The sequence below is a fragment of the Lathyrus oleraceus genome, chromosome 5 (genome assembly GCF_024323335.1).
Source record: "Lathyrus oleraceus cultivar Zhongwan6 chromosome 5, CAAS_Psat_ZW6_1.0, whole genome shotgun sequence".
Classification (NCBI taxonomy): Eukaryota; Viridiplantae; Streptophyta; class Magnoliopsida; order Fabales; family Fabaceae; genus Lathyrus; species Lathyrus oleraceus.
Window position 1 is genome coordinate 526,065,838 of NC_066583.1, and position 72,089 is coordinate 526,137,926.

At 31.7% G+C, this 72,089-nt stretch overlaps 4 protein-coding genes and 1 pseudogene across 9 annotated transcripts in view; 2 read left to right on the forward strand and 3 right to left on the reverse strand.

Annotated features, from left to right (window-relative positions):
* Positions 1–16,543: 16,543 nt before the first annotated feature.
* On the forward strand, positions 16,544–17,639 carry LOC127086058 (probable aquaporin NIP-type). The gene has a single exon (XM_051026742.1). It carries the CDS (start codon positions 16,642–16,644, stop codon positions 17,464–17,466), a length of 825 nt encoding a protein of 274 aa, XP_050882699.1. The 5' UTR covers positions 16,544–16,641; the 3' UTR covers positions 17,467–17,639.
* Positions 17,640–20,069: 2,430 nt separating this feature from the next.
* Positions 20,070–21,747, forward strand: LOC127086059 (probable glucan 1,3-beta-glucosidase A; annotated as a pseudogene).
* Positions 21,748–22,367: 620 nt separating this feature from the next.
* LOC127083005 (vacuolar protein sorting-associated protein 9A) lies at positions 22,368–24,740 on the reverse strand. Its single transcript, XM_051023239.1, has 6 exons — positions 24,640–24,740; positions 24,303–24,450; positions 23,967–24,137; positions 23,578–23,763; positions 22,767–23,058; positions 22,368–22,693 (listed from the first exon to the last, which is right to left on the reverse strand). Exons 1-6 carry the CDS (start codon positions 24,738–24,740, stop codon positions 22,458–22,460), a joined length of 1,134 nt encoding a protein of 377 aa, XP_050879196.1. The 3' UTR covers positions 22,368–22,457.
* A 5,127-nt stretch (positions 24,741–29,867) lies between these two features.
* LOC127086060 (mitochondrial intermediate peptidase, mitochondrial) lies at positions 29,868–48,067 on the reverse strand. Of its 6 annotated transcripts, XM_051026744.1 has the most exons (18): positions 47,763–48,057; positions 47,602–47,683; positions 47,472–47,517; positions 46,576–46,628; positions 45,961–46,015; positions 45,392–45,530; positions 45,239–45,293; positions 44,115–44,337; positions 43,491–43,586; positions 42,684–42,803; positions 42,446–42,571; positions 42,206–42,361; positions 41,782–41,898; positions 33,315–33,440; positions 31,573–31,640; positions 30,981–31,116; positions 30,685–30,850; positions 29,868–30,485 (listed from the first exon to the last, which is right to left on the reverse strand). In XM_051026744.1, the coding sequence occupies exons 1-18, from the start codon at positions 47,776–47,778 to the stop codon at positions 30,241–30,243; spliced, it is 2,025 nt and encodes a 674-aa protein (XP_050882701.1). In that variant the 5' UTR covers positions 47,779–48,057; the 3' UTR covers positions 29,868–30,240. The 6 variants fall into 6 exon arrangements, with proteins under 6 accessions (XP_050882701.1, XP_050882700.1, XP_050882702.1 ...); XM_051026743.1 differs by lacking the exon at positions 47,472–47,517 and having other exon boundaries at positions 47,763–48,067; XM_051026745.1 differs by lacking the exon at positions 47,763–48,057 and having other exon boundaries at positions 47,474–47,517; positions 47,602–47,675.
* A 23,938-nt stretch (positions 48,068–72,005) lies between these two features.
* LOC127081807 (uncharacterized) overlaps positions 72,006–72,089 on the reverse strand; it is a 22,656-nt gene continuing 22,572 nt past the window's right edge. The window contains exon 48 of the mRNA XM_051022034.1: positions 72,006–72,032. Coding sequence (XP_050877991.1) covers positions 72,006–72,032 — 27 coding nt within the window. The remainder of the gene's footprint in view (positions 72,033–72,089) is intronic.

The following is a 72,089-nucleotide window of genomic DNA, read 5'->3' on the forward strand; positions in this document are numbered from 1 at the left end:
TGTTTATTAAACAAAATTCAAAATATTTTATAACATAAATATAATATTACATTATTAACCAATTTTATCATTATATTAATCACAAATCTCTCTCTCTATATCTATCTATCTATCTATCTATCTATCTATCTATCTATCTATATATATATATATATATATATATATATATATATATATATATATATATATATATATATATATATATATATATATATATATATATATATATATATATATATATATATATATATATATATATATATATATATATATATATATATATATATATATATATATATATATATTATCCACTTATTTTACTTATAATTTTTTAACAGGTCTCACTAATTCCTTAAGTAATAAAATACATAATCTTAATCATTTTAAAAAATTAAATTATAAAATATCTTAATCATCTTTATATTCTGTTAATGAACTTTATTTTACTATTTAAAGTTTTTTTTTTAATATTTGGAAGCTCATTAATTAAATTATGAAAGTATATTAACCAACCTTATACATACTTTTAACTAAAATTGATTTATTATGGAAGAGTTTATTTTTTAACTAAAATTGATTTATCATGGAAGACTTTATTTTTTATAAAAGAAATGACGATTATTGTTTTGATTATCGACTGTTTAGTCTATTTGACTAGGAACGAGATCCTTTTAAAGGTGGGCGTAATCTAGACATTATAAGTGGAAATCTCCTATTTAATATAAAAAAATCTTGAAAATAATTTGGGACTAGGTCTATAAATACGATAGATTCGAATATTATCAATTTTAAGTGTTGATAGGAGTTCCCTTTGAATTGTGTAATGTATTTGGATTTAAGCATCCAGAGTGCTTATATCTAATCCATATTTTATTATAAAAAAAATTATTTTTATTTTTCATTACTTATTAATATCAAAATACATATTAACCAAATTATAATTTTATTAACTAAATTTTTACATTTAGAAAATGTAGAAAAGTCAAAATTATGAATATTATTGTTCACTATATTTGTGAATAGTGACATATGGTGTATGTTTTGGATTTTGATGTCAAAATAATATATATTTTTTAAAATACTATAAATTTATTAATTATATTGTTTATTTATATACCTTTATTTATTGTATCTAAATTCATTTAATTTTTTCACTAAGAACTTATCATATAAGACAAAAACAGTTTAGATATAATGACAATAAATATCCATGTAAAAAAAATCATGTGTATAGAGTGTAAAAACTATACCAACAAACATATTTTTTCGTTATATTTAATTTGATATGACAAATATAAATAAATAAATAAAATTCATTTTATTATTAAAATAAATATATTTATAAAAAATATTAAGATCTTATAAGGACACGCAATATCATAGAGTAACGAAAAGGACCCTCCTATTAAAAAAAACAAAATGGCTTTACTTCCATTTGTGACCTTTAAATTTGTCTGAGCATCTTTGCATGCAAACTCATAATGTCATGCTGGCCAATGAGGAAAGGCCAGTAACCCTACGTATGAAACAACAACAAAATTTATGTCGTTGAAAAGAGGGTTGGACCTTAAAAAAATATTGGCTTTAGGCATGAAGTTGATATTCTTGTAACTGTAATATGTAGTTATTTTTGGCATATTTATTTGTTAGAAGTGTAAATAGATTGAAGGGTCATTGTCTTTCTTGATATAATAATAGAATTGTGTTCTCTCACATGGCTGCAGTAATCACAAGATCCAATGTGAAAGTGATTTTTATTTATGTCGGCCAGATAGGTCCATATTTCAAAATTCCTTTCATATTAAAGTATGTTGTTCTGAATGGTTACATATATTTAACTAAAAAAAATTTAAAATGTCAAATCATATAAATAATTTAAAATTTATATGTTAATTTGACAGGATACATAATTGTTATTTGTAGTATAAAAATAATTTATATTATTAGGACACCGTCTCTTTTCTCTATTTTTAAAAGAATTTATTATATTTTCACTCGAAACTTAAAGAAAGAAATCATGTATTATATAGAGTATCTCTCTTTTAAATCAAATATTCTAACTATTATTTATAGGCAACGAAAGGCTTAACCATACACTATTATAAAAATCATATGTAACTTCATACTCAAAGTTGATTTAATTTCAATTATATTAGACGAAATAACGATGGACGTCATGAAAAACTGTCGCTTTATCCCCTCAATTTTTATAAAACGAAAAGATAATTTAAATAATCATTGATTCAACCCCCAACAATAATATTTTTATATTTTCAAAATTAGTGTCATATACCTCTCAGTTTATGAACAAAACCGAGGAAAAAGATATATATATATATATATATATATATATATATATATATATATATATATATATATATATATATATATATATATATATATATATATATATATATATATATATATATATATATATATATATTTTAAATACTCATTACATTATTTAAACAGAATATAAATAAATTGATTTGTTTACAAACTAAATTGTTAAGACAAAATACTATATTGTTTACATAGAATATTAAAGTAAAAATATGTAATAAATTTTGAATCCGATTCATCGTCATCGATGTTGGTGAAAAACAAGTATTGTATGTGTATCTTGGAGAAGAGAAAATGTTAGGGGTTCCTCGTTTCATTGATCTTGAGGAATATCACATGCCTGATATAAATAAAAATTAGATAAATAAAATAAATATTCAGTTATATGGTAATTTAAGAATACAAATTTTTAATCCAAATAATTTTTTGCTTTTGCAATTCATCATAGAGAAATTTTCTGAAATAAAATAAATGATTTTTTAAATTTCAAAATTTTCATGTCAAATGTTTCATTTTGAGCGTTGATACTCATTAAATGGACGACAAAAATTTGTTTAAGGACGATGAAGAAACTGAATAAACACGCTTATATTTTACCTCAATTATTACTCAAAAACTAAGGTAAAAGAAGCTAATTTTTAGACAAAAAATACAACAAAATATGTTTCATCCCAAGAGCCACATATCTCTCGGTCTCTATAAAGAACCGAGGGAAAAAACTTATTTTTAATTACATTGTTTACACATAATATTAAAATAAATTGTTTAAACAAATCTAGATTTTGACAATGGATTTTTGGAGAACAACAAATATTTTTAAGTTTTTGATAAGTTATTTGTTTCTACCAAGATAATTTTTTTTTCTATACTTGCAATTCATCCCAAAGATATTTCATTATCTTGAGCAAATGTTTTCACATTAAAGAGAACAAAATGATTGTGTTTAGGAATACATTTCTTAATGTTATCAACCGAGGAAAGCAATAAATTTCTTAATATTTTCTTTGATTGATAATATAGGAAGGTTATTCGAAAAGTACAACAACAAAATCAACACCATTAAGTTGGGATAGATTGCAAGAGCATAAAAGTTGTTTTGTTCAAGATAGAAGAACATTAAAACAAATTATGCATTGCAATCAATCCTAAAGAATGATGTATATAAGTTTGGAGCGGTTACATATAAGTTAAGTTTAAGGTAAAATCTGATTAACGAGTGCTTTTATAGTAAAATCTGATAGTCTAATCTCTCAGTTATTAAATACAACCGAAGAAATAGATCATTAATTTAAAAATAAAAAATAAAATAAAAAAGAATCACTTTTAAAGAAATAAAAACATAAACGGATGTTTCTGGAATTCGAAATGTGTCCTGAATTAATTTTCTCCTCTGTTATATTTATAAATCGAGTGAATATGTGGTATTTATTTAAAAATAAAAAAATATGGCACACCTTGACATTTTACCTCAATTTTTGATTGGATGAGGTTAGGGGTGTTCAAAACCAAACCAACCCAATAGAAAACCGCAAACCAAACCAAACCGAAACCGTAAAAAACCGCATTTGGTTCGGATTCGTTTGGGTCATTTTTTAACAAAACCGCACGGTTTGGTTTGGTTTGCGGTTTATATTTTGCAAACCGAACTAAACCAAACCAAACCGCATTATGTTACAACCCAAATTTTACTTATCCCACATCCAACCAAAACATCAAACCTAGTATGCCTTAACCTTACAATTACAAACGATTTTCTCTTACTCACGCTTAGGGTTTCAATTTCAACCTTCTTAAATCTCTCATAGTAGTATCACACATTCTTCTCGTCTTCTTTTTCATGTAGGCTTCGCCTATTCTACTATAATAAGTCATCTCTTATGTTCTTTCTTTTTCATCTTTTATGTTACTATTTTCTCTTTTAATTACATTTTTATCGCACCTTTCTTCTCAATCTCGCATCTCTTATGTTCTTTTTTTCATCTTCTCTAATCTCTCATCTCATATGTTTTATATGTTTTATTATAATGTCTTCGATATTATTTTATGCTACTATTTATATATGTTTTTTCTTCCACTTTTGTCTAATCTAATTTTTTGTATATTGAATGAAACATTTTTGTCTAAATATGATGAGTTTTGATGTTATTTAGTCATGTATGAATGACTAAATACAAAGTTATATTGTTCTCTATAGGTGTATGTATGGCATAATAAAAATATTATAAAAAACCGAACCAACCCAAACCGCATTGGTTTGGTTTGGTTTTATTTCTAAAAGTCAACCGAACCAAACCAAACCGCATGCTTTTTTCTCTTGCGGTTCGGATGATTTTTATCGCCAAAACCGCACCGCGAACACCCCTAGATGAGATGAAAACTTTATAATGAAATGTATTATTTGTAATAGTGGTAATAATTAATCTTCGGTACAAGTTTGAATTTGCACCTCTTCTAAAAGTATCTAACACATTATTTAGCTTTCGCTCTCCCATAAAGTATCTAACACCTCTTGTTGATCTGGATTGGTTTTCCTCTTTTATTCGCTGTAAATTAGGAAATCATAGTCAAATTAAATTTTGGAATTTCAAATGGATTGGTATGAATCTGTTAAAATTGATGTACCTTTCTTTGTTTGGGAAAGTTCCAAATGTCGTTTCTTTAGTAGAAAATGCATCTGATTGGAAAAGAATAGTTTGGAATTGGAGCCTGAGAGTCCAAACTATTGATCTTAATTCAGAAGACATAGCTCATTTATTTGATTTGTTGTCCATTCACGGTTTTTTATTTTATTCACATTAAATGAATTCTCCCATACATATTTGAGAGAGAAAAGAAACTAGTTGCATCAACAAAGAATGAATGATTTGATTTTATGATGGCTAATACGAGGTTAAAAAAGAAAGAAACTATAAATAGGGAACCAGTTGAGTTTGTTGATATTGAATCTAATGATATTTTTTTAACTATCTATGATGGATATTCTAATAATGATGATGAGAATGTGCAACAACTTATCAATATTGAAGTAATTAGTGTAGGTTGTGAAACTCCTTTTTGAAGCAATCATCAAGCTCCACCTTCAAATAATTTTTATAATATTGAAGAACCTTTATCATCTTGAGATGAATTTGATCAAGTTGAAGATGAAGTTACATATGAAGATAATGTTATAGAACTTACAATTAAGTTGAAGAAGAAGATGACAACACTTGTGTTTTTTTAACATGAAAAACTTATAAAACTCTTGTTTTTTGAATAAATCTTTTAGATGTTACTTTTTATGATTTGGTGAGTAATTTATGTAGTTTGATATAAGTTTATGAATATATACTTTATTATGGTGATTTAGTATAATTTTATTTTATAATTAAGTTAAAATTTTAAAATATTGATGCACTTACAATATACTCAATTGTAAGATATATAGTATTGGTGCTAAAAGAATTAATATTATATAAATATTTCTAACTTCAATTTTTCTCATGTCGGTTGAAATTAGCAATATCATTTTAATATTTTAATTTAAATAACAAAAAATCTAACAAAAAGATAAAAGGTTGCGACATCACAAAACAAAAGCAAGTGTGTTCATTCAGTTCAAGCAACTAAGAAAACAACATCTCGTGTCACTGCATGATTTGCCAGCTACATTTCTTTTTATCACAAAAAATTCAATAAAATAAGACAATTATTTTTCTCATTATAGATTAATAAGAACAAAAACATAGTTTAAATTTTTTCTAAGTGGACCCATAAACATCAAGTCCTTTATTTGGACCAAACACGTCCTGTTAAAAATGGAGAAACAATGATTTTTGTATTATTGGCGATTTTTTTCAACCACTATAAAATATGTAGACAAATGTGATTAATTTCAAATTTCTAAAAATGATTTAAGAAATAATTATATTAATATAAAATAAATTTTATCAATATGAGTATAATAATATAAATCTCTTAAAATTAGAAATTAAATCAATTCTTACTATTTTAATAGAAATAAATATTTTAATAAAAAAAATAAAATTAATGTATATTGTTGTTCAATCAAAATTAAATCATTAAAAATATTTTATCTTTATTATAATATTTCTAAAATATTACTCATTCGGTCCCAAAATAAGTGTTATACTTGACACTTTCACACAGATTAAAAAAAATATAATGAATGAAAGAGAAAACAATAATTTTATTAAATTATATTATTCGAATTAGCAAAGTTAGAAAATAATAAATTAAGAGTATTAATTAGAGAATATAATTGAAAGACAAAAAGTAAAATTGTATTAGTAATTAAAGTGAAAAATATTTTAAGATAAATAATTTTTTTAAATAGAGACACTTACTTATTTTAAGACATAGAGGCCATTTATTAATGATTATGTTGAACTGATTGTGAAGAAATAATTACACTAATATTACATAAAAATTAATCTTAATAAAAATAAATAATAATAATGTATTTTAGAAAATTTTATTAAAAATACTACCTCCTTTAGATAGGGATCATGTAATAAAAATCAAAATCAAAATAATATTATTAAAATTAAAATTTGTCAAAAATAACAATATCCAACAATGGACATACTACTGTATTACTATTTATGACCAACTATTTGATTATTCATGTTTTGTGATAACATATTTGTTCTCTAAAGAAATAAGACCTATCAATTATTAAAAAAAAATCAATTAAAATATACTCTGCCATTCAAAAAAAATTAAAATAGTTTATGTAAGAAATAATTTGACATAGTGAAGATTGTACAAAAAGGCTAGTCCCACCACACAGAGTCAGTCACATGATATACATAGTTGTGATTTGTGATTGTAAACGAATCTTGACATATTGAAGTTCTGTGCTTGTACATCTATATCTGTATTCTCATTCTCACAAGTCACAAATAATCACAAAAATAAAGATTTTGAAATATCTTTACGAATAGTTAGCTTATGACAAATCATTTATTTACTGAAAATTGAACTAAATTGTAAATATATAAATGTTTAAAACTTTTGCTAACATTTTAATTAATTAATTATCTAACATTATTTAACATGGCTTTTCCCATATATTTGTTAGATAATTTTATTAGTATTATTATATAATTTATTATATCTTAGTAATTATTTAACATGGCTCATTATTATTTTTCTATTTTTATATATAGTTTGATTTCCTTTGTATTTTTTTTCAGCCAATAAATCTTAGGGAGAAAAAAAGTGAAAAATGTCGGTTTCTATTTTTAGAAAAAAAATTATTTAAGTGATGTTTTCTCTCTCTTGTATTTGTTTGCTTGAGTTACTTAGGTTGTGTTACTTTGGTATTAGGGATTTAATTTTCATAATGCATTTTATTGACTAGTGATAAAGATGAGTCCCTTCAATTTGTTAATGTATAAATTAATGAAGAAAATTATCAATATTAGAGTTATGTAAAGAGGAATTTTTTTTGAAAGAAAGAAATTGTTGATGTTGATCGAATCTCTATTATGCCCATAGATAAAAATAGGACGGGGAGTGATGTTAGTAATTCAAAAATTCTTATTTTGATCAATAATTTTGTTTTTTTATCAATTAGTGTGCAATCGAAAAATATGATATTATTAAGGTGGTTTGAGATTATTTAAAATATTTATATGATTAGATCTAATTTTGAAAAATGGTATTAGGTGGAAATAAATATTTGGGCCCTTAAATAAAATAATATGACCATTCTAAAATTTTATCCATCCATAACTAATTTGTGGGATCATTTGCCTTTTACAAAATAAACTAAATTAAAAATTGTCAAAGTGTATATTGACCGAAGCTCTTCGGGATGATTTTAGGGCATTCATGCCAGTACTCTACGTCGTACTCCTTTTCATAGTCTTCATTCAATTGTTAGTGAAATGTTGGCAAAAGAAATCAAACTAAAGTCTCACTCCAAACTGATTTCAAATAAAGGAATACTCTCCACTCGCCTAGCTGTTTTTGTTACTCATATTCAAAAGGGAAAATCCCGTGGGAGGGTTGGGATTGTTAATGATTTATTATGTTTTTTTTTTTTTGAAGAAAAAGGTCTTTGGAAAGCACAAATTCCAAAGTTGTTGAAAGCAAATAAGGAAAATTTTAAGATTCCATTATTCAATGTTGTTGCTCCTAGTATCATTGGATCTAGTTCCGGTAATGTATAACAATGATGAACATATAGAGACATAAAGAGAGAAGACGAACAACCTTTAGCATACTACTTAGGTCATAATTATAAGCAAAAATAATTACTTTCTTACTTATTAAGAAAGTTTGTTAAGTGTAATTAATTTTTTTGATTTTGTGTACAATCAGAGTAAAATTTACTATAATATTCTTAGTTATAAGTTAACTACAATATTAAATGATTTTACATCAAATGAAGGATATACTAGTAATACAAACATTAATTAGTTTACAAATTAATGACTTTTGTTTATAATAGTCACCAAGTTTTAAGGTTTTTTTTTTTCGCTTATTATTGTGACTAGAGGGTGTAATTATGGTTTCAATAGAATTAACAAATTTGGAGAATAAGAGTTGCAATAAAGTATAAATTCTAGATATAAGAAAAAAAAAATTAAATTATGCTTACCAAGATACGATTAAATTATATAATAATATTCTAACATCTTCCCTCAAGCTCACGATATAGTGATAGGGAATATTGCAAGTTTGTTTATTACGAAACGATAAAGTTTAATGGAATGTGTCTTTGTGAATAAATGACAATATGCAAGGAGATGTAGACAAATGGTAAAGTAATTGTTCCATGCTAAAGATGATGATGAGTGAAGTGACAATCAATCTCAATTTATTCGATATGTTCCTGAAAGACTGAGTTGTGAGAAATTTGAAAGCTAATCTTTCTAGCACAATACAAGAGAGTTGGTTCAAAACAAGAGACATTCATGTCAGAAAGTAACCAACACAACCAAATTATTTCAATAATGATGGATGTCAAGCACGATACTCATCTTCTGTAGAAGAATCAGATCCAATATCTTATATCTTAATCTTCCAAGAAATAAGAGACTCTCCGAAAAAGATGTAAAACCATGTGGTCAACTTACAATCTATGAGGATACCATCCCAGTCCGCGTTAGAATAAACACATAACTTCATTTAGGATGACGGGGAAGATACAAGGCTTTTAAATTGGGTTTCCAAAGATAACAAAGGATACGAAGAATAGTCGTCCTATGTATTATAATGCGAGAGACAATAAAATGACTAACGACATGAACATATAAGCATTAAGAGGCATGGTAATTGTAAGGTACACATGATTTCAAACCAAACTACAATATAAAGTAGGATCTAGTAGAGGAACACTATTAGAGGGGGAATACTTCATATTCAACTTAAGAGAACAATATGTTGGTCTAGTATAAAAAAGGTGAGTTTATTCAATAATGTTAGAAATGTACTTAGATCGAGAGATAAGATAGTCAATAGGAGAGTAGGCAACTTCGATCCCCAAGAAGTAACAAAGAGTATCTCAACATAGTCACCTGTAATGATCATATTATAACTATATAAAAAGAGTAAAGTACAACCGTGAAAAACAGACACAACAAACAAAGTAAAATTGTGATTACTGAAGTAGAAACCAAATGATACACACAATTTTTAAACTTTTCAATTCAATCTCGTATACAAAAGAAAAAAGCATTATAACAAGAAACATAAAAGTTTTCTTGCATGAGAATCATAACAACAATATCATATTAAGTTAGCTTATATATAATTTTTATTTTTTATAAATATATATATTTTTTTAATTTTATAAAGTCGTCATTTTTTTATTTTTACAAACGTACTACTTTTTTCAGTTTAACCAATGGTGTTTTTTTTTCTATGTAACATACATTCATATTACATATTGTATAAAATAAATATAAAAATAAATAATAAAAACAATTTACAAAGATTAACTCTAAAGCTCACAATAATTTTAGAAATTATATACATATTTAAGCATACAAAAATCATCTTTAAAATATTTATTTTACTCAAATTATCATTACTCATTTTCTTAAATATAGAATCTTCCTAAATATTTTTTTCTTTGTCTAATTTATAAGATCCATTTCAAATTTATTTATTTATCAATATACTCTTATTTAAGTTACATTTTTTCTACAATCACAAATAAATGATCTTATAAAAATATTAACTTTTTTTTCTCTAAAATTATAAATTTGTAAAACTATATAAATTGTAAACATATTTAGTATCACAACTAACTTTTTAAATTCACGTGAAAGAGATTATAGTTAAATTAGACACATTCAAATACAAATTGTATTACAAATATGGAGCATTAAAAGTATAAATTAACAATTGCACTTTTAACTAATAAACATCAAATTACGAAATTATTTTAATGACAAAATATATTCTAAATGTGAAAGTCAAAATATGGTTACAAATAGCACTAGTATTACACTAAACTTGAAAAAAGACATAGAAAAACATAAAACACAACGATAAAATAAAATAAAAAAAGTTCCTAAAACACACACAACAAAACCCTAATACTAGCAAAGCGGAGTCACTGAAGAGAGGCTAGTTGAATGAATTCCATTTTAAGAATATTATAAACCCATCAATACGAGGAAACGATCATATAACTATTTAGAATGGTCTAAGATCCCTTACTTCAAATTCATCTAAACTTTTGAGTTTACACATATAAGGAAATTGTATGTTAGTACTTAACCCAACCCATAAGAAACCTCATTTTTAAATGAGAAATATAGTTCTATACACGAGCATTCATCTCCATGTAAGAGAGGTATAAAAAAAATAGAGATGAAGTTAAGAAGTTTATTAACAAAAACTACCTCCAAGCTTAATATACATGTTACTCCACATAAAAAAAACCTATTAGAGATGATACTTATCAACAACTCTCAAATTAGACCATTTATAATAAATCAAGGAACTTAAATGAGATAGACTATTGTCGAAAACCCTTATTAATATTATGATGCTAGTGTAAATATTTCCATAACTCGTGGGAATACTTACCACTACACTACAACGACTTGTGGGAATATTCACCACTATACTACAATGACTTGTACAAGAATATTCACCATTATAGATTGAAATGGTACTACCTGTTTTATGACCCGACCCAACTTAATGGTGGTGGATCCTACTCGACGGTAGCAATCTGTAAATGGTAGGAAGTCAGGCAAACAATGGTATGATCGTTACAAGCGTGCATGACATACTCGTGAAACATGCTAAAAGCTTAATTGAAAACCTATTAATTTGAAGAAGAAAGGTGATCATGAGGGTCCTGCACCTCAAGCTAGTACTTCTTATCAAAGGCTGAAGTCATCCTCAACTCAACTTATATTCCCTTTGGAACAAATAGGAAAACTATTAAAACTTCTCAAGTCAACTCATTCATAGTATATAGCTCAAAAGGTACAATTTTTTAGTGTTAGTCTCAATCATACTTGGGTAGTAGATTGAGGTGTTAATGATCATATGATTGGTAAATCTATATTTTTGTCTTCATATAGTCCCTATACAAGTAAAACTAATATAAAAGTAGCATATGACTCTTTTTCAACCATGGTAGGTAGAGGCTCAGTTGTGTTGTCTCCTATGCCAACCCTTACATATATCCTTTATGTCCCAATATTTCGTGTAGTCTGATTCCATTTAGTAAGTTAGCTCAAGAGAAACGTTTTCAAACTAATTTTTTTCGTACTCATTGTATATTTCAGGATTTGAACTCGGGGAAGACGATTGACAATGCTAAGGAGAGTTGACTACTTTATTACTTGAACTTTGGAGATGAATAACTACAACCTTCCAAACAAATAATTTCTAACTTTGAATCTTTTTGCTTAAAGTAATGATGGCAACGTAGGTTATGACATTTATGATTAGGTCGTTCTAGTTTTCTTTATTTGAAACACTTGCTCTAAATTCGACATTTGTATTACTTTTTGTTATAACTATTAATTTTCTACGTTTTCAAGATGCAAGATTACACAAAACATCGATACAATATTCAAAAGAATGGTAGCAAAAAGTAGTGCATATGCCAAAAGTAAAGTTTGAACTTCCGTTGAAATTATTCTTTTGATGGTATGACAACAATCACCAAAGCTCATAATCTATTTTAACATGACAAAATCAAATATATTGAGATTAATCGTTATTTATAAAAGAGAAATTAGATGTCAGTCTCATATGTCTGCCATTTGTAAATTCATGTCAACATTCTGCAAACATTCTCATCAAAAATTTGATTAGACCCATTTATGTACGATAATTATCTATGCAGAACTTGAGAGTGTTGGAGTTATCTTATATGATAAATTCTAAATTTATTTCTTTTTTATATTCAGTCTTTTTTATTATAATAATATTGTCCTAATATATATATTTTTTAAAATATGAAATTGTAATCTCTATTTATATTTTTTATTGATGAAGAATAAACTATAAGTATTTTATATTTTCTAATATCTTTATTTCTAAAATAAATGGACAACCTCATTTAACAACTCAAGTACAAACAAATATCTTCCCAATTTCTAAAATAAATGGAGAATCTCATTTATGAGAAAGAGACAAACATATTAAGGAATTTGGTTGGTCTTATATTTAGTGGAATTCACATTTAATGTATCTACCAAACTTCTTAGTGTATATTTTAAACTCATAAATGGAGCTGAAAATTTGTTATTTTGCAAAATTATTTTTATTAAATATCTGTATTTAATATTACTATTATAGTGAAATGAAAGATATAGATTAGAGAATATGAAAATAATATAAATTAAATAATACAATTAAAAATAATATTATTATATTAAAAAAATTGAAAAAACTGTTTCTTAATTAAAAAAATACAAATTAATATTATATTAAAACTTTTAAGAGTTGTTTAGTTAAATATATTTTTAACTTTTTATTATTTAATTAATAAAAAAATCGGTAAATTTCACATAAAATGTTTGATTTGTACAAACTTTTACAAAAAAAAATGTATAAGTTATTTAAACAATATTCTTAACACTTTTGTTTACATGATTCTTCCTCAAAAGTAATTAAGAATATAATGCAAACTGCCACCCTTGTATTCAGACCAATGTCAAAACTTTGGCCCCATTAACTGCTCTAGTATGACAATAGTACGTTTATACAGAAAAAGCTAACATCAATACCACAAAGAATAACTCTTCACATCACAATTACTATCTTCAACTTTTACCTTTTACCTCTCTTTGCACATCTTGTCCAAATCTCATAAAGGATCTTTGTTTCTTTTCACACTATAATTAATAGAGGAATTTTTACTTCATCCCTAAACATTTTTATATGTATCTTTGTTTTTTCACTCAAAGTTAAAAAGTGACATGTCAAATTAATTTATTACGGAACTATTATCCATTCTACTTATATTTGATATATTCTCAACAAAGCTGTAATATACTTTCTACTAGTAGGTTGAGGAATCCTCTTCTTATTTCTATTAAGATAAATTTTTTATTAGTTCACATGTTTCTCTTAGAAAAATATATCTATAATTAAAAAATTTAGTAGGATTCATTTAAAGAACCAAAACGAGTCGTGTCCTTAGCTATGCATACAAGCTTCTTATTAATTTGAGTATATGTTAGTTTTATTTTGTCATAAATGTATTTTTGGTCCTCCTAAATTGGACAATTTAAATTATTGATCCCCTATTATAAAATTAGTTATTCTGATCCCTAAATTTTGATAATCTTTAAATTTTTGTTGTCCCCTTCAATTTTGCCTAAATGAAAGTGATGATTAGGATACAAATTTTACTTGACATGATATTGATGACTAAATTATTTATTTATTAATATTTTTTAATTAAATTATGTCTTTTAATTAATAATAATTTATTTATTAATATTATTTTTAATTAATATGTTTGTTAAGAAATTTATTAATATAAGTTTTAAAAGATGATTATATGGATTTAAGGCCTAATTATTTTTAATTTTTCTTCAATTCACAAGTAGTCAATAGAAATAATTTGAATAAATTATATAAACACTAAATATAAGTCTAACAAAAACGATGTGAGATTATATTGAAAATTTTAAAATTAATAATTCTATTGCAACACATTTATATAACTCATGTTTCGGGGGCACATTGACCTATGAGATGAAACATTTACGTTGGTTTATAGTATTATTTTCTTCTTATAGAAGAGACTTTCATATTGCTCTATTGTGCATTTAATGATTTCATATCAATGCATGTATTGTGTTGCTATAATTCATTGTAGAGTTGCACATTATTTTTTCTTGAATAATATTAGTCTTTATATATCTCACATAAACTGACACTATTGTCTTGATGTGGTTTCGAAATATTCTAAATGAGGCATGGACCAAAAGTCCGATTTTAATTTCTTTTAAAATTTAAATTAATTAGTATCAAAAAATATTTTTAAATAAATAAATTTAATTAAAATAAATAATTTTTTCAAAAAGAATATGATTAAAAGTGCATTTAAATTTAAATATAATTATTAAAAAAAAAAAAAAAAATGCTGACATGATGCCACCATAACTGTGCCACCTCATAAATGAGGAGGACACATACACAAAAGTAACATAAGACCATAAAAATTCCAAGACCATCAAAATTAAGGATCAAAATAACTGATTTTGTAACATGAGAATTCATTATTTAAAATGTTCAAACTAGAGAGACCAAAACTGTATCTAAGCATTTTATTTTATTTTTCCAAAGTTTTGTGATATTTTACTCTTTAATTGTAAAATTTTATCTTTATTGCTTTTTCTATGGATTTGAGATTGACTTATCTCGTCTTATAAATTTGTAATAGATTAAGTATTTATTACATTTGTTTTTTCTTTTAAATGCTATTTTCACACTAAATTCTTATACCTAAATTGTATGTAGTGTTCACGAATATGATGAACAATAACCTTCACAATTTTGATTTGTCTTCATTTTTTTCACTATTCAAAATAACTTTGATTAATAGTGTATAAAAACCTGAGTAATACAATATATAGCTTGGTTAATGTGTCTTGACATTAAATATAAAAAATAAAATTAAATATATATATATCATACTTAGTTATTGAGTACCCGAACATTAAAAAATAAAGTCTTAATAAATCAATTATGGTTAATGATATGTATAGGATTGGTTAATACATATCATAATTTGGTTAGTGAGTTTTCATGGTAAGAAAATAAAATTGATTAATAGAATATAAAGATTGGTTAAGATATTTTATAATTTAATATATGAAAATGATTAATATTTTTATTTTTTATTGATTAATGAAATAGAAAAAATAGTTAATAAATTATAAGGCAAATAAATGGTAAACAATCTACATTTGTATAGTTAATGCAATGATGAAATTAATTAATGACACAACCTTATATTTATATTTGTATTATAAAATAATTTTAAAAAGTATTTTGTTTCTATAAATAATATTTTTTTTTAAAATAACGTTCATTGTATAAATCCAATGAACACTATTTAATATAAATATTAGTGTATTTTCTGGGTCGATACATTATTTATTTTTTTAAATCTACATATACATAAATATTCATTAATTATAATTCTAAATTTGCTCCTAAAATGCAGTGAAATAAAATGAAAAGCTCATTTTAGTGATGTTTATAGAATAATGGTATTTTGACATAGTATCCTAAATCAAAATTTGTCATCAAAGATTTATATGGTGAATAATATATATATATTTTTCAATATTTTTTAAATATATATATATATATATATATATATATATATATATATATATATATATATATATATATATATATATATATATATATATATATAAACTAAAAAAATGTATATATCATTAATAAGTTATTTTACATATAATTAAATAACCACTATCATTACTTTATTAACTAACAAAATACATAACATTAACCATCTATTTTACATAATGTACAATTCTATTACATGAGACAAAATATCTATCATTTGAATTAAATAAAACTAAAGTCAGAAAAAAAAAAACTACCTTCACACAAAACCAAAGTATCTTCTTTAAACAATAATTGTGAAAAAATAGTTATAATGAATGCTAGCAGAATAGTCAGCACATATCACCTTATCTCCAAATTTTCTATTTTGTTTTCATACAGACAGCTTTTACAATAATTTAATTTAGTTTGGACACTTGCTGTATCTTACCACTGATATATATACATTACATGTGAGTTAAGAAACTAACATCCATATCAATGGCAATCATACATCAAGGAAACCATTCCATCTTGAAACTTTGTTGTTCATCCAACCGTGCTATAACCTTAATACAGAAGGTTATAGCAGAAGTTATTGGAACATATTTTCTTGTATTTGCAGGGTGTGGAGTTGTAGCAGTGGACAAAATCTATGGCTCCATAACATTTCCAGGGATATGTATCACTTGGGGTTTGATTGTAACCGTTATGTGTTATTCTGTTGGCCATATCTCCGGAGGACTCTTCAACCCCGCGGTGACGATAACCTGGGCCATCTTTCGCAGAATCAAAATCATCGAAGCTCCACTTTACATTGCTGCTGAGTTACTCGGTTCAACACTTGCGAGTTTAACATTATCTTTAATGTTTGATATTACACCAAAATCTTATTTTGGAACTGTGCCGGTTGGATCAAGTGGTCAATCTTTAGCTATGGAATTCATTATCAGTTTTCTGTTAATGTTTGTTATTTCAGCTGTTACAACAGACGATAGAGCGGTGGATGATTCAGCGAGTATTGCGGTTGGAATGACGATAACGTTGAATCTTTTTATAGCTGGACCTGTTTCAGGTGCATCTATGAATCCAGCAAGAAGTATTGGACCTGCAATTGTGGTGCATATTTACAATGGTTTATGGATATATGTAGTTGGTCCAATTGTTGGAGCTGTAGCTGGAGCACTTGCGTATAACTTTCTTAGATCTGTATACAAACCAAGGGCAGAAATATCAGCAGAAACGCCGGTTTCAGAATTAACAACAGAAAAGCTGAATTCAGATTTAACAGCAGAAGAACCATTGAGGAGCATAAGTATAAGTTGATTTAAGGGTGCATCAATGTTTTCTTTGTTTTGAAGTTGAGTGAGTGAGCTTTGTTTTGCTTTTGTTTATTGGAAATTAGAGTGATTAGGGTTTTAGACTGCTGTGGTTTAATATGATTGTTTTAATAAGAAATGTTTGAGTTTTTGTGTGATAAAATTATTATTGCATTTTATGTTAAAATATATACGTCGGTTTAGTTTTTGTTTTTATGATGTTAGATTTGTTTAAGAACATGTGTATTTGTCACATTTTGTCTCAATGTTTTTTTGTTAATGGTTAAAGATATATAGATAAAAGAAAAAGAGATAAGTGAGTACAAGAACTAACTACTCGCCATATACAAACAAAGATACAACTAGAATCTATAATAGAAGAAAATTGAATGTCCTAGAAAATTCCATTCTAACCCTCCTTGCTTTGTTGCCACTTCCAGATTTTAATGGTAAATGTTATCCTAATTTCTTAAAACCAAACTGAATTGCTCTCTTAGTTCTGGTCAAACATATATTTTGCATTGATTTTCTTGTAATTGTCTTCAATTCAACCTAAAAGGTATGTCACATCAATAAAAAAATATTTATCCTCTCTCTCTCTCTCTCTCTCTCTCTCTCTCTCTCTCTCTCTCTCTCTCTCTCTCTCTCTCTCTCTCTCTCTCTCTCTCTCTCTCTCTCTCTCTCTCTCTCTCTCTCTCTCTCTCCTCTCTCTCTCTCTCTCTCTCTCTCTTCTCTCTCTCTCTCTCTCTCTCTCTCTCTCTCTCTCTCTCTCTCTCTCCTCTCTCTCTCTCTCTCTCTCTCTCTCTCTCTCTCTCTCTCTCTCTCTCTCTCTCTCTCTCTCTCTCTCTCTCTCTCTCTCTCTCTCTCTCTCTCTCTCTCTCTCTCTCTCGAGTCAGAGCCGTCTCAAGTTTTTGTAGACTCTGTGTAGGTTAGTCATTGTTCAAACATGACAAAAATAATTAGAGGCTCTATTTAACCAAATTTTAACAATGACAAAGATTTATGAGACTCTATTTAATTACGGTTTAATCATGAAAAAATTGAGATCCTATGCGGTAGTGCGCCCTACACACCCTCAAAGACGGTCTTGGTTAGAGTGTTGTGAGGGACAATTAAAATAGTTGATAGTAGAGTGTAAATATATTAAGGTAGAGGAGTGGATGAGTGTAATCTATGTGTTGTAACAGTTTTCATTTAGTATAAATTCATAGTAAAAGATGTGTTAATACAATTAGAATTACACAAGATATTTAAAGAAAATATTTACAATATGATTCATGAGAAGTGGGAGAAACTAGATTTGAGAGCTTACACGTCTTTGACTAAGAATATCATGTGAATGTTCTTGATGTATTTCTAGCCAAAGTATTTTGGAAGAAATTGAAAGAGAAACTCAAATCAAGTATTGTTGAAGGAGAAATTTTATAATTTGTGTATAGACAAAAATAGAAAGTATCTTATTATTTCAGTCAACTCATCAGTCGTATTATTTCTGAATTAGAAACTATTTAAATCAAAATTCATTATGAATACGAATAATTGAGACACACACGGTCTCTTCCATCTTCTTATGAGCATGTTAAACTTGTTTTGAAATATGAAAAAGAAATTTTGATCATTGAAAAAATTGCATTGAAAAAATTGTTGGTAAAATTATTTATATAGAAAAAAGATTGAAAAGCAAGGATAATATACCTTCATCCAATTCAATATTGGTAGACAGAGGAAGGCCCAATGTGAATAAAAAATGAAATACTTTTGAGAAGTTGAAAATGTGAAAAAATTGTGTATTTAAATTATAAGTGTCACGATGAAGTAATGTCGGAAAAATACTGAGTCAAATGTTAGAAATATATGTCTTACACCGGGAGATGATGATATTTTATAAAAATTGAGAAGTATGTCCCCGTAACATTTCAGTTGGCATGAATAAAAAGAAGAGTTATTTTTAGCTGATTAGTGCATGCATGGCCATCGATTGACATTGGCACAAACTGTGTTATGAGATTACGTCGGTGGTAGAAGAGTTTATTCTAATCAAATTTATTATTATTCTAGTGGATTACGATAGTTATTTTGAAATATGATTGTTAGAGAAGACAATGTAAAATTCTTGAAGAATGTAGTTTAAATAACTTTAGTTTTTATGATAGAGAATAATAGGTTTTTGAACTATGATAGTCTCTTTAAACAATATAAGTTGATGTATCATGTATCACTATCAATCAAGATAAGTATTGTCCGCGTTAGTTAAAAATATATTTGTTGAAAAAGTCTCATGATATTGTAAATCAAAAAGGAGATTAAAACTATAAAAGTATACATGTCGATAAAGTCTCACATAGTCTAATCCAGAATACATCGATAAAAAACACTTTAAATTTATATTTGACTTGCTCAAGCATTCATATGTTGATACAAAGTCAAGTCCAAGTCTTCATGCAACTTCTACCTTACTTACAAAGTAGTATATCATGGGCCCTTACGAATTACTAAAGAGCCATGACTTGGTCGAGCATTCATTTCTTCACACAAAGTCTAGTCAAAGTCATTACAAACTTTTTCTAAAAGATAGAAAATTCAAAACCACACATAACTCCAATATATATAAACCCTTAGTTACAAGCTAATTCAAAAATGGAATATCGAAACAAATATTTGTGCTTTCTACTAACTTTATGTCTCTCATGTCCATACTCTAATTTGTTTGCACAAAATCATCCTCCATACAAAGCTGTGAATCTTGGAAACTGGCTTCTGGTTGAAGGGTGGATGCTACCTTCTCTCTTTGATGGAATTCTCAACAAAGATCTCTTGGTATGTTTGTATCACTCTTATATAGTTAAAACATTAATACATTGAAATGGACAACTTTGTTTATGTATGATGATTTTAGGATGGAACTCAAGTACAACTTTTGTCCACAAAGTTTCAAACATATCTTAGTGCCGAAAATGGGGGAGGAGATGTTATTGTCGCAAACCGCGGTTCGGCTTCTGGTTGGGAAACATTTAGGGTAATATAATTGTGGACTTGCATGCTGTTGAAGGTTCTCAAAATGGTAATGATCATAGCGGAACAAGAGATGGATATACCGAATGGGGTGATTCTTACATACCTCAAACAGTCTCTGTCATAGAATTCTTGGCAAAAAGGTTTTGTATCTCAGACTTTCGATACAAGGAGTCAGTCGTTAGTTAAATCACAGAGACACTGATATGTTTATATATCGTTCATTTAGTATATGCTTAATCGAAATGAAATAAACTAGTCTTGAATTCCAACTATATATGATGTTATGGCCTCATTATACTTGAAAATGAATTTGTTGACAGATATGGTAATAGAGAAAGTTTAGGAGGAATAGAGGTGATGAATGAGCCACAAGGTGTGAATCTTGATAGCTTGAAGAAGTATTACAAGGAAGCTTATGACGCTGTGAGGAAATACAGCCCGAATGCTTATGTGATCATGTCGAATCCATTAGATGCGGATTCGAAAGTTCTTCTGTCATTTGTTAATGGCTTCAACAAAGTGGTCCTTGATGTGCATTACTATAATCTGTATTCAGACAGGTTCGATAACATGAATGTTCAACAAAATATTGACATCATAAGAAACGAAAGAGCCTCGGATTTGAGCGGTGTCTCTTCAACAAACGCTCTTAGTTTTGTCGGTAAAAACGAAATCCTAGTCGAAAAATTAGGCGTATAAATTGATGGTTTTGTTAATGGTTTATCCTTTTGGTGTATAGGAGAATGGAGCATAAAAAATGCGTCTAAAGAAGAGTACCAAAGGTATGCAGAAGCACAAGTAGAAGTGTATTCTGATGCAACATTTGGATGGGCTTATTGGAGCTATAAATGTCAGTATAACCATTGGAGTCTCAAGTGGATGATTGATAATGGTTACATAAAACTATAAATGTGAATGAAATTCTGATTGTTACTAAACCTTTTTGCTAACAAGTCTATGATAGAGACTGTCTGAGGTATCCATATCAGCGCGACTTCTGGGTGAAAGCTCAAGACAATCGAAGAATTGTGACGTTCACTGTCATTGACAACATAGGGAAGATTGAGTTCACCAACTTTAAGCTCAAGATACATGCAGATGTAAGGGCTAGTGGAATACATTTTTCCGTTTCGAAACAAAAGCTCCACTCAAATTGGAAGCAGCGATTTCAAGATCGGTGGAAGATATTATGAAGATGTTGAACCGTCTACCTGAATATTGAAGTGTAATATTACATTTTACGTTAAAATCATCTATCTAATGTCAATTTTATGTTATGAATGATAACTTTATTTTGTCAAATTATGTATGTTTTTATTGTATGCTTCTGCTGCTGGTGTGTAAACATTTCGGAAATATATCTATGAAAATATATCGGAGATGCATCTCCGGTATTAAAAAAACTCAATCTATAGGGCATCACTCAGAATAGACTATGTTGATGTGTATTGGGTGCGTCCAGAGATGCATTTTCGAAAACTGTAGGACATTTTAGTATTTTTGCGTGGTGCTAAAAATCATATAGAATGCATTAAGAAATTTTGTTGTTAGAAATGAGCATTGATCGAGAATTGTATCACCTAAATATTGTATATCGCCCAATAATTAAATTTTGAAAGAAAAAAAAGTTTGAGGCATGGTGTTGTAGTAGAAAAAGAGAGGTGCTAACAACAATTCACTATTATGTTAGAATTCAAACACATTCAATTATTTGTAAGAAAGTGGTTTTTCAATATGTTTTGTTTTACATTATTAAGCTTAATGAAAATGGTCTAGCTATTTCTATGCAAAGCTTCTTCACCAATGAAATTTGATTAAAAATACAATTGTTCTATCAAACCAGCTCATTTGATAATTGGAAAAAGACATCAGAAACAGTGATGCACCCGAACCTGCGATATCCTATTTGTTTATATTTAAAAAGTGAATTTCAGCCACTAAACTATTCCACAAAAAAACACAATCTTACTTGATTCTAATAACTTATTGTGATGTGGTTTGATCATTTGTGTTTGTGCTGTTTCCATGCATTTCTATCTGACGAAGCAATGACTCTTTCTCCAACACCGGAAGACAATTGATAGCTTTGCATAGCCTTGTATGCTTAGAAACCAAATCCTTGTAATGATGTAACAATATATCCACATCTTCCATTTCTAGATCTTTGCTCTTTGCTTCCATGTATGGATAATTTGATCCATCTTGCAAAACATCAAAATCTGCAAAGTAGTTTTAAAAGTGATTGTCACAAGAGTAAAAACTATACAAGAAAATAATAAATCAACCAGCTACCTAAAACTTTGTTGTGCATTTTAATTGACAACATGCAATCATTCTTCTCTTGATGTTTCATTTGACATGTAGAGTGTGATTCATTTGTGAGTTTGTTGGCCAATTTGGCTTCTTGCATGCACTCTTCAAATTTGATTTCATCCATGGAGAGGGATTTGGCATTCAAGTCAATTATAAATGTTTTGGCTGAGACAAGATTTGTGAAATAATATTCAGCTTCAGAGATGAGTTTTGTTTGTCTTCTATACAACTTGATGAATTTCAGGTTTGAATGTAACATTGGAGGATTGGCCTGAAAATTACAAAAGGAAAAAGAAATTAGTATAAAAAATCAAAGGGTTGTTACTAGAACTGGCTAAATGGTTCCGGTTGGTCAGACATATGCCCGATTTGTCATCTTTTATTCACGGGTTGGTTCTAGGTTTTAAGTCCGCACATCTACTATGTCAGCCTTGTTCCGACCCGTTTTTTTATGGGCATAGATGTTGACCATGAAGGCATCGATTTTTGTAAATTTTAACTTTTAGTGTCCAATGTATGTGTTTGTCAGGTCCGTCCTGCTTTGATCACATTTTCTGTGGGGCGTGTCAGAGTTTTAAGGTTGCATGCGCTACTATATTTGACTGTCCTCATTCTATTCTTCTGCGATGCAAGTATGCTCGTTTAATTTTTTTTATATTATCGTTTAAACAGAGTTAAATTCAATGTTTTAAAAATTGGGTCAAAGATCAAAACCTCGGACCTATGATCAAATTAATCGGATTAAAACTATATTGGACAATTGAATATATGTATTATTACCAAAAGGGGCTTGCCTTGCCTTGATGGTAACATATATAAGCAGAGGGAGAAAATCGTCAGCTCCAGCTGGAACATGCTCAGACATTGCATCATTGAGCAACAAATTGTTGATAACCCTACAACAATTCATTATGCTTGAAAGCTTCTCTTGTGGAGCTTTGAATGCATTCATTTTCTGCAATTCCTTCTCCGCAAGCTATAAATACCATAAAAAAATGAAATTAATCTATATCAGTCTCCAACACAATACAGAACACACGACACAGACATATGTGATTATGTTTAACTTTTTTTTAATTATTATTAATGGATGTGTTAGTGTCGTTTCTAGCATCCGTGTCCGTGCCGTTATTCGTAGATATTAATAATGCATGATGATGATGATGAGGCATAGCATACCAGCCATGAGGATTCATTATGAAGAACTGGTTGAATATCCAAATGTTGAGGCTTGAGAAAGGTTTGAAGCAACTTTATTTTTTCTGAGATTTCATGGTTAACCTTTGCTTCTTCAAGAGAAGTACAAAATGTCCGAGAGAATAATTTAGTCATTATATATTTTTCTAAACCCTGCGGATATTATAAATTAAATTGCATTCAGAATATAAAAAAAAATGACACATTAATTTGTAATTAAAATATGGATATTAGATCATCTTCGTAAGAACATTAGATACAGGATTGCGGATTTGAACCTGCGACGTGACATCTATTTTATTAGAAGAAAAAAAATACCTCCATGGCACAATCAATGTCTTGTTCAGTAGCAGTTGCCCAAAGTGGATGATTTCTAATTGAAACTTCCATGGATGAAAAGAAGTCTTGAACTCTTTTCCCATCATTTTCAGGTTTTGGTTGATAAAATGAAAATGATACTATAAAGCTAATAAAAAATAATTTCAAGTAATAATTAGCACAAAACACATAAAATAAAACAAAACAAAGTTAATTATAACTTACACGAAATAAAATTGATCATGTTTTTATTCTCACTCGAGAATTAGTCTCTAGTACAGTACAGTAATAGAGTTGAACGAATTATACAAACAAAAAATGTATTTTGGTTGATTACCTTTTAATGGCTCGGACGAGGTCGAGCGAGGAAGGATGTCGCATACGGTAGAGAAAATCATGGAAAGATGTAGATGTTGATGTTGATATTGATACTTCCATGGTTAGTAACAAGTATAAGAATTGAGTTTGAATTGAATGTAGTGAAAGAAGAAGAACAAGATTTGCAAATAAAACAAAGAAGCAAAGTGTTTCAACCATGAGACCAAGAATTTTATGTTGTGGCACAACACGTGATTCTCAACAAACGGTAAACTTAAGAATGTTAGTTAGCTCAAACATCATAAATTTCATGTTTGGATTAAGGTGAGTTTTGAATAGTTTTAGCTTATAGTTAGAAGTGTCTAAAATAAGTTTAAGGTTTCTCACTTATATATACATGTTTGGGGAAAAGTTTAAGGAAAAGAAATTGTTATGTTGAAGTTAGATACTACAAATATAAGTACTAGAAACTGTGTATATAAAGAGGTTGAATATATTTTTAGTATTGATAAAATGAATTAGTTTAGTTTTAGTTTTGATTTTTATCTCTTTTTTAATTTTTGAAAAATATTTTTTTAAAATTTAGATTTAGTTACATTTTTTATTTTAACTAAAATTAACTTTTAATTTTTTATTTTAAAGTGAACTTTTTTTCTTTTATTTTATAATGTTTAAAAAATTTAGTTGTGAGTATGTTTGTTTTAACCTTAGAAAAATAGATATTTAATTGTATATTCAAAAAGAATTTTTATGATATTATTTTAGAAAATACTAAAAGTTTTTTTACATTTAGTGTTTATACATTAAAAGATTAACTTTTAATTTGTTTAAATTTAGTTTATATACATTAAAAGATTAACTTTTAATTTTTTTAATAAAGATAATTTATTAAATAAAAAAGAAACGAGAAAAAAAATTAGGGATGTAAAATATAACCCATAAAAAAACTTACGAAATAATAGTTGGAAATGCTCGATCAATCTTTTAAAAAAATTCAAAAATATAAATAGAAAGAAAATTTCATCAAATACCATAATCAATAAAAAAAAATTGATTAATATATGTAAGATATCTTAAATCTATAAAACAATATATAATGCGTAAATTTTGAAAATTGAGCTAAACAAAGGTGAATTATTGGTTATGGTTCGATTTCTCATTGTAATATTTCTTTGTATTTAAATTGTTAATACTTATAAACTAATAATGTTATAAAAAAAATTGGATCAAAATATAATTAAAATTACATATTTAAAAAATATTTCTCAAAAATAATTTATATAAAATGTTATTTTAAATAATTTTAAATTTAAGTAATTTTTTAAATTTTGAAAATTTAAAATGATTATTGGAAAGTGGAATTCATCAAATAATATTTTTATAAATAACCATTTAAACTAAATTTTTATTTATAGATTTTTTAAAATAAAATTGTTTATAAAAATATTTTAAATAAAAATATATCATATTATAAAAATTATTTTTTTTAAAAGTTGAAAACCCTGAAATCGTCATCATTAATAATGACTATAACGTGGAACAATTGAGATTAGAATTTAGAAGTGAATTTGTGTTATTTTTGCAAAATCAAACTTTTTAAACTTTAATTTCTTATCCCACACCCTATGAGATGGAAAAACATCCTATAAAAAATTCAAAATGTCTCTCATATTCTAGAGATGTATATCTGAAAGGATCTTATCTTAAATCAAAATCTTAACTGATCCGAAGATGCATCTTTGAAATATTTAAACCATATCTTCTACATCCCTCTCTAAAAGGTCAATTTTACACGTTTATTGTTCTAGATTTACAGATATGCATCTTTGTAACCTATAAGAACAATGCAAGTTATGTTATTTTTATGGTGATTCAGATGAAAATGATGATTTATAAATGTTAAGGACCATGTTATGTGATGAGCATTAAACCACACAATCGATATGCAAAAAATGACATATATAAATCCATATGGTCAAAATAAATCATCAACTCATACACAATGAAGTTGAAATACACAATAAAGTAGAAATAAGTCAAAATAAAATAAAATCGACATTAAATCCAAAATACAAATATTATATACTACTGTATATGCCATATTACATCTCATCGGCCTCCTCCAGCCCCGTCCTTCGACGCTATCTCCGACATCAGTGCATCTCGTGCCTCTGTCATAATGGAATCTAGGACATGCCCCACCTTAGACCCATCAAGGAAGATACCGTTGTCAATGTCTGTCTGCGCAATCTCTATAATACAGCGACATCTAGGCAAGACATCATGAGCATGATCTAATTGTGCTTGCTCCTCCTCTAGTATCTTCTAATGAGCTGACCTTGGTGGATCCCCTAGAGCAGCTACCACCATATACGGATGTGACACACTGAAGAACCACATTATGTACCCGCCGACATAGCTTCAGTCGCTCTCAGCTATGGTACTCCGTGTGGGGCAAGTTGTCAAGATACACTCTGAAAGACTTTATTGTCTGGTTCCCTCTGAGCGGGGCAAATGCAGAAGCACGTTCTATATCCTTAATATAATTCGATACACACGAACAGTCAAAGAAGCGTCAGAAGTGTTGGAGGATTCAAGCCTAAAAAGTGTTGGAACACACGAATCATCAGTAAGAGTGTTACAAAAATGTAATGAAAATGAAACACAAACACTAAAAGACAAAAAAATATTACTGTCATTAGTGTGATGATGCCCGTGACCTGCTTCGTCTTCCACATACATCCCTCTGATAACTTCGAGTAAAAGTAGATCAAACAAGCGCCCCCTAGTTGTACTCATGGATCCACTCGAAGTCCTCAAAGTACCGTAGGTAGACGACATCCACATAAGTGGCACTTTTGTCCATAAAAATCGCAGTGCCAACCAAATATAACAAATATGCTCTCATAACATACGCTTTATTGATCCCCAACTGCTCGTCATCACATCCAGTCTGCTCTGCTCGAAGGAGCTCATATGTGTATACCTTTTTTAAAAAATTCAAACCTAGCATGAGTTTCTTTTGTGTTTTCAAAATCCCTCATGGTATCATTTGGATCAACTCCCATATAGTCTACCATCAACTTGAGTGCACAGTCTTTGCTAGTCCTCATATGATCTAGAAGTTTTCTCCTAATTGAAAGGTGCAACAAACACGACACACCGTCGAGTGTGATAGACATCTCACCAAGTGGTAGATGAAATGATGACGACTCAATGTGACTTCTCTCCACGAAAGCATTAAGCATCATGTGGTTGACCATAACATAATCGATCTTGCACAAGTCCTTCATCCCAGATAGGAACAAAGCAACCTAAAACCATTTGTCATTAGGTTGAGGCAAGTCAATAATCTTCCGCCTATGGTTAATAAATTTCAGCGGATCACGGTCATGCAGAAAAATAAATCTAAGACAAAAACTGGTAATATAATAATAAACGTAATTTTAAAAAAATGAATCCAACTAATTTTACCTCTCTGTCCTAGATATGCCTGACAGTATGGCCCGGGTACAGAGACAACAATGACAACTCTATAAAGGTTTCTCCAAATGCTTGAGGTGGCACTGACTCATCAACTTTAGTAGCATGAGATGGCCCTGGCTCAACAGTCTTATCAACCTGGGGTGACACTGGCTCATCAGCATGAGGTCCCTCCAGTGCCTCGGATACCTCTGGCGTCTGAATAGGTGAATCCTGTCGCTTACAGGAAGATGAAGGCAGTGATGCGTCAGTATGTGACAAATGTCTCCTACAAGAAGAAGAAGATGGAGAAGCATGAGCCCCATAAATCAATGTCTCTGCATGAACCTGACTAGAGTGAGCATGGACCTCTGAAACCTGACTCTTCTTCCTTCGGACTAATCCATGTTGTGCAATCCTTTTGTGCCTCAGTCTGTCGTCTTTATCATCCATAATGTTTGTAAGTAAACTAGAAAAGTGTGAGACAATTACTACAAGCAACCTTACAAGCAAGAAAAGAAAAAACAAAACAGACAAATAAATTACGGAGATGCATCTTCGACTGACAATTCAAACGTTGAAAATTTTTGGAGATGCATCTCCAAAAAATTTTGTAACTTCTAGGTTTGTCAATAGCGGTAATGCAAACCACCATAAATAATGTTTTGATCGTTATTTTTAACCATCAAACACGTTTTTCAGTATATATAAACTATCATTCATGCAAAAATTATTTATTTCTCAACCTAATCATCAATTTTTACTTATTTATGCAAAAACTCAGAAAAAATTACAAAAATAAAAAACTTACAAATTAAGAGTTTACTTCAACGTTGAATGATGTCTTTGATGTACTTGATGTTGATAGAAGAAATTTTGAACTTGATTGATTGATTTTGAGATAATATAAATTGCGAGAGTTTGAGAGAAAAATTAGAGTGCTTTTTTAGAAATAAAGAAGGAGAAGGGTTCTCGCACGTTTTAGAAACAATATTATTCGAAAATGCATCTCTGTAATATTTACGAAGATGCATTTCTAGAGTTTTTTAACATTCAGTCAAAATTCTATTACTCAAGATGCATCTTCAAAAACTGAAGACATTTTTGTATTTTAATATGATGCTCTAATAATACATAGTATGCATTAAGAATTTCATGAAGCCAAATCATAGAAATTTATAGGATAAAAAAACTCTCAAAGGTTAAAATAACAAGATAAAAAACCTTATCTTTAAAAATAGAAGATTAAAAATTAATTTTGATTGAAATAGATAATTTAAAGTAAATTTGAACAGAAAAATCAATTCTAATTGCTAAATTTAATTTCAACCCCCATGCAACATTTTTCATCAACTTATTGAAGTGAAGTGATAAAGAGATTGATGGTTATATTTTTTATTATGTTTAACACTAACAATATTTATATACTCCCTCCTTTCTGTTTTATAAACAAATTTTAATTTTTAGATTCATTAAACAATATATTTGGACTATATATAAATTAAATACATCAATAAATTTAAAAAGTAAATAATGCTTATAAAAGAGAAGGGTGAGACTATTAAAAAGAAAATCATGTCTACCAAAATGTCACATGGTCATCATCTTAAGTGCTAATCATATCTCAGATGCTAAGATGTGGGAAACAAATTCTCCCCATATCAACCCTCAAAGCAAAGCTCCTATGAAGAGTAACAAGAATAGATATGATATCCGAAATGAATTTATAAAGAATGTTTTATTGTCGCATATATAAATTGAAGGATAAGAAAGAGATAACAAGGGTAAAAATAAAACAGCAATATGAATAAATTATGTAAAGTAACAAAGTAAAAACAATGAGTGACTAACATTTCCAACCTCGGGTTCAAAAGTTTGCTACAATTTGGGCCTCTGGTTTAAATGTGAGGTGGCACAAGTCCAATTTATTTCTTCTCATGTGAGAGTGAATGTGAAATTGTGTCGAGAACACATTCTAAAATGCGAGGTTTTCTTATATTAAATGATCACAAGAAGATTGAGATCTGGAACGTTTTCCCAACTTCAACAGAACTCAATCCAGTTTCATTTTCAATGTGTTCCTGTGAATGATATCATTTTGCTTTGTGCAGTTGGGTTCTGTCAACTTTTTCTTTAAAACTCACAACAAATGTACTTTCTACTGATGCTCTTCCATTTCCTCACACAGACTTGAAATATCAGGGATTATCCCTCCATCATAATACTTACATATACCATCAGGTACTAGATCATTTAATATAGCAGATGGGTCTCTGGCTCCTCCATGCTGTAAGAATTTTGTTCTTAAAGCACTGCCTGCAATTGGGGATAGCGGATCCTCCTTGCAAACCTTCTTCCATATGGTTGCAGCAAAACATTTGGCATACAAGTAGCTATAATACCCTGCACAAAATGGAATCGACTAATTAAAATTTTCAATAATGAAGAATTTGAAGTTGTGGCTGACCACCATAGATTTTATCCTTCTCAAAAAGCTAGCATATGTTGGCATAAAGAAACATGAACTTATTGACATTTCAGTACACACTCAAAATTATCAATACAGCTCAAGGGATTAGAGGAAGTTCAAATCCATACCCACCTGCACCATAATTAAGAAGATGACTAAATCGGGACTCCCAATGTGTGCCGTCTACATGTTCCAGATTTGTATGTTGTCTTTTCAGTTCAGCAACAACAGAACTACTACCACCGAGAGGGAGTGGCTGCTCCCCAAAGAGTGTCTGGTCAACTAGGGCATAGAAGATCTGACAGAAAATACAGTTATGCTGTGTTGATTATTATTTCATAAATAGAAACCTATTGTATGATGCTGACTTAAGACACTGTCCAGTCCTCCCCCAAACAGGACTAAAGAAAACGAAAAGGAAAAAAAACCTGACGTTGCAGACCAGTTGCAGCAAACATATTTTGGGCACCCAGCATTGACTCGACCAGCTTCTGAGGGATTTCATCACCGGTTGAATAGTGTTTAGCAAATGTTTTCAAAACTCGATAATCCCATGCATAATATCTGTGCACCCAAAAAAAATACCAAGTCAATCACAATCTAGCAAATCAATACCATAGCGTCAGCACACAAAAGGTTACAGCATGTATTTGACAACAATTCTGTTTTATTCCATGTAGGACACTTTTCAAGGTTCCACATACAAAAACATTATGACTTACTAATTCATTATGAATATTGAATTAGTGATTTCTATGTCTAAATTAGACCGCACTATATATAATACTACGCAGAATAAATACAAAATATGCTAACTGATATGATTTACTAATTCAAATCCTAATAATAAATGGGTTTGATTCTAACAATGGTGTTAATTCCAAAGGAACTTTGGAAAAAACTTGTCAATTAAGAGGGACTAAAAAACTTTATTTACCACTTTGATTTAGGGTGAAAACTTAAGAGTGTATTTCTTGCAGCATTCTACTCATTATCTGAGCAATAGAAATTTTGACTCACTCAAAGAGGTTGGATGGTATTTCTGCAAAATCTAGAACCGTTCTTGTGCCTGAAAAATGTTGGTAGTCCTACAAAGAGAACAAGACAGCATCAAATTACAAAAGTAACATCAGTAACCTTCTTTCAAAACATTCTACGATCAAGTACCAATCATTCATTAATTTCTTGTGGTGGTATCTGGTTCACTAAAAAATTTGGTAATTTGCAAGACAATTCATGAGTACAATTTCAAAAGTCATTCAAACAATGTCATCAAAGTTTAACTCTATTTTCCCAAATCGCATTCATATGTAGTATATACATCTTTAGAATATTTGATGAGAAGATATTTTGCTGCTATATGTTACGTGTTACTAACAATTGAATATGTTTCACTTGTTCTCTAAACAGTTTAATAAAGATAAACCGACAATGTACACACATTTTTCACATAAATCAGTATTGTCGTTGGCGGAAAGAAAAAATCTGCCATGTATACAAACCATTACGGCCTATGGCTAAAAACTCGCCATGCAATTCCGCCATGTAACAAAACTGGCATACATTCAGTCATATTTTAGCATTTTATTCGAGTAAATATGTCTTAAGAAGTAATATTACGGTATATACTTTTCAAAAAGTATTATGATATATAAACTTCAACGCACAAACAAAAAGTGAAACAAATATTACATGTCCTCAATAAACCACTCACTTAACATAAAAATCATACTGATTGTTGATTACGAAATCAAAATCAGATCCTTAGGTTCTGAATTGTACAGCTACTAGTATGTAATAATTAGGATTACAGTTTTGATTTTATGTCCTGTTTTAGGATGACATTTAGAGGGCTTAGGGAATCAATTTTCCTATTTTCAGTATTATTTGATTGTTCAAAAATTCCTTCTCCTATTTAGGGTCAGTTTGTTTTAGCTTTAAAAAAATGGATTTTTTCTTTGTATTTTTGAAAATGAATTCTACAAAAATGTTTTTCAAAATATTATGAATTTTTCTAAATTTGTTTTTTATAAACTAAAAGATTGAATTGTTCATTCTATAACATAAATCTACATTATTGAAGATCAAAAGACAGTCAAAATAACAATTTTTTCAAAAAATTGTATCTCAAAAATGATTTTTATGAAAAGCTATTTGAAATAGCTTCAAAATTAAGTGATTTTTTGAAAATTTGATATCTAAAAAAAGTTTCGATAAAATGATGAAATACCTAAAATAACATTTTAAGAATAACTATTCAAACCAAATTTTCATTTGAAGCTTTTATGAAAAGTTTCTTTATAAATTTTTTTACACTAAAATATGTAACACTATAAAAATCAATTTTAAAAAAAGCCAAAACAAACGGGCCCTTATACTCCTTATGTAATCAGTTTTATTATGGAGTGAATAAACAATCACTTTTCCGCACTGATAATTCTGGAATCAATAAGGTCTTCAATCAGAGAAAGCAGTTTCCCTTTTGTAAACTGTTACAACAATCGACAATCGTGTGTTTATGTTTCCTTGAGGCTCTAATCCTTTAAGCAGTTTCACTCAAACCAACACATTAATTGTAGAGATATTTGAAAAGAAAGTTTTAAACTTTGAAAACTTATATTTTTACATAAATTATAATTGCCTAATTTCCATCACCAACCCAAACTCCCTAAATGTTCATACTTGGCTCTACCACTTTATATAGCTTTGTCCTCATTTTGTAAATTTAAAGTTTGCTCATGAAAATTTTAAGAGAATAATACCGTTCTTGAAAGCAGTGAATGAAGAGCGTGTCCAAACTCATGAAATAAGGTTTCCACTTCCCAATGATTAAGCCTTACCGCTGACGGATTCCGTGAACCTGAAAAATTACAAACAAGAGCTACAATCTACAAAATCATCAGAATCAAGAAAAGTTTACCGCTGCAGTAAATAAAGCTATAAAGCAATTAACCCAATGAAGTGTGCTTAGATGAGCACTGATGTTTGTAAAAATATCATCTCAGGAAGAAAGACTCATTTATTGAACCATGCTCCCTCCCTCTGTCTCTAATCATTGGTCCTTTTGGCTTTTTATTTGTCTCAAAATTTTGCTTCTTTTAGAAAACAAGATACAATTAATGATGTTTTTCCTTTTGTACCCTTACAAAAACCAATAGCATGCATTAAATTAATTTTACTTTTAGCAAATAAATTGAGGATAAAATGATCAGAACTCACCTAGCTTTATTATTTCTTAATATGTGTGCTCAAATCTTGAAGGACCGAAGATTAGGGATGAAGGGAGTAATACATAGCTCTAAGAAAATCTAAACAGTTACTAATACCCCCATCTCATAGTATATGTCCCATTGGTAGAATATTAGAAATCTGTAAGGAATTCTGTTAGAAATTTCATTTTGTATTTTCATGATGATAGAATGAGATACAATTGTTGACTCAACTTATATAGAGTGAATGCTATAACTAAATGTTACAGCTCAACACTAATAGATACAGTTTAACAGATGACTGCAATACAATAATACAAAATGATAACTAATATACTACTCTACCATTCCCCCTTAGAAGTGGAGGGTGTGCCAATCAAGCTTTGTTTGTTGAACACCTTGAGCTTATTACAAAGAGGAAGAAATTTCACTGCAGACAATGGTTTAGTTAGAGCATCTTCCCACTAGTCCTGTGCAGGAACATGAGCAGCAACTAGACTCTTGTTGAGCACCTTTTCTCTCACAAAGAAGATATCCAACTCCATATGTTATTCCTGTTATGCAGAATAGGATTATGAGCAAGTGTGACTGTGCTAAGATTGTCACACAGAATCTTTGGAGTTTGAAACTTGCAGTGAAGTTCCTTAAGAAGAGACTGCACCCAAAGTATTTCTGCAACAAGTTGAGTCATACTTCTATATTCTGCCTCTGCACTTGACCTGGCCACCAACTCTTGATTTTTAGACCACCAAGACACAATATTAGGACCAAGGAACACACAAGCCCCCGAAGTGGACCTTATATCATCAGGATCTGATGCCCAATCAGCATCACAGAATCCAAGCAAAGACAGAGGTTGCTGAACTGATGCAGGCTGAATGAGAAGACCATGATGAAGGGTGCCACTTAGATACCTCAAGATCCTCTTTACAGTCTTCGAATGATCCTCTAATGGATTTGACAGAAACTGACAAATTTTATTCACAGAAAATGAGATTTTAGGCCTTGTTAATGTAGCATATTGCAAAGCACCAACAACAGACCTAAACAGAGTAGGGTCAGAAACTACATCAGACGCAACTTTGGAGAGTTTACTGCTAGAAACCATTGGGGTAGGCATTTCATTGGCATTAGACATATTTACTTTTGCTAGCAAATCACCTACATATTTGGTTTGTGAGAAAAGCAAGGGGCCGTTTAGTAAGTGAGTGACCTCAATTCCTAAGAAATAGTATAACTTGCCCAGCTGTTTAAGAGAGAAGGCAGCATTAAGATTCTTGATCAATGAAGCAATGAAAGTTGCAGAATTCTCAGTGATGATTATATCATCAACATAAACCAAGATCATAATATTGAGGTTGCTGGTGTGAAGAAGAAACGGACTAGGATCACATTTGCTAGCCTGAAACCCATGTTGCAGTAAGGCACTTTTAAGTTTATCAAACCAGGCCCTGGGTGCCTGTTTAAGCCCATAGATAACCTTGTTTAACTTACACATAAGTGTCTTATCAGAGGCCTCAAACCCAGGAGGTTGTTGCATGTAAACTTCCTCCTCAAGAGTATCATTGAGGAAAGTATTATTCACATCAATATGCTGAATTGTCCACCTGTGTGTGACTGCAAGAGTCAAAACAATTCTGACTGTTACAGGCTTCACAACTGGTGAAAAAGTTTCAGTAAAATCACTGCCAGCATGCTGATGAAATCCTTTGGCCACAAGTCTGGCCTTATATTTGTTGATGGATCCATCAGGATTTTCCTTCACCCGAAAAGCCCATTTACAGCCAATGGATTTTCTAGAAACAAATGATGACACCAAAGTCCAGGTCTGATTTTTCAAAAGAGTCTGATACTCATCTTTCATAGCCTGAAACCAATGGGGAGCAGCCAAGGCTGACCAACTGAAGTATGCTCCATGTGTGTGAGCAAAAGTGTAGGGTTAAGTCTAGGTTGAGTGATACCACTCTTGGCTCTAGTTTGCATGGCATGGACATTGAAGGGATTAATTAAAGATTGGGATGGGTTGGGAGGAACTGAAACAGGTCTAACAATAGGTATGGTGTCCGATGAGGATGTAGGTGATATAGTACTAGCTGCGGCTAAATCTGAAACGATAAGACCAGGGGAAGAAGTTGAAGTTAAAGAGGGTGTTGTAGGGGAGCTAGATAAGTCAGGATTCTCAAGAGGACTTTGTGGACTATGAGAAGAAATAGGGTCAATCGTGGAATTGACAGAGGGTATAGGAGCAAGAGATGGAGAGGGAGTAGGGATGACATAGTGAAGAGGAAGAGGAGATGATGAAACTGCTGGCATAAACCAGGAGGAAGTAGTGCGAGAGGAAGATTGAGTACCATTGGAAGAAGAAGAAGGAAACAGTGTGGAATAAGGAAATTTAGATTCATGAAAAAGAACATCCTTAGAGATGTATATATGACCATTAGAAGCAAGGCATTTATACCCTTTAAAAATAGTGGAGTACCCTTGAAAGATGCATTCCTGAGACCTATAGTCAAGTTTATGAGATTTGTTGAAATAAGTGAGACTAAGAGACATTTAAATTAAACCGTGTGTTTTGAAAAGCACTACAGAGACATTATTATATAGAGAGAGATTACAACTAATTACATGATATAGTCGATGTGGAACTATTCTATATACAAATATTCTTAACACTATATATTTACAAATATCAATACTCCCCCTCAAGCTTGAGCATATAAGTCAAATGCACCAAGCTTGTTACATATATAATTAGTTATGAGGCTTCGCAGAAATTTTGTAAACACGTCAGCCAATTGATCATTAGAGTTGACAAAGCTTAAGACGATGTCGCTTGACTCGATCTTCTCTCTGACAAAGTGACTGTCTATCTCAATATGTTTGGTCCTCTTATGGGAGACTGGATTTGAAGCAATGTGCAATGCAACTTGATTATCACAAATAAGTGTCATTGGTCTTGCTTCTTCAATTTGAAGTTCCTTGAGCAACTATTCTAACCAAATAAGTTCACATGTTGCCATTGCCATGGCCCTATACTCTGCCTCGGCGCTTGATCTTGCAACTACATTTTGTTTCTTGCTTTTCCAAGATATAAGGCTTCCTCCAACAAGTACACAATACCCAAATGTGGATCGTCTATCAATGGGTGATTCTGCCCAATCAGCATCGAAGTATCCAATTATCTGAGTATGTCCTTTATCTTCATACATGAGACCTTTTCCAAGAGCACATTTGATGTATCTCAGAATCCGGATAACAGCTTCCATGTGTTCCTGACAAGGGGAATTTAAGAACTGGTTTACCACACTAACTGCAAAAGAAATATTTGGACGAGTGACTGTGTGATAATTCAACTTTCCAACTAATCTCCTATATCTTCCTAGGTCATATAGAGGCTCCCCCTGATTAGGTAGAAGTTTGACACATGGATCCATAGGAGTATCAACTAGTTTAGCATTCAACAATCCTGTTTCTTCCAAAATATCTATAGCATATTTCCACTGGGAAATCACCTACAGATGCACCCTAAAATCACCAAACCAGTTATGACGATATCAACTAGACACATAATAAAATAGATGCACCCTTGGACTGAGTGACGATAAAAAACATAATGGTCAGCTTCACTACGGACCATACCAAACTGTTGTACTACAACGCTGAATCTGCCAAACCAAACTCTCAGAGATTGCTTAAGACCATAAAGATACCTATGTAGCCTACAAACCATATTCGATGACTCCCCCTGAGCAACAAACCCAGGTGGTTGCTCTATATATACTTCCTCTTCAAGATCACCATGTAAAAAGGCATTTTTGATGTCAAGTTGATGAAGAGACCAATGTCGAATGCTGCAATGGCTAGAAGAAGCCTAACAGATGTCATTTTGACTACAGGCAAGAAGATATCACTATAATCCAACCCAAAAATCTGAGTGTATCCTTTGATTACCAAGCGAGCTTCAAACCGATTGATTTTACCATCTGGTTCAACCTTCACTGTATGAAGCCAACGACAACCTACTAAAGATTTCTCGGGGAGTAGAGGAACTAGTTACCAAGTACCACTACTTTGAAGAACACACATTTCATCAATCATTGTTTGCCTCCACTCAGGGTGAGATAATGCTTCACCTGAAGTTTTAGGAATAGAAACAGAAGACAAACAAGTATACCTTTTTGAAGGGCAATCGGAAGATCAGACTCAGGTTGCAGGATCTGATCCGGTGATGGCGAAGACATCGGAGGAGAGTCTGCAATGACCTTAAGGGCATGTATGACCTCAGGGATAGAAACGACAGACATTGGTTGGCGACGTTGATATGTTTGAAGTGGACGAGGAGTGGGGGGGTCAACTGTAAGGGTATTTAATGTGTCAGGTTCCCTGGAATGATGGGGAATAATGACGGATGGGACTTCCGGAAAATGTGTGGGAGTACTTTCCTGAAGGGGTTCCGAAGTTTCTTGGCTGGACTCGAAATATGGAACAGACTAAAAGAATGTGACATCAGCTAATACGAGGTATCATATTGTTGTAGAGTATGTGAATAGCAATGATAACCCTTTTGGGATCGATGATAACCAAGAAAGACACACTTGAGTGATCGAGCTGATAGTTTATCAAGTCCAGGGGAGAGATTGTGTACAAAACATGTTGACCCGAAGATTTAAGGAGGAATTGGGTGAAGGGGAGAGTTTGGAAACAGGATCGAATGAGGGATTTTATTATTAAGGAAAGATGAGGGCATGCGATTTATAAGATAACATGTCGTGAGCACAGCATCTCCCCAAAATCGAAGAGGAACATTACCATGGAGAAGTAGGGTCCTAGTGGTTTCTACGAGATGTCGATTTTGCGTTTGGCTATTCCGTTTTGTTGAGGTGTATGAGGGCAAGATATTTGGTGGAGAATACTATTGGATGACATAAAAGTTTGAAATTGTTGGGATAAGTATTCACGTGCATTGTCACTTCTTAGGGTACGAATAGACAAACCAAATTGGGTTCTTATTTCCCGATAATACTGTTGAAAAATAGAAAACAATTCAATTTTGTTCTTCATTAAATATAGTCACGTGCAACGTGAAAAATCATCAATGAAGGTTACAAAGTACCTAGACGCAGTACGCGAGGGACCCCAAACATCGGAGTGAACTAAAGCAAAAGGGGACATAACCCATTTATTGACTCGACCGGGAAAGTGACTACGAGTATGTTTCCCTAACTAACAAGAGTCCAATATAAAGTGGATGATTTAGATAAACTGGGCACCAACTTTTGTAGCTTGGGAAGACCAGGATGACCTAACTGCGCATGTATAGTGAGTGGAGAATTTGTGGTGGAGCATGTGGTAGATGACGTAGAGATGTAGTAGAGGCCTTGAGAAGTAGAGAAGTAGTGAAGTCTACAGAGTGTATGGGTGATCGATTTGAGTTGCATTTATCTGGCATGGAGGTTTGTCATGCAACTTCCAGCAACGGTCAATAGTATGTCCAAGCCGATTACAATGGTCACACATGGGACGAGGTTTGGAGTTGGATGACCCTCCTCGAAAGCGATTCTGATTATTGCCAAGAGATGCTAGGGCAACAATGTCACCTGGTGTCGGAGCAACAATATATGGAGGAGAAACCGGTCGAAAAGCATGTGGTGCAGCCAAGCACAACAGTTGTTCACTAACTGCATCATAGTTAGGAACAGTAGTACCAGATAAAATCTGGTCACGAACGGACTCAAGCTCTGATGGTAGTCCGATAAGTGCCATGATCATGAAAAATTTACTCTGTTGTTAATTGATCTTCATATCCCTAACCGTGAAACCACATCTTGACAGCACCAATCCATATGTTGTAGTTGGATGAGCCGGTTAGCTTTTCACATGGGATAAGCGGAACTTTGGTAAACGAATCACTGAAACCAAAATCAGTGCCTCCCATGGCTTAGACAACAAAATAACAGAGTCAAATCGGGGTTCTTTGCACTGGAGCACCGTTTTCCGTGAGTCAGAAAGTAAAAAGGAGGGCAGATCTAGAATGGATGGGGAGAGGCGAGTAAACCAATGGAAAAACGACCGGAATCGGTCTCCGGACGCGCGGAGCAGCGTCGGAAAAAAGGGCGACGGTCGGTGCAATTCTAACATTCAGTTTCCGAATATCTGTGATAACAGATAGAAGCATCATGTCCAGATTTGTGACAAATCTAACATTGAGTTTTGCCAAAACGACCTCCTCCACGGCCAAATCGGCCCCCGCCGGTCAAAACAACCACCTCTTGAGTTATAACCATGATTCTCAGCGTTTGCAGTAGCATGACTAGTTCCAAGAGGAAACGACTCCATACCAGTGGCGGAATGTTCAGTTGTGACCGGCGATAGTGACAGCGGAGTAGGCGTCAAATTCACCGACACCGGCTCAGTGAGAACAACTTTCCAATGCTTCTCAAGTCATGATTCATGCGCAAGGAGACACGATTCAAGCTCATCAAGAGAACCAAAATCCACTTTACTGTTCACAGCTGCAACAATCGGATCGTACTCCTCACAAAGCGCATCAAGCACGATTTCGATTAGGTTTCGAAGAGGAATGGGATCTCCAACTAAAATCAGTGATTCACTGATTTCGCGAACACAAACCATAAATTCCTCTATCATAAGTAACGATGAACTTCAGTCCAGACCTGCCACGAATGCCTGCAATCAACGAGCTTCGGAAGAAGGGAATCAGAAATAGTTGATAGAAGCCAGGTACAAATAAGCGTATCTTGTTGCTCCCAATCAAGATATGCGGAATTAGCAACGTTGAGGACAGAATCCGAACTGGATGGAAACTGTTGAGGAATCGCCGGTGCGGTCGGTGACAAATCGATGAAGCTTGTGACCACGAATAACACCATCAATTTGTTGTTTCCACTACTTGAAATTCTTGTCATCAAACTTAACAGAGATGAGATGCGAAAGCTTGACATGCGAAGACGGAAACACACCTTCATTGTGAAACGGAGAAGCCATGGAAGAGCTCTACTGGATAAAAAAGAAGCTCTAGATACCATGATAGAATATTAGAAATCTGTTAGGAATTTCATATTGTATTTTCATGATGATAGAATGAGATACAATTGACTCTACTGAATGCTGTAACTAACTTTTACAGCTCAGCACTAAAAGATACAGGAGATAGAGTGAATGCTGTAACTAACTGTTACAGCTCAGCACTAAAAGATACAGGAGATGACTCCAATACAATAATACAAAATGCTAACTAATACACTACTCTATCACTCATTTGCAATATTTACTTGTCTCATAATTTGTCTCTTTACATTACAAAGGAAGCATTAATTTCTTTTTTCCCACTAATATACTCTTGTTTATTGTATCTCAAATCTACCTAACAATTCCACAAACTACTATTAATAAGAATATTTTAGTAACTAAAACTTATTTTATTATTGAAAGCAACACAACTAATTATTTTTTTAAGAACTGTCCGCAACTCAAATGAGATGTTTATAATGAGACAGAGGGAGTATATATCAACAATTATCAAAGAATAATTACTATCTAAGCGCTCCGAACACTTGCGTCTTAACAGATGTATTTCTGAGTTAGATGTGAAAACGCCATTGTGCATTTGAGAGAAAGCTCCTCTCCTAATACCTACACGCCCAGTTTTTAGTGAACTGCTTCTGTTAAGAAGCCCACTTTAATGTTATTGGATACTCTTATATTGGGAGAAAAGGAAATTCTGCATCATGTGGTTTAGCTAAATTAGCCCCCTCTATACCAAACCAAATTTTGATAGAAGAATGTCCTAATGTAATTGAAAGCATTGTTGTCGCTTGTCACAAGCACCTTAATGAAATGTTATTTTTCCTCTATTTCTAAAACCATGTTTTTCTACCTGGGGATGTATCTCTTATACATTCTCTAATATAACATCATTATGAAAACTCATGTCAAAAGGCACTACATATTTGAATGATAAAAAATAAAGGCACAAGGGCATGAAGAAATTTTCACATACAGGAAGTTGGTATTCTGTTTGAGAAATCCTGCGACCCCCTTTAATTGCAAAATGAGCACAACCAGGATACTTTCCCTTTCTTGAGTACAAATCAAGATAGAGATATCCTAAGTCACCCTGAAATAAGTTTTGAGCCTCAGTGCTTTAAAACTGAATAAATAAAAGCATAGCAGTGTTGAAATTAATCATCACTGACAATTGAAACTAAATGTAGGGGATCAGATTATTAGTACCACATATAAAAAAGATAATTGGTAGCACCAAAATTCAATATTGAATTCATAGTCAAAGATATGATTTTTATACAAAAATAAAACTACAGAAAATCATTGCTGAATTAAAAGTTTTTCTATCCCAACACTTTAAAGTTTTATCTGTTGGATCCAAATTCACTTCAAGTCACAGAGATTTCTACACTAAATACCTCGTTAGGATGATGAAGACACAGTTTAAGCACTTGTGGATCCCAAGATTCACCAGGTGCAAGAGGGATTTTGTGACAGATAACACCAAACAACGACTTCACTAGAACCTTCAAACCCTCAATGCAGTTTGACAAAGAAAAATATGATGCTACGACCTGCACACATGTTTTTGCATTTATGTTAAAAACAAGCTTGGGTGTATTAATGATGAAAAAACATGCAGGCTTATCGTATTGTACCGAAGAATCCAATTTATAAACAGAAGATTTCATCATTGTCGTGTAATAGGCTTCATCCCACGGCCTTATATCTCCACCAGCCTGACCGCATTTCTCTCTCTTGAATTTTGAAAGTAGCTTGAGCTCCTAAGGTTGTACAGAAAAAATAAAATCATTTTTTCAGTTACAAGCACAAGCCAATATGACTATAGTGCCTTTTCTCTCAAGAAATTTCCCAACAGGAATCTACATTTTATACCTCTGTAGACTTTTCCTGAACCATCTTGCTCATTTCAAGTAAAAATGACATTACAACTTTCGGCGATGAAGCCAAATTGGGCTTAACAGCAAGTTCGGCATAAGAGCCACACCCCATTATCTGGATCAAATTATCAAATGGTAAAATCAATTAGTAATAAAGTCCAAATAGAAGACACAATAAGCTCTGCTGAAAAATACCAGAGAAAACTATTAACGTTTAAGTCACAAAAATGGCACTCTATCAAGATTTTGATCAATTCCTCCAACCTACTTATAAGTTATAATTCTTAAAACAAATGTCAAATTAGGTAAGTGAGTTACAGTTTCTTTTGTTTTTAGTAGAGTTGGTTCATTTTTCTTCTAATGCTGATAAAAAAAATGTGGACTCTTGACTCCTCATGTTCGTTTTATTGTAAATCCAATAATTAGTTTGTTATTATCAAGGTCAAATTCAAAACAAATGTAAAAATGTAAAAAAGACAAGGTCAAATGTTAAATCACAATATGGGTTCGACCGCCAATGAACTTGTCTAGCTCGTGAAAAGTACATAAGCCATATTATGAATCTCAAGACACTTGTCCCTCTGAGACAGCTGTCTCACAGAAGGTTCTAGGGCCTCCTAGACCCTAACTATAAAGTCAAAGAGGACTATGCTAAAACCCTACACCTCACACTTACAACCGTCACTGACTTTATCGTCAGAGTGTTTGCAGGTACAAAGAGTGAATAAAACAGACAGTATAGACCCTTCTGCTACAGCACCAAACAACGAACTTAAAGAGTCAGGGTACCAAATATTCAGACCTGAGCTTGCTCGTGACGAGCAGATATAAGCCTTTGTAGGACATCAACATTTGCATGTGGAACAGAATTTCCTCGTATATATACCATTTTCCTTATCTTCAAACACAGAGAACAAAATATCAATTCAAGACCAAAGTGGAAAAATATATTATGAGTTTATTGTTTAGGCTTGTTTGAGCTAACCTACAACATTCATCACTACTCTAACACCGGTTAGTTGTGAGATGAGATAAACAGTGTGAAAAAAGGGATGAGAGTAGATTTAATATATCTTTTATACAAGAGAAAGAGGGAAAAATAGATGAGAAGTGTCTTTCTCTTCCCCATTATTTAATTGGATAGAAAGTGAGAAGAGAAAAATGTTAATATTTTTAAATGACAAAAATACCTTTGAACTGAAAAACCAATATACTTTCATTATTTTTGTTTTTCTCTCTTCACAACGGCCATATCCAGTTATTGAAATACTAAAGAGGATCCAAACCCTGGTTCCAAATACTTTTTCTAATTCACTTTAATTTACAGGAAACTCCTTAACAATACTTATGTTTAATGCTTAGTGCTTAGTGCTTCTTACAAGAATTAACGTATCAGAAAATTTCCAAATTGTTGACGGGAATCTACCTCATCATCTGACGACAACTGCAGCACAGAATCAAGAGTTCGTGAATCTGTTGTAATTCGAAATCCTTTCTCTTTAAGGGTGTCCTTGGACCCTAATAAATCCTTAGTTAGTGAAGGTTTTGATTTATAGATAGGCTTGACAAGATGATGCAAGTTTTTGGGGAAGCGAGATGAAGGGTATATATCAACAGTTCCTGGGTCGATGATAATATTTTCATTGTACCTAATCAAGTCAAAGAAAAGAAAATGCAAACATATCAAGAGCACAGCAAAAGTAGACATACTTCAAATATGTTATAACTTGCTTTTGGGAGCAACAGTAATGAATAATGATGCAACAACTGAATTTGTATCACAGATGGAAACAGTTCAAATTGTTATCAACTCCTGTTCGAATTAAATTAATGGCAAAAGCAATACTGTCACCAAAAAATATCAATTCTCTCTTTTTGTCTCACTTGAAAAGCCAGCCTATAGGCTTTTCATATTGAAAATATGTTAAATATCTGTAGGTCCTTAATCCTTAAATAGCACTGAATTTTTAATTAAAAACTTTTAACCAAATCCTTATAGTTTTAAAATCTTATGATTAGATCCTTATAAACTAACAGGGTGAAATACTCCATTACGTATCGCTTACATAGCATGTTAATGTGGCATTCTAACAATTCACATCATCCCTAAATGATGTCCTGCACTGTGGAGGTTTTCTTTATATATAGACCAATGGAATCAACTAATTCGTGTAGCCACCTACACATCGTGTGAAAATTTTTTTGCTAGCACTGCTGATAAACTGTACAATTGTACAATTACGCTAAGCTTATTCGAGGAATTTAAATGTCTAACAAATTTATTAATGTGACTTATTGGGATTGAAATTTTGACGCACAAACTTTTCAATGATGTAATCCTTTTTTCATTTACAGTGTAGCTTTAGAGGACATGTCTTCATTACATGGTACTGGAATTTGTTTACCCACAGATACCAAAGAAACAAATTTATATAAATACAGAATGTTTGAGAAACATACTGCTTCTAAGCGAATTATTCGATTTTAACAAGCAAAACAAGCAAAATAAACATCTATCAATTCACAAATATCGGTTATAAACATACTTACTTTCTGCAGAGATGAGAAATTTCAATATCTAGCTTGTTTACTCGATCTAATTTTTCTGCAAACGAAGAGATTCATATAAAAAAGACTTCAAAGGAAAAGGTTCCCTACATTGTTTTTGAGAATATAGCATGGTGCTGTGAGAAATATGGTTACCAGGGCAAAGATGAATTCCGCCCCTTTCCATGTCAACTCGTAAACTTTTAATTCCCCTCTGAGTTTCCTCAGAAAGCATATGACATTCTAGCTCGGCTTTCTTCACCGCATCATAGATATCATGACTTGTGTTCAGATACTAAAAAGCAAACATAGGAAATACTTATTAGACATTTACGTAACTTCAGTTCTGACATGGTTTTATATTCTATTTTAGAGTTTGTGCTCCCTTTTCCCTCCTAGTCTTCCTAAATCCTTATAATTTTGACTCAAATTATTTAAGTTTCAGAATTTAATCCACCCAAACTTCGAACACTTAGAAAAGTATTTTACATTCAAAATGCTGACTTTAGAACCTCGTGATATTGATGACATTGTTACTGTGTTGTGGTTCAGCCATTTTGTAAGAGACCTTAACAAACTACAACAAAAAGATAACAAAATTGCTACAGCTAACTGTCTTAAATTGATCTTGGGATGACAAAGGAAATGGAAATAGCTAAACTTTATCGGGTTATACAAATAAATGAAAAAAAACCCTGACACAAATTAATCACGGGTCACCTCACATGTAGATATTCATTAATTTTCATTGATGCCTTGTCAGCCTCCTCAACAAACTCCCTGATTTATCACATAAGAAAGAAAAATGAGTTATAAGTTACAAGGAAACACAAACATAAATTAATTAAAAAGAAGCAAGCAGAGTTGTTTTGCCTATAAGAAATGAAAAGTTTGACTTTAGTCCACTAAAATCTCAAATGACAGTCAAAATGGCCTCTGCCTTAACTAAAATATCCCTTAAAATCATCCTAATGATCAATCAACAATGAGATTTTGAATGACCAAATTAACACTTTTTATTTCTCAGGGACCAAATAGGGACCAAATAGATCTGTGTTTTATCTTCAAGATAAGTTTAGGTCTTTATTTCTGTTAACAGTCCCACATTGGACGATATATGGTCTGAACATGTGTTTATAAGTGGGGACAATCCTCACCCTACAAATCGGTTTTGTAGGGTTGAGTCAGGCCCAACCGCATTTCTTAACATGGTATAAGAGCCTAGTTTAAGATTCGGTGGGCCACCTACTATGGTTTCTGCTATCGGGTCACCCACCATTTATTTCCACGCTCCAATTGTCTAGTCCTGAGTTAAACTCTACAAAAAATAAAAAAAATACCTGTTTGGATGGGTTTGCCTACACAATTCAGCCGAATCAACAACAGAACAAACCTGTAAAATCAAAAATAAAAAACCATAAGTAATTGCAACGCAATAGGATAAAAGAGATTAATCTTTTAAGATTTTTAAAATAAGCAGAAGCTATTTTGTGTTTGATTACCATAATGAAAATCACTTTTTAAAAACAAATTTGTCACCAAAAATAATTTTCTAGATAAACTACTCAAAACAAGTTCTCATTTGAAGCAGATTCTAGATTTTAATTTCAAATACTCATTTTCTTTTTTAAAAGCAATAACAATGAGACTTAAACAATTTAAAGTGATTATTTTGTTTTAGAAAAAAACTTAAACAAACAGATTGTACGGTAACAGCTACAATAAAAGTACTACTCTACTTCCTATATACATGTCTTTTGAAAATCATTAAACCAACGGAGCGGAATAGAGTGGAGTTGAGTGGAATATTATAAAATGAATGAAGCGGAATGTAGCGGAATGAAGAATTCATTTCATTGTTTGGAAATTATAGGATGGAATAGGGCAAATTCTTCATTCTGCCCAAATTAGAGGGGACAAAATGTGGTGGTAAGTGATGGAATGGAATGAAATTCATACCACTCCATTCCGTTCCATCCGATTTTAAATTATCCAAATAATGAAATACCACTCCATTCCATGTTACCACTCCGCTCAATCTGATTTTAAATGATCCAAACATCTTATGCCACTTCATTCCATCTTATAACACTCCGCTTCATTCAATTTCATCAATCCAAACAAAACCAACTTGCTTTGTACTAATCAGCTAATAAACAAATTTAAACTATATTCTTACTTTTCACCAACTCACTCACACTCTCCTAATTATATTTATATATAAAAAAACTCTCACACCACGGCGATCACAATTAGTGTCAGCAGTACGCAATATGCAACACCTGTACCAAAGGAATTCGCGAAAGATTTTAGGCGACTGCACAGTTATTTAAAACCTTGTAATAATGAATAAAAAGGTTCATTACGGTGTCAGAGATCTCATCCATTGCTCGCATGATTTCGGAAGCTGAGGGTTTGGTAGAAATGTAACTAACGAGTTCTCCAGACCTGAAAAACAAACAAAAATATGAAGAATAGAACACAAAATGAGGAGAAGAAAAAGTAATGAATGAGTTGAATTGAATACCTTTGAATGGCTTCATCTACGAAAGATTGGAATCCATTTGGCGATTTCAAATGAGGTATACCGTAGAGACCTGTAGTGGAGAAGTTGCGGCGGCGGCGGAGGAGAGGGAGATTGTGCCGGAAAATTTGGACGGTTTTGTTCCGAGCAACCGTGAGAGCTAGAGTTCTCCGCAACATCGTTCTATTGGTTTTGGTGCATTCGATTTGATCGGAATGTGGAAAATGGTAATATAGGCTATGGCTATATGGTATGGTGCTTTTTTTTAAGCAGAGAAATGGAATCGTTGTATTGCTTCGGCTTGCTTTGTGTTTTTAAAGGTAATGCTAATTCGTATTGGAAATAATAATTAAAATATTAAAATTTTATATTTTTAATATTCAATACATAATTTTTAAGATAATACTTTTTGATTTAGTTCTTAACTTGTGTTTTTAGGGGTATGAGTTAGTATTATCCTATTTCTAATAAGATATGTTTTGTTTAATTTTTAGAAGGGAAAGAAATGAGATTTTTTTACTAAAATGATCCATATTTAAAATAAAAAAATAAAAATAATTCATATTTTAGATAATTTTTAAAAATAATTTATTTTGAAGAATTGGTGTTATATGAATTGGCGTCTGTTCTATAAGTTAAAGAAGTGACACTAATTGGATTGACTACTGCACCTAGTGTTATCAATCAAATTGGCGCATATGTGTTAGGTTTAAGAGGAGCGCCAATTGGTTTAACACCTATGTGTGTTTGTAATTTTTTTATAAAAATAATGTATATTTTATATAAAAGTCTAAATTGGACAAATTGGTATCAATATTAATATGCGTTTACATACGAATACCCAAAAGACTAATATCGTTGATCGGGATGACCTAACTGACTTCTGATACCACATCCCCTAGCTACTCAAACGTGTGGGTCTAACCCACATTGATGATTCACGCCAGGTGTTTGAGGATTTGAGGGCCCAGAAACATCACCACCACCTATAGGAGATTTCCTAAGATATTCACACAAATTTGCGTAGTCTTGTGTATGCAATGAAACGCTACCGTTATAGTTGAGTTTGTGATCCATGTCAGAGTAGTTGGGTTGTGTTTGAGTTATTTAAGGGCAACCGGAACGATTGAATGACGACATTGGTGTGAATGACGCGTCAAGGAAAGGTTGAAATGGTTAATGTGATGTTTGGTAGCCATATGGTTGTTACATGTTTTGGTTTTGTGATGTTTGGGCTTCTTGGCTATAGTAGGAGGAGAGACAGTTGGTGTTAAATGATCGCTGAGTGTTTTGACTAAGGCGGTTATGGTAGGGCGATGTGTTGGATGCATATCGATGTTTGGTGTCTTGATGATGATTTTCTTGTTGGTGGTGGTACGAGGTATGCTCTTGGTATTGTGGTTGGTGTTTGACATGTTAAGGTCGTAAGTTTGTCTGTTTGTGGACCGATAATTTTGATGGGCAGGGGGTTGTGAGTAACCGATCTGGCAATGTTGTGGGGGGTATATGTTGAACCTTCTTGTGTGTAAGTTACTTGGCGTGGGTCGTATAGGTACATATCCTCAACGAGGAACTCGAATCCAGCTGATATGTATCAAGCCATATAATTACGAGTTGGTTTTTCTTCAATTGGCATCACATCATCAGTTAAGACATGGTATTGTCGGTGCTTCCATTTTTGACACACAAATCTAGCGAAGTTTTGTCAAGGGTTAAAGTTTCATTGGTCGTTAACTTTTCGTATATGTCATTCTCCAAGGAAGTTAGATCTTGGTGATTTATTGAATCTAATAGTGAACCTTCAACATATCTTAATTCTTTTTCATCTTCATCGCTTTCAATTCAAATTCATAAATTCAAAAATATTGAATAAAAAGTTATGAATCTATGTGTTGTATAGGTATAATCATCAGTTGATTTTGACGATGACAAATGTCAAATAGATCAAAAAATGATAACTTTATAAGTCAAATGACTTTTTGGTGTTTGTAACTCTCTCTTTAAGTGTTATTTTATGAAAATTGTCAAAGGGTAACTTGGTTGCAAATATCCATTAGTTCTTGATGATAACATATGATTAAGAAGAAGATATGAAGCTTCATTCATCAGTAAGATGATTCAAGTTCTATTTTAAATGCTAAGTGAAGGAACTTGAAGTCTTGAATTTGTGAAGTTGAGAAAGTATGAAAACACGTCTGATTATACGCTAAGAGCTTTAGAGTGTTTATTATATTAAAAAATAGACAAGAGTAAGTCTTGAGTACTAAGACAATCAGACACAAAAAATAGAATCAAAAACCCGTGTGTATTCACTTCAACGCCAAGTTCAATTCCACTTGAAAAAACTAGAAAATATAAGGAAAACAAAGTATGCCTAAATATCGATTATTTGGATTTATAACATAAAAACATAACCAAATGGATACATGACAAAATATGGCCAAAGGGTGTGAGGATAATGGAGTTTCCATAACCATCCATTGATTTGAAATGTGTCTTCTAAATGAACAAACAATACAAAACCCGTGAATAGAACCTGGGAGTAAAACACAAGTTTTCATTTCAGAATACAAATATCTTAAATTTCAAAACTTTTTAAACTTGAAATAAAGAAAAAAATATTAAAGGCCTTACAGTTAAGAGTTAAGAGGGGTATGACAACAATCCAAAATTGCCATTAAAAGGGGAACAGAACAGTGTGGCTCAAGGCCTGAAGCACAGAGCCCATAAAATAAGTACTTCCAAGATTTTGTATACCTGCTCCATAGAACTTCGAAGCATCATATGTAACAAACTTCTTTCTAACTATATTTACCAAACCAGAAAAACAACAGAAAAAGGACTCAAACGACTTTTCGGAAGAGCCTCAAGTTCATCATTCTGTAAAAAAAAAGAAAATTCAAAATAACTACAAACAGTTCGAAATAACAGTAAATGCTAAAATAACAATTGAAGACATGAAAAATACGCAGAAAATTATAAAGTTCACTTTTGGACCTTCATCTTAAGAATTTTAGTTTCCTTTTGCAATCGTAGAATTTGATTCTTCAAATCAGCTACTACATCATGCTTATCAAACAAATCATTTCAAAAAAAAAAGGAAATTGAACAAAAATATCACAACAAAACTCATAAAATAATCAAAAGTTAATAAAATAAATTTTCATTAACCTTTGGAAGGGAAACCACTTCATCCTCCACAAAATTCTTGTTCAGGATAACTTGATCAACAATGGTCGGCTACAATATCAAACATAACAAAATTATGTAAATAAATTGCAAACAAAAAATAATATAACAATTAAAAAGTATAATTAAAAAACTACTTCATCCGCTCCTTTTGTAATCTCAAGAAATTCGGTGAATATGCTATTCATCCCACTCCAACGATCAAGACAATACTCTAACAAATAAAAAAACAAATTCAAAATTAAGGAAAAATAATTATAGCAAAAAACTAAACACCATATTAGAAAAAAAAAAGATTAAATTGATTTACCTTTTCCATTTCTTTTCCAAGCTCAACATATTCAAGTTTTGTTCCATTCATCCCTAAAACTTCTTTAGTAGCCAAATGTGGCTCAATAGATTCAAGTTTTCTGGTATGGATTCCAAGAACTATTTGGTTAGCCAAGAAAATTATAATGTGTGTGACAAATGAAGAAAAGAAAATACAGTAAACGGGTCTAGAAATGAGAATTTAGAATAACAAGTTCTGAAGCCAATACTTATAGATAAACAATTGAGTTAGTGTGTTAGCTTTTTTATCACATTTCAGTTAATTAACTTCTATTATGGGCAATTATGTAATATCCCATATTCCCTTAAATGCTCAATTAGTTGTATACCTGCTCCATAGAACTTCGAAGCATCATATGTAACAAACTTCTTTCTAACTATATTTACCAAACCAAAAAAACAACAGAAAAAGGACTCAAACGACTTTTCGGAAGAGCCTCAAGTTCATCATTCTATAAAAAAAAAGAAAATTCAAAATAACTACAAACAGTTCGAAATAACAGTAAATGCTAAAATAACAATTGAAGACATGAAAAATACGCAGAAAATTATAGAGTTCACTTTTGGACCCAAAATTATGTAAATAAATTGCAAACAAAAAATAATATAACAATTAAAAAGTATAATTAAACCGAAACAGAATTTAATTTCCTGTTTGTACAGAATATGTCACCAAGGGGATTCGAACCCAGGACCTCCTTGAAACTGTACATGCCTTACCACTAGGCTAGAGAGGTTGTTGTTGAATGCTTATGCAATGAATAAATATTAACCTAAATCTTGATTAAGATAGATTGATGAATTAATTGAGTATTATACCTCCGTTTTGGACACGGCCGGATGCGTTAGAAAGATAACGTAAAAGGGCTATTATTATTGTTCCATGTTATAAAATATTATGTGATTTATAAATGTCATGAATTTTATCATGATGAAAATTACATATTGTTGTTATGTGGAAGGTGAAATAACATGATTAAAAACCTTACAAAGATGAGTGAGGAAACCTAGAAGAATAATTTGATTAATAACTTAGAAAGATAATTTAGGTTATGGAACATGTGAGATACATGTATGAGAATACGGTATTCATTCGTACGACGCTTATGTGAGGTCGTGGACGAATTGTTGCCATGATTGAGAATGAGACGCATTGTATGGAACATGCCATGTTATTATTTGTGTATTATGGTGAATGAAGTCACCTGTGATTTATGAATTTGTTATGGTTCGTGGAACCAATGTTTTATGGAACCGATCATGTATTCAGAATGTGTGTTTTTCTGTGGTGGTACACATCTCTTGTGGTATGCTTAGATGAGTAAGCATTGGGATGTGGGACCAATGATTCGAGCCTCAAATGGGTTTGAGCCCCAACCATGGCGGACATGGGGGAAAGGTGGACACCTATGTGGGTTAGAGTCCCATACGGTGAAAGATACCCTAGGTGGGTTAGAGTCCCGTACGGGTGATGGTTCTTAAAAGTGGGTTTAAGTCCCATAGGGGAACCGGATATCCACCGTGAAAGTCGAATCATACGGACATGCGTGAACCAAGCCTTGGCCTAGACGTAGGTCCGGTTGGGGATCGATGTTGCGTGAATATGAATAATGATCGTGGTTGAGTTATGAGAACTCAGATGCATGTTGCCATACAATTGCGAGATAGTTTCCCCATCGCTCAAGTCTTCTTTCCCTTGTTGACTTGAGTTGGTTATGAGTTGAATATTGATTAAAACCCTGTAGAGCCGAGTGGACCCATAGGATAGGAGAACTCACTGAGATTATTATCTCATCCCATCATTGTTGTTATTTTTCAGGTAATTCTTTACAGGTTGAATCTAAGAGAAGCTGTTATGGATGTTTCAAGGGTTGCTGTTCATTATGATCTTCCGCTGTGGAGTTGTGTGCAATGAAGATATTGTACATAGTTCTTAGATTTTTATTGTTTAGGCATTATTGTATAACATGTTCCATTGATGTTTTAGTTTGGACATGTATACATATTGATGCCATTAGGCACTTATGTTGTGACAGTACCAAAATTTAACACTTGTATGATATTATTCTAGATATATATTATACGGGTTGTTACAGTTGGTATCAGAGCAGATCGATTCTCGACCTAGCCTTGGAACATCATAAGTAAATTTATTCCTGCCTCATATGTGTGTTTAGCCAACATGATTCTTAATATCACTGTATATAGTATTGGGCCTGATCAACCTAATATTATGTGCATGGTAGGTAGGATCATGGTTGAGCGACCACGAGGACTCCGAAGTGTGGGTTGAACTTGTGCTTTGAGAATAGGCTCAAGCCAAGAGTTAGAAAGTAAGGAGAACTAGATGGCCCAGTTGAAGTTTCAGAGGCGTTGTGATTTGGGTATTATGGAATTGAAGAGTAGTGTATCATCCAAGCGATTTTGCGGTGTTAACAGAGTTAAGAAGTTGAGGATCTCTATTGGATGAATTGTCAGAATTTTGAGGAATGAGTGAATTTGCTAGTGGAGTAAGATATACTCACTAATATGGAATAAGCATAGTGAGTAATTATGTATAGTAAAGGAGAAAGGATGGTTATGTTACGCATATGTCATAAGGTCTGGAAGTGAGCTAGTGTATTAGTGTTTCAGTTTCTAAGGCCACTAAAATATTTTGGAAGAACAAGAGTACTTAATGGAATATATATATTTGGAATGGTACCTTGCAAGTGGTTAAAGACTTGAGGGTTAAGGACGTTCAGTTTTGTTGGGATCCTAAGGTAGTGGTGAAGTCTAAGGAGAGACTCGAGGACATGGTTGCCTATTCCAAGTGAAACATGTATGGACAAAATGGAGGTTAGAAGATAAACCAAGTATGTTCAGTTTTAGAAGGGAGATTGGATTTGAAATAGCTCGTCAGCGGTTCAGTGTTAGTAAGAGACCATTATGGAATGATGAGTTACCTAAAGATCAATTATAAGAGTTTGTGTTGGAGACAGATAACGCACATTATATAGTAATGGAAGCTCCAGTGAGTTTGGTTGTATGGGATCTGGTTGAGGAGAAGAGCAATTAAGTTGGATTTAAGGACTTCTAGTAGAATGGTTTTGTAATTGGAACTGGGAGAATTACCATGGGAAGACAAGTGAACACCGAGTGTGGAAGTAGTGAGGATGTTGCAATACGACCGTTGTAATGAGGAACATTTTAGATAAAGGCACAATGGGACCATTAAGATTCATTAAGACAAAGTTATGGGCGTGTAGTTGATGATTGTTCACATCGAGGATTTCTAGAGTATGTAGTGTGTAACACCCGAGGTCGGAGAGGCCGAAGAGTGGTTACATGTAACATCCGAGGGCGATGGAGTGGTTGTCGATGCATGATGCATGACAATGAAACACTCCTAGCAGCTTCTAGGGGAAAAACCGAATTCACATCGGAATGAGAGGGATCCTGAGGCTGTGCAGGTATGAGACTACATGGTTGAAAGAAGGCTTATAAGGATTAATTGGTACTACCTATATCAACAAGATGCATCTTCTTTTCGGTATCCTAATCAATAAGAACTCCATAGTTAAGCGTGCTTGACTTGGAGTAGTATTGGGATGGGTGACCTTCTGGGAAGTTTCCTGGAAAGCGTGCGAGTGAGGACAAAATATGTTGAAAAGGCCCGTGTTGATTTGTGGGGTTAGTTGATAATCCTGAAAGCAGTCTGGGGTGACAACATAGTGGAATAGAGGAAGTTAAACCTTGGTGTTAAGAGAAGTATGTGATAGCAGTATTATGGGTATGTAAAGTGACATACATTTTTGTTGAGTAGTGAGTCTTGTATTCTAAGAAGTTGAGTTAATGATAGACAATGAAAGATAAGCTAAGCTGGAGCATATGGACTAAGTGTAGGATGTTGAATATGTTATGTTGCAAGATTTTATTGGGAGGCAATGAGGATTATTCGTGGGAAGTCATAGGGACAAGTAACCCCAGTATAATGCAGTGTGTAGTAGGTATTGGTTTAGAAGAAAATTCCAGTCATAAGTGCGTGGCAATGATAAGGATCATCTTAAGTGCATTTTATTTGGATTGAAAGAGTAATATTGGCTTATTGGAAGTCTGGTTGTTATTTATCTTCTTGAGAAGTATTTGGTTGGTTGGTTAGTCGCGGAGTATAGACGTTCACACCGTGTTGGAGCTAAGGATGTCCTAAATGTCATAAGTGTACCGTGGTGGATGTACAAATTGAGGATGGAGTTACAAGTCACCACAAGTCAGATTGGTAGTTTTGAGATTGGGATTTCTGAAGGTGTAGTGCGTAGTTTGTCATCTGAGGAGATATCATGGAAGTCAGACGCGTGGGAAAACGAACCTGGTAGACCATGCTCAGTTTAAGTAAGTCTGGGAAGTACCACTATTATGATTATGAATAACTATACGGAACGGACTTGGAAGAGACCTACTAAGTGGTGATCTGGAAGAGATTAGTTAGGTATATGGTATAAATTGATAAGGTGCGAAGTGGTTGGTCATGGTATGAAAATTGATTAATTCATTTGGATTCATAGCCTTAGATGTAGACTCCCTGAGAGTGGTAATGGATGTGTACGATGATACCCTATCCTACTGGAAGGATTCATGAGTTTTACTTCCCAGGAGGAACGAGAATCAGTTATTCCTAAAGTTAAACATGTAACTCGGATGGTATGTTAGTAAGAGCATGAGCTAAGATTATGGAAGATGGGACAGAATGATTGAGATGAATGATTTTGGATACAAAGTGAAATGTTATCTCTAGATGTGTATGGAATATTGTGTGTGACTCTGTGAGGTGTATGGACACTCATAGTTATGTTCAAGATTGCTTAAGTTCCTTAGAAGTGGTGTTTTGTTGATGATTTAAAGTTCCTTGATGATGTTATGTTGTTTTGGTCGAGATCATGTGTCGGGAGAAATGTTGAATGAATCAAAACCCTATGAGAGGATTTGATATGGAATATAGTAACCAGGACCGGATATTGTCAAACTAATTTGGTATAGCTGCATCAAACACATGATGAATTTGGATGTTCTAAATTTTTATGGTTGTAGCCATGTAACTCCTGGATACCTATGTTCTGAAGAGTGTTGGTCTTATTATAAACTTTTGTGAGTCATCAAGGAAGTTATTCTACTAATGGGAGTCGGTGAAGTTCTAGTACCATTTTGGACAGTAGACACCCTGAAAGGTAAGTGTGTTTCTTTGAAGATTGTTACCTAAGCAGTAATGCCTAGGAATCCCAAGTGTTCCACTATTGGAATCTGAGTATCACAATGGAAGGTGACGAAAGGGAGAGCCCAATCAAGTCTATGGGGATCAGGGAGATAGTTACTCTTAAGAATGGAGGTAAGGATAAAAGTAAGACGATCTCGTGCTAATGGTTCTATCTCATTGGAGTAGTACGGGAAAAGTGAATTAGTAGGAGTAGAGGCTTGTAGCATGCATTATCAGATCAAGTGAAGTTGATGAGATTATCGATAAATGGATTACAAAGTTGTTGCATTTGTTGAAGGAATAACAAGAGCAGGGTAGTCAATATTGTGTGGTTAAGGAATCAATAAATTTTCTTATGAAGAATTAATGAGTATTGATTAACCGAGTCCAGATAAGATGTTGTAATTATGTTTTGTGTAACTTAGTGCAAGGAAGGGAAGTCGTGGTTTCCGGGAAGAAAGTGACCCACTGAGGTTGAGCGGTATATAAGAGGAATTAAGTGAGAGCAAGTTTAATTGTTAATCCAATATCAGAATGAGATTGTGATGGAAATCAAGAAGTTTCAAGAGTTCATGAAAGAAGGAAATTTGTCAGCAAAGACAAGTTAGAAGAATGAGTATGTCAGAGGTTTGGAATCGAAGAGAGGTCAAGTGTTGGTCTAAGACGTTGATACAGGGATTGTTTGTTTGTTGAGTGAAGGAAATTCGAGGGCGAATTTCAATTTAAGGGGGGGAGAATGTAATATCCCATATTCCCTTAAATGCTCAATTAGTTGTCAGTTGAGATCAATTGAGTACCTGTGTACTATATCTTTTGTTAGTTGTAATAATTAGAGCTCCTTTGTGCTCTAAATGTTGTCAATTGGGACCAATAGAGTAACCGGTGAACTCTGAAGAGATTAATTATTAATAAAGAGACAAACGAAAAGAGAAGAAGAAAAGAAGATATATCAGAAAGAAGAAAGAAAGGAAAGAAAAGAAAGAAAGGGAAGAGGAGAAAAAGAGAAAGAAAGAGGAAAAGAAGAAAGAGAAAGAGGAAGAAGAGGAAGGAAGAAGATGGAAAATCATCTTCATCATCACCAACTTCATCTTCTTCTACTAGGTGAGTTCTTAGATAGTTGTAGCATTGGGGGAAAATAATCCATGTTTGTGGGGGTTAGGATTTGTGTGAATTTGTCCCTATCCATGCTATGTGATGATATTACGTTGGTTGTTGTTGAAAAATCATGCTATGAGAATTAATGGAAATTGGAATTTTTCCCATTTTTTTAGGTGTTAACCGGTTAACGCGTAGCAACGTTCACTTTCTGGACAGAATATGTCACCAAGGGGATTCGAATCCAGGACCTCCTTGAAACTGTACATGCCTTACCACTAGGCTAGAGAGGTTGTTGTTGAATGCTTATGCAATGAATAAATATTAACCTAAATCTTGATTAAGATAGATTGATGAATTAATTGAGTATTATACCTCCGTTTTGGACACGGCCGGATGCGTTAGAAAGATAACGTAAAAGGGCTATTATTATTGTTCCATGTTATAAAATATTATGTGATTTATAAATGCCATGAATTTTATCATGATGAAAATTACATATTGTTGTTATGTGGAAGGTGAAATAACATGATTAAAAACCTTACAAAGATGAGTGAGGAAACCTAGAAGAATAATTTGATTAATAACTTAGAAAGATAATCTAGGTTATGGAACATGTGAGATACATGTATGAGAATACGGTATTCATTCGTACGACGCTTATGTGAGGTCGTGGACGAATTGTTGCCATGATTGAGAATGAGACGCATTGTATGGAACATGCCATGTTATTATTTGTGTATTATGGTGAATGAAGTCACCTGTGATTTATGAATTTGTTATGGTTCGTGGAACCAATGTTTTATGGAACCGATCATGTATTCAGAATGTGTGTTTTTCTGTGGTGGTACACATCTCTTGTGGTATGCTTAGATGAGTAAGCATTGGGATGTGGGACCAATGATTCGAGCCTCAAATGGGTTTGAGCCCCAACCATGGCGGACATGGGGGAAAGGTGGACACCTATGTGGGTTAGAGTCCCATACGGTGAAAGATACCCTAGGTGGGTTAGAGTCCCGTACGGGTGATGGTTCTTAAAAGTGGGTTTAAGTCCCATAGGGGAACCGGATATCCACCGTGAAAGTCGAATCATACGGACATGCGTGAACCAAGCCTTGGCCTAGACGTAGGTCCGGTTGGGGATCGATGTTGCGTGAATATGAATAATGATCGTGGTTGAGTTATGAGAACTCAGATGCATGTTGCCATACAATTGCGAGATAGTTTCCCCATCGCTCAAGTCTTCTTTCCCTTGTTGACTTGAGTTGGTTATGAGTTGAATATTGATTAAAACCCTGTAGAGCCGAGTGGACCCATAGGATAGGAGAACTCACTGAGATTATTATCTCATCCCATCATTGTTGTTATTTTTCAGGTAATTCTTTACAGGTTGAATCTAAGAGAAGCTGTTATGGATGTTTCAAGGGTTGCTGTTCATTATGATCTTCCGCTGTGGAGTTGTGTGCAATGAAGATATTGTACATAGTTCTTAGATTTTTATTGTTTAGGCATTATTGTATAACATGTTCCATTGATGTTTTAGTTTGGACATGTATACATATTGATGCCATTAGGCACTTATGTTGTGACAGTACCAAAATTTAACACTTGTATGATATTATTCTAGATATATATTATACGGGTTGAGAAAAGTAGAATTAAAAGAATACTTCATCATCTCCTTTTTAAATCTCAAGAATTTCGGTGAATATGTTCTTCGTCCAACTTAAACGATCAAGAACAATACTCTAACAAATCAAAAAACAAATACAAAATTAAGGAAAAAGAATTATAGGAAAAAACTAAACAGAATATTAAAAAAAAGATCAAATTGATTTACCTTTTCCATTTATTTTCCAAGCTCAACATATTCAAGTTTTGTTCCATTCATCCCCAAAACTTCTTCAATAGTTAAATGTGGCTCAGTAGATTCAAGTTTTCTAGTCTTCATTCCAAGAACTACTTGGTTAGCCCAGCAAGTTACACGGTGTGTGCAAGATGAAGAACATAAAATACAATAAAAGGGTTTAGAAATGAGAATCTAGAATAATAAGTTCTGAAGCCAAGCTTACAGATAAACAATTGAGTTCGTTTGTTAGTTTTATTTATCAGATTTCAGTTAGTTAATTTTTCTTATGGGCAATTACTTATCTTGAGTTAGTTAATTTTATTGGATAAATTTCAGTTTGTCAAAATCTGTCATTTTATTATTAAAATATGGTATTCTATATTCCTTGTGTGTAATGAATGGTATAACACATTTTAATCAAATACACATACAACAAAAAAAAACCCTTACTCAATCAATATCAGTATACAACCATAATGCAAAATAAGATAAAATACGTTAGTCAATCAAATTATTCTTCTAGGAAAGAGCCTCATGTTCATCATTTTGTAAAAAAAGAAAATATTTCAAAATAACTACAAAAAATTCAAAATAACAGTAAATGCTAAAATAAAAATTGAAGACATGGAAAATGCGCAGAAAATTATAGAGCTCACTTTTGGACCTTAATCTTAAGTATTTGATTTTCCTTTTGCAACCACAGTGTTTGATTCTTCAAATAAGCTACTACACCCTGCTTATCAAACAAATCATTTAAAAAAAAGGAAACTAAACAGAAATATAATACAAAACTCGCAAAATACTAAAAAGTTGTTAAAATGAATTTTCATTAACATTTGGAAGGGAAACCACTTCATCCTCCACAAAATTCTTGTTCAGGATAACTTGATCTGTAATGGTTGGCTACAATATCAAACATAACAAAATTAAGTAAATAATTTGCCGATAAATTAATATCAAAATCAAAAGAAGAATTAAAAGACAACTTCATCATCTCCTTTTGAAATCTCAAGATATTCAATGATAAAGTTCTTCGTCCCACTCCAACGATCAAGAACAATAGTCTAACAAATCAAAAAACAAATTCAAAATTAAGGAAAAAGAATTATAGAAAAAACAAAACTCCATATTAAATAAAAGATTAAATTAATTTACCTTTTCCATTTCTTTTCCAAGCTCAACAAATTCAAGTTTTGTTCCATTCGTCCCTGAAACTTCCCCAGTAACCAAATGTGGCTCAATAGATTCAATTCATTCCAAGAACTAATTGGTTAGCCAAACACATTACACTTTATGTGCAAGATGAAGAAAAGAAAATACAGTAAAACTGTCTAGAAATGAGAATTTAGAATAACAAGTTCTGAAGCCAATACTATTAGATAAATAATTGATTTAGTTTGTTACTTTTTATTATCAGATTTCAGTTAGTTAAATTCGGTTATGAGATGTTACTTATCTTGAGTTATTTAGTTTTATTAGATAACATTCAGTTTGTCAAAATCTGTTATTCTACATTCCTTGTGTGTAGGGAATGGAATAACACATTTTTAATAAATACACATACAACGCAAACAAAAAAAACTTTACTCAAACAATATCAATATACAACCACAATGAAAAATAAAATAAAAACTTTACTCAATCCAATAATTCTTCTAGGGAAGAGCCTCAAGTTCATAATTTTGTATAAAAAAGGAGATGTTTAAAAATAACTACAAACAGTTCGAAATAACATTAAATGCTCAAATAAAAATTGAAGACATGAAAAGTGTGCAGAAAATTATAGAGCGCACTTTTGGTCCTTCATCTTAAGAATTTGATTTTCCTTTTGCAACCGCAGTATTTGATTCTTCAAATCAGCTACTATACCCTACTTATCAAACAAATCATTTCAACAAAAAGGAAATCAAACAGAAATATCACAACAAAATAATCAAAACTTAATAAAATAAATTTTCATTAACCTTTGAATGGGATACTACTTCATCCTTCACAAAATTCTTATTCAAGATAACTTGATCATCAATGGTTGGCTACAATATCAAACATAAGAAAATTAAGTAAATAAGTTGCAAAAAATTAATATAAACATCAAAAGCAGAATTAAAAGACTACTTCATCATCTCCTTTTGAAATCTCAAGAAATTTGGTGAATATGTTCTTCGTCCCACTCAAACGATTAATAACAATACTCTAACAAATCAAAAAACAAATTCAAAATTAAGGAAAAAGGATTATAGCAAAAACTAAACACCGTATTAAAAAAATATTAAATTTATTTACGTTTTCCATTTCTTTTCCAACTCAACAGATTCAAGTTTTGTTCCATTCATCCCCTAAACTTCTTCAATAGTCAAATGTGGCTCAAGAGATTCAAGTTTTCTGGTATTCATTCCAAGAACTAATTGGTTATCCAAACAAATTACACTATGTGTGCAAGATGAAGAAAAGAAAATACAGTAAAAGGGTCTAGAATTGAGAATTCATAATAACAAGTTCTGAAACCAATACTTAAAGATAAACAATTGCGTAAGTTTATTAGGTTTTTTATCAGATTTCAATTAGTTAAATTCGGTTATGGGCAGTTACTTATCTTGAGTTTGTTAATTTTAATGGGTAACTTTCAGTTTGTCAAAATCTGTCATTTTATTGTTAAAATCCGGTATTCTACATTCCTTGTGTGTAAGGAATGGTATAGCACATTTTAATTAAATACACATACAACGCAAAAATAAAATAAAATTTTTTACTCAATCAATATCAATATACAACAACAATGCAAAATAAAATAACAAACTTTATTTAATCCAATGATTTTTCTAGGGAAGAGCCTCAAGTTCATCATTTAAAAAAAAAGAAATATTTAAAAATAACTACAAACAGTTCAAAATAACAGTAAATGCTAAAATTAAAATTGAAGACATTAAAAATATACAAAAAATTATAGAGTTCACTTTTGGACCATCATCTTAAGAATTTGATTTTGATGCTTCAAACCAGCTACAACACCCTGCTTATCAAACAAATCATTTTTAAAAAATGAATTTAAACAAAATTATAACAACAAAATAATCAAAAGTTTATAAAATAATTTTTCATTATCCTTTTAAAGGGAAACTACTTCATCCTCCACAAAATTCTTGTATAGGATAACTTGATCAACAATGGTTGGCTACAATATCAAACATAACAAAATTAGGTAAATAAATTGCAAAATAATTAATATAAAAATAAAAAAGCAGAATTAAAAGTCTACTTCCTCATCTGCTTTTGAAATCTGAAGAAATTCGGTGAATATGGTCTTTGTCCCACTCAAACGATCAAGAACAATACTCTAACAAATCAAGAAACAAATTCAAAATTAAGGAAAAAGAATTATAACAAAAAACTAAACACCATATAAAAAAAGATTAAATTTATTTACCTTTTCCATGCTCAATAGATTCAAGTTTTGTTCCTTTCATCCCTGAAACTTCTTCAGTAGCCAAATATGGCTCAGTAGATTCAAGTTTTCTGGTATTCATTCCAAGAATTACTTGGTTAGCCACGCAAATTACACTGTGTGTGCAAGATGAAGAAAAGATAATACAGTAAAAGGGTTTAGAAATGAGAATTTAGAATATCAATTGAGTTAGTTAGTTAGTATTTATTATCAGATTTCAGTTAGTTAAATTCGATTATGGGTAGTTATTTATATTGAGTTAGTTAACTTTATTGGATAAATTTCTGTTTGTCAAAATTTGTCATTTTATGGTTAAAATCTATTATTCTAAATTCCTTGTGCGTAAGGAATGGTATAGGACATTATTATAAAACGCACATACAACGCAACTTTTTTTTACTTTAACAATATCAACATACAACCACAATACAAAATAAAATAAAAAACTTTACTCAATCAAATGATTCTTCTAGAGAAGAGCCTTAAGTTCATAATTCTGTAAAAAAAAAGAAATATTTCAAAATAACTACAAACAATTCAAAATAATAGCAAATGCTAAAATAAAAATTGAAGACATGAAAAATGCGTAGGAACTTATAAAGCTCAATTTTGGACCTTCATCCTAAGTATTTGATTTTCCTTTTGCAACCGCAGTATTTGATTCTTCAAATGAGCTACTTCACCCTTCTTATCAAACAAATCCTTTCAAAAAGAAGGAAATTAAACAGAAATATCAAAACAAAACTCACAAAATAATCAAAACTAATAAAATAAATTGTTGTTAACCTTTGGAAGGGAAACCACTTCATCCTCCACAAAATTTTAGTTCAGGATAACTTAATCAGCAATGGTCGGCTACAATATGAAACATAACAAAATTAAGTAAATAAATTGCAAAAAATTAATATAAAAATCAAAAGCAGAATTAAAAGACTATTTCATCATCTCCTTTTGAAATCTCAAGAAATTCGATGAACATGTTCTTCATCCCACTCCAACGATCAAGAACAATACTCTAACAACTCAAAAATCAAATTCAAAATTAAGGAAAAAGAATTATAGCATAAAACTAAACACCATATTAAAAAAAGATTAAATTGATTTACCTTTTCCATTTATTTTCCAAGCTCATCAGATTCAAGTTTTGTTTCATTCATCCCAAAATCATCTTCAGTAGCAAAATTTGGCTCAGTTGATTCAAGTTTTATGGTATTCATTCTAAGAACTACTTAGTTAGCCAAGCCAATTACACTGTGTGGGCAAGATGAAGAAAAGAAAATGCAGTAAAAGGGTCTAGAAATGAGAATTCAGAATCACAAGTTCTGAAGCCAATACTTATAGATAAACAATTGAGTTAGTTTATTAGTTTTTTTTAATCATATTTTAGTTAGTTAAATTCAGTTATGGGCAGTTACTTATCTTGAGTTAGTTAGTTTTATTGGATAAATTTCTGTTTGTTAAAATCTGTTATTTTATTGTTAAAATCTGTTACTCTACATTCCTTATGTGTAAGGAATGGTAAGAATATTTAAATTAAATACATATACAACGAAAAAAAACTTTACTCAATCAATATCAATATACAACCACAATGCAAAATAAAATAAAAAACTTTCTCAATCCAATGATTATTCTAGGGTTGAGCCGCAAGTTCATCATTCTATAAAAAAAATAAATTCAAAATAACTACAAAACTTTCAAAATAACTGTAAATGCTAATATAAAATTTGAAGACATGTAAGATACGCAGAACATTATAGAGTTCACTTTTGGACCTTCATCTTAAGAATTTGATTTTCCTTTTGCAACCGCAGTATTTGATTCTTCAAATCAGTTACTACACCCAACTCATCAAACAAATCATTTTAAAAAAAGTAAATTTAATATAACAAAAGTTCTTGTCACACTACGCCAAAAACTGGAATAGACAGCGCCCCTTAGAGGGCGCTTTATTACAAAAGCGCACTCTAAAGTGAAAAGAAAAAATAATGAGCATACTACTGGAATAGACAGCGCACTTTAGAGAGCGCTTTTGTAACAAAGCGCACTCTAAAGTGAAGCGAAAAAATAATGAGGAAATGGAGGGACACAAATAGAGGACGCTTTATTGAAAGCGCCCTCTAAAGGTAACCTTAGAGGGCGCTTTTAAAAAAGCGCTCTCTATGTCCATGTACATTTCCAGTTTAGAAGGCGCTTATGGAAAGCCTTAGAGAGCGCTTTTAGAAGCGCCCTCTTAGGCCCCCTTTAGAGGGCGCTTTTGTAACAAAGCGCCCTCTAAAGTGAAGCCAAAAAAATAATAATGAGGAAATGGATGGACACCAATAGAGGGCGCTTTAATGAAAGCGCCCTCTAAGGTTACCCTTAGAGGGCGCTTTTAAAAAAGCGCTCTCTAAGTCCATGTACATTTCCAGTTTAGAAGGCGCCTTTGGAAAGCCTTAGAGAGCGCTTTCAGAAGCGCCCTCTTAGGCCCCCTTTAGAGGGCACTTTTTTTACAAAAGCGCCCTCTAAGGTCCCCTTTAGTAAACATTAAAATTATAACATATACTGCATGTCTCTTTATTTTCCCTCTCTACAAGCTATTTCGTTTACGTAACTGGGTTTTCTCTCTACTGCGATTACTCTCTACTGCGATTACTCACCGTCGTTCTCCCTCCCTCACCGTCGTCGTCGCCGTCGCCTTTTTCTGCTGCTGCGTTCACGTTCACTGAGTTATCTGCGTCCACCGTCACTGTTCACTTTCTTCTCCATCATTACCGTCACCTTGAAGGTATTTCTCTTCTCCATCGTTACCGTTCACTTTCTTCATGTGTTTGATTAGGGCATTTTCTAAACTTAGTATTACATTTTGTGCATTATGTTGATTAATGTTGTTTAGGGCAAACTGAGTTTTTTATTTCTGATTGAAAACTGATGTCATTTGAAGTGTGTTTGAGCTTGTGCTTGGAAGTTTGATGATTATGGATGCAAGTTTGTTCATGTTCCAAACACCATAAGTTTGCATTGGTCTTTTGTATGCAGTAGGTGTGTGTGAGTTTGTATTCAATAATGATAAAAAAAGAGAGTTTAGATTGTTGTAACATGAGAGAAATGGAAGGTATATGAATGTGTTTTTTGTGTAGCTTCACGAATATGGTCATTGTCTTACTTGGGTCTTATTGAATCATTTCTATATTACAGATAAAATGGCTAGTAACCAAGACGATACCCATGACGCGAGTGGATCAAGTAACAATGTTGAAAATGAAATCAAACGAGGATTGACTGTTATGAAGTCAATCTTTCGTGCAAGAGACAAGGGTGAAAAATTTGAAGTACATTGGAGTGCTGAAGACCAACTAATTGAGCCTAACGGTTCAATGTTGGCAAGTTACATTGGTTTCCTTGTTTGACAACATATTCCGATTACATGTGATAATTGGAGAAGTCCGGAATTGAAGGTTGACAAAGAAAAAATATGGTCCGAGATACAGGTACTTACCATATATTGTTATATGTTTTTTTTGTTGACTATTTGTTGACCATATATTGTTATAATATTACTTATAATAACACACTCCATGTGTATTTTTTTTAGAGATCCTTTCACATCGATGAAAGTCGGCAAAAATATTGTATTCAATTGGTCGGAAAAAGACTCCGAGGATTTCGATCCTTTTTGTCCAACAAATTTCTCAAGGATGAGGAAGGAAAATTTGTTGAAGCAGAACGGCCAATGAAGTATGCGGAGATTATTTCAGCCGAAGAATGGGATAACTTTGTCGCCAAACGAAGAAACGAAAAATTCCATGTAATGTCTATTAATTATGGTATTATACAATTGTTAAGTTACTTGGTTCTGATATGCCTTAAACTTTTTTATCCAGGAAGTAAGCGACAAAAATCGGAAAAGGGCATCAAAACCCGCGTATCCGTACAAAAAAGGGCGTACGGGATATGCACGGTTACAACAAAGAATTGTGAGTATATTCAAATGCTATGAGCTTATACATTGTCACAATATGTTATAATTGATGGTCTTATAATCTAATTCAATGTGTAGCTAGCCGAGGAGAAAAGTGACGCAACATCTCTTCCGGAGCACGTATTATGGAAGGCTGCTCGGGTTGGGAAGGATGGGGCTGTCGTTGAAGCGGTCCAAAATGTTTATGACGAATGTGTAAGTATATGTAACATTATTTCTTTAATTATATCGAAAATTTTGTTAGACATATAATTCATTTTTAATCTCCTCTAATAATATTTCAGGAGACTTTATCCCAAACCTTACCTTCAACCGAGGTCCAGGATTGCAGGAGCGTACTTAGTCGAGTACTAAATGTTCCTGAGTATTCCGGTCGTGTGAGGGGTAAGGGTTTTGGTGTGACTCCGTCGTTATTTTATAAAAAACCAAAAACAAAAAATCCTACCAACAAAGAGGTGATGGAGACCTTGGCGGAGTTAAGGGCACAAGTACTCCAACTGCAAAACGAGAATGCAAGGTATAGAGAGGAAAGGTGCGCTTCCGAGGCAAAAGATACTAGTGACCGAGCTAGTATCAATTGTCAACCGAAATTTCCCGAGGTAATTATATATGTTATTATGAAATTAAAATAGCACTTTTTTACTTGACACATATACACGTTAACAATAACATTTATTATTGGTTTAGGGCATTTCACCTTGTCAGCTGTATCTATCGTCACCAACTTATCGCATAGTTGGCAAGGGAAAAGTGCACAATACTTCGGGTGAATTACTTCACCATAATCCCCTCCCGGTGGGATATATGAAAGTTTCGGTTGACCTTGTATTAGATACGGACGCACTTCTACCATTACCTGACGTTGTTTCAGAGACAACGTTGATGCGAGATGCAGTCGGATCCTTTGTTGGATGGCCGTCAGATCTAAATTTCCCAGATGCCGAGGTATATATGTTCTAAATGATTATGAATATTTAGTATTCACATTTCAATTCAGCTACAATTATGATATTTAATCAATCCTTATTACATGGTAATGTTAGACTCCTACAAGACCCACACATAAAGCTGGTAAAGGGATTTCAAGACGCATCGAGTCGGTTGCATCTCAAAAAGAGGTACAAATATATATACCCATTGAATTATATACGCAACGATTCTGTTGCATCACAAAAAGTCATGATTTAATTTATATGAATTTTTAGGTTCCCGGTCGAATGTTGAAAAAAGCTGGTAAGGATATTCCAACGAAGTCCGGGACAAAAACAAATCCTAAATCTCAAAAAGAGGTACAAATATATATACCCATTGAATTATATACACAACGATTCTGTTGCATCACAAAAAGTCATGATTTAATTTATATTTTTAGGTTCCCGGTCAAATGTTGGACAAAGCTAGTAAGGAAATTCCAACGACGTCCAGGACAAAATCTCAAATTATGATGCGTCTTGAGAAAATGGTGGAAGAGTCAGATATTATGCACGGCGCCATCCGTAGTGTGATATGGATGAAGGTGTTTTTGGAATTGCTCATTCCGAATTAATTGCAAAGGAGGACATGCAACAACTTTTTGAACACGAAGAATTGGGCATCGTTGTCATTCATACATACATATGGTACTCCGATCAATCTATTATTTACTTAGTTGAACAATTTATTTACACATTTCAATGAGTAGTCTAATGTTTATTATGTTTCTATTTAAGGTATATGTATGACACATTGATGCGGGAACTGAATTGTGTAACCGATTCAATTTTATTGGTGCTTCCCGTATCAACACAACGTTTATAATGAAAAATCCAACATCCGTAATGAATGAACTAGTCGATAGATTCATGGTGGCCGACGATAATACTACACCTAGTTTGTATTTTTTTACCGTTTAATTCTGGCAACGGGTTAGATTTTCTTTCTAATAATTTCATTCTAATCTATGTATATCTTTTACGTAGAAAATTTTCATGCATCTAAATTTTTATTTTATTTTACAGTGGTCACTGGGTGTTGGTTGCTATGGATCTTTCGAGACTAATGGTGTATTATCTCGATTCGTTACCGGGTGATTGGAGTAAATATCCGAGTATGAAGAAGACGGTTGACGCGTAAGTGAAATTCCCCTAAATATTCGTGTGTATTTGTATATTTAATTATGTCTGTCAGATTGATCTCAATATACGTTTTTATTTTGTTAGGGCAATACTAAAATTTAGATCGAAAAAGAATTATCGTAATAGGAAGGACATTACCTGGGTCAGAGTTCAGGTATATATTAAGTTTCTTATTTTTGCTTATAATAGTGTTTGTTTTTTTGCTTATAATAGTGTTTGTAAGAAATTAACTATATATATATATATATATATATATATATATATATATATATATATATATATATATATATATATATATATATATATATATATATATATATATATATATATATATATATATATATATATTGTTTGTTTTTCTGTGTAGTGTCCTCAGCAAAACAATTCGATCGATTGCGGATTTTTTGTATTGAGATTTATGAGAGATATCATTGCGTTGAATCGTATAGACATCTCAAAAATGGTATGGAATAATAACTTAGGGTTTATTTTAATATTATCGGATATTTCATCTAATTTGTTACTAAATCATGAATATGTTTTATTCTCTTACGTAGTACTTTGACGAATACAAATCTTACTCAAGAGCTCATTTGGATGAAATGAAGGATGAATTGTGTCAATTCATTATTGATCATAGAATCATATAGGTTGTAGTACTTGTTATACATATATGTATGGAATGTTGTTGTACATGCATGAATATCAATATATTAATGTTGTATATATGGAGGATTAATGTTGTATATAAATGGATTCATGTTGTATATATCAATGGATTAATGGTGTATAACATTGGATTAAAGGATGAAATCAATATGAATTTTACACTTTTGCAGCATGCGAACAGGTTCCCAATTAAATACCCACTGTTTTTCAAACAAATTTTTTTAAAATAACTAACACTTTAGAGGGCGCTTTCTGTAGGAAGCGCCCTCTAAACACTTTACATTGACAACTTTAGAGGGCGCTTTGTCCAGAAAGCGCTCTCTAAGGTGGCCCTTTATGGACCACTCCAGAGGGCGTTTTTTTTCTGAAAGCGCACTATAATGTGGCCCTTAAAGGGCCACTTTAGAGAGCGCTTTCTCCAGGAAAACAAAGCGCTGTCTTTACCTATGCCAGTGCCACTTTAAAGGGCGCTTAAAAGCGCTGTTATAGGCCAAAATAAGCGCCCTCTTTTCCCTTATTTGGCGTAGTGAAGTTCTGAAGCCAATACTTATGATTAACAATTGAGTTAGTTTGTTAGTTTTTATTATCAGATTTCAGTTAGTTAAATTCGTTTACGGGTAGTTACTTATCTTGAGTTAGTTAATTTTATTAGATAACATTCAATTTGTCAAAATCTATTATTTTATTGTTAAAATCTGTTATTCTACACTACTTGTGTGTAAGGAATGGTATAAAACATTTTAATTAAATACACATGCAATGTAAAAAAAAACTTTACTCAAACAATATAAATATACAACCGCAATGCAAAATAAAATAAAAAACTTTACTCAATCCAATGATTCTTCTAGGGAAGACCCTGAAGTTCATCATTCTGTAAAAAAAAGAAATATTTCAAAATAACTATAAAATTTTCGAAATAACAGTAAATGCTAATATAAAATTTGAAGACATGAATTATACGCATAAAATTTTAGAGTTCATTTTCGGACCTTCATCTTAAGAATTTGATTTTCCTTTTGCAAACGCATAATTTGATTCTTCAAATCAGCTACTACACCATGCTTATCAAACAAATCGTTTAAAAAAAAGTAAATTAAATGGAAATATCACAAAAAAATTCACAAAATAATCAAAAGTTAATAAAGTAAATTTTCATTAACCTTTGGAAGGGAAACCACTTCATCCTCCACAAAATTCTTTTAAGGATAACTTGATCATCAATGGTCGGCTACAATTTCAAACATAAAAAAATTAAGTAATAAATTGAAAAAAAAAAGTTAATGTAAAAACAAAAGCAGAATTAAAAGACTACTTCATAAGCTCCTTTTGAAATCTCAAGAAATTTAGTGAATATGTTCTTCGTCCCACTACAACGATCAAGAACAATACTCCAACAAGTCAAAATACAAATTCAAATGTAAGGAAAAAGAATTATAGCAAAAAAAACACCATATTAAAAAATATATTAAATTGATTTACCTTTTCCATTTCTTTTTGAAGCTCAACTGATTCAAGTTTTGTTCCATTCATCCCCGAAACTTCTTCAGTAGCCTAATGTGGCTCAGTAAATTCATGTTTTCTGGTAATCATTCTAAGAACTAATTGGTTAGCTAAGAAAATTACACTGGGTGTGCAAGATGAAGAAAAGAAAATACAGTAAATAAGTCTAGAAATGAGAATTTAGAATAACAAGTTCTGAAGCCAATACTTATAAACAAATAATTGAGTTAGTTTGTTAGTTTTTATTATCAGATTTCAGTTAGTTAAATTCGGTTATGGACAGTTACTTATCTTATGTTAGTTAATTTTATTGGATAAATTATAGTTTGTCATTATCTATTATTTTATTTTTAAAATCTGTTATTCTACATTCCTTGTGTGTAAGGAATGGTATAAGACATTTTAATTAAATACACATACAACACAAAAATAAAATAAAAAAGTTTACTCAAACAATATCAATATACAACCACAATGCAATATAAAATAAAAAACTTTACTTAATCCAAAGAAAATCAGTAAAAGTGTCTAGAAATGAGAATCTAGAATAACAAGTTCCGAAGCCAATACTTATAGATAAACAATTGAGTTAGTTTGTTAGTTTTTTATCTGATTTCAGTTAGTTAAATTCGGTGGGCATTTACTTTTCTTGAGTTAGTTGATTTTATTGGATAAATTTAAGTTACTAAAAATCTGAAATTTTATTATTAAAATATGTTATTCTACATTCCTTGTGTGTAAGGAATGGTATAACACATTTTAATGAAATACACGAAAAACACAATTTTTTTTTACTCAATCAATAATTATATACAACCACAATACAAAATAAAATAAAAAACTTTACTCAATCCAATGATTCTTCTAGGGAAGAGCCTCAAGTTTATCATTCTGTAAAAAAATGAAATATTTCAAAATAACTACAAACAGTTCAAAATAACACTAAAT

Excerpts from the sequence above, each read along its gene's own strand:
- LOC127086060 (XM_051026743.1), bottom strand. The coding sequence starts at position 47,938 with ATGTTGCGGAGAACTCTAGCTCTCACGGTTGCTCGGAACAAAACCGTC. Across the intron at positions 47,684-47,762 it reads GTAGATGAAGCCATTCAAAG|GTCTGGAGAACTCGTTAGTT; the intron begins GTATTCAATTCA and ends TTTGTTTTTCAG. Across the intron at positions 30,851-30,980 it reads CAACTGGTCTGCAACGTCAG|ATCTTCTATGCCCTAGTTGA; the intron begins GTTTTTTTTCCT and ends ATTTTCTGTCAG.
- LOC127083005 (XM_051023239.1), bottom strand. The coding sequence starts at position 24,740 with ATGGAAGTATCAATATCAACATCAACATCTACATCTTTCCATGATTTT. Across the intron at positions 24,451-24,639 it reads CTCGTCCGAGCCATTAAAAG|CTTTATAGTATCATTTTCAT; the intron begins GTAATCAACCAA and ends ATTTTTTATTAG. Across the intron at positions 23,764-23,966 it reads ATAATGAATCCTCATGGCTG|CTTGCGGAGAAGGAATTGCA; the intron begins GTATGCTATGCC and ends TGGTATTTATAG.
- LOC127086058 (XM_051026742.1), top strand. The coding sequence starts at position 16,642 with ATGGCAATCATACATCAAGGAAACCATTCCATCTTGAAACTTTGTTGT.